This window comes from Athene noctua, chromosome 1, assembly GCF_965140245.1.
Source record: "Athene noctua chromosome 1, bAthNoc1.hap1.1, whole genome shotgun sequence".
Classification (NCBI taxonomy): Eukaryota; Metazoa; Chordata; class Aves; order Strigiformes; family Strigidae; genus Athene; species Athene noctua.
Genome location: NC_134037.1, coordinates 102,210,733 through 102,282,545, shown reverse-complemented (window position 1 = coordinate 102,282,545; position 71,813 = coordinate 102,210,733). Strand labels below are relative to the sequence as shown.

Sequence of the window (71,813 nt, the reverse complement as noted above, 5' to 3'; positions counted from 1 at the left end):
TCTTAATGATCTTAGAAAAGAAGGATGATACAGGTAGGTAAGATACCTGCTTTCTTTGGGAAGGAAATGCAGGGATCTAGTTTTGCAGCAGCTTGATCGGCTTCAGCCTGGATCTGTCATCTAGCAGAGGTAAAGGAAGGCAGTAGCCCCTTCTGGGTGAAATGCTAGAAATTATCTCTATTGAAATAATTCTGGAGGTGTAACATGTGTTCTTCAAACTTGCTGTAGACCAAGTCCTACTCTGCATGGACATCTGGACTGCCCTCTAACAGAAGGACTGCAATGTTGCCGGTATCCTATACCCAGGAGGAGTCTAGAGAGGGATCCCACTTTAGCAGAATATGTTCATCCCTTCCTTGCCTTTCCCCCAAGGTAAATGTACACATAAATGCATGCCAGGCGTAATACAGTTGCCAAAGGTTGAGAATGTCAGGTTCAGTCAGATCTCAAGAACTCACAGATGTTTCAAATCAAAATGTTACCTTAATAGGAATAATGAGGTGTTTGAGAGAGTATTTTGGTCTGTGCCATTTGAATGGGGAAAATTATCTTTTCTCTACTCTGGGCATCCTGTTGATCTGAGCATCTTCAGCTCAAGCCCCTTCCCATAAGTTATCTGGAGAAGAAAGCTGGTGATTTTTCTCTACGGCAATGATGGGTATAATTTACTATCTTAAAAATGTCCAGATACACAGTAAGGTATTCTGAACAAATGTTGAGTGGTCTATTTCCAGTGCTTCTGGGCTGGGGTGCAGGCACCAGTCATGGTATGTACTCCACAGTGCCAGGCAGCAGGTGCAGAGCCACCCGTGGTAGGAGGAAATCTGGGGAAATGTACTCCCAGATGCACTTTATTTCACCTTGGGCACAGCAAAAACATGTCTTGCAGCAGCCAGATGGACTCCAGTTTGGATCTGTCACATAGGGAAGATGGTGGCTCCTTTTCAGAGAAAGGAAGAAGCTGCAGCTGTTAGAGACCTGCGGCCTCAAAGGTCATGGGAGAAGATTGAAAGCATTTTTACACAGCATCCCTCTCCTCCTGGGAGAGTCCTCAGAGCCTGGGCCACAGCTTTTGCTGGATGTAATTCACTCTGTTTAACTTTGAGGATTTTTTCTTTCTCACTACCATTCCTTAGAGAATCTATCTCATGCTGAGCAGTTTTGCATAGTTAATTGTTAACTATACATAATTTCAAAAAAATTGCTTTGAAATCATTTCCTTTTGTTTATGTTATGGGAAAAAAAAGAGGAAAAAACACTTCTCTCCACAATTATAGTGTTTCCTTTACTAGCATATTTTGCATGAGATTGTTGTTTTATGGGAAATTACACAGCTCATTAACTTCTGGAATAATTGGTACCCAACAGTGTAATCAAATCACAGGCTATAAATAAAAGAAATGTTAAGGTACAAAATCTTCATTGAGCCTGTCTCCCAAAACATCCAATTTTTGAATGCCATCTTGCCAGCTCGGAAAAATCTAATTTACCTGCTTTGCTTGAAATATTTACCCATCAGAAACACCTATTCCTATGGGTAGCAGAGTGTTAAATATTTTTAAACATGCTGTATTCATATCATATGAATGCACCAACCTTTTAAGGATTATTCTCAAAAGGGACTAATGAAGACACACACAACATTTATAAATAGAAAGGCTGAAAGGAGACAGGCAATTGAGCAAGAATACAAATTTTTGAATGTGGAACTTTGTACAACTTCTTTAGAAGTTACTGATATATCTTTTCTTGTCTTACAGAAGCTGTAAAACATCACTAATCCCATTCTATTTTTTCTACCCATCTAGATTTATACTGCATTCCTCAGTGTGGTAGCTTAACCTTATTATCTCAAAGCGTTATATCTATTCAGATATATCATCATTAGATGATAGGTGGCCTATAAAAATAAAATTCAGTAAGATTAATTTGTAGCTACAGAGATAATGGTCTGATCCTTGTGAGAAATTATGAATTTATTTCTACTGCCTGTGCTGGTGGTGCGCATCAGCTAAAGAGCTAACAATAAGTACTTAAAACCTTTTAAATATCTATATGGAGAAAGAAAGAAACATACAAATATAGATACATATTGAGAGACATGAATATGTACACATTCAGGTAATGCCTTTTGAAGAAATATGTTTCAGAGGAGACCATGGGCTCCTTAGAGGATGAAGTAGAAGGATTTGTAAAAAGGGTCAAGCTTAGGCTTGAAAACCAGTATTTTATAAACAAGGAAAACCACGGATTAATCATACATATGTGTACAAATAAAAACATATGCATGTATATCTTTAGATCAGAATATAACTTTACTTTCTTGCATTGAAGGCAGAAGACCCAGCCAGGCAGGTAACAATGGCCAGACTTGTATTAATGCCACAAGTGTCTGCCAAGTGGAAATCTGCCCAGTCTCCAAAAGTGTAAACCAGGTGCTCTAACCTCTGCCTCCCTCAGCCTCCTTGCCAGAAAGGACACACTTCTCGGAGTCCCTCTTTCATGGTGTGAGAGCTGAGACCTCTGAGGGAGTATCCATAGATATATCATTTCTATTCTTCCCACATGTTTTAAAATCCACACTCCAAACCCTGCTGCATTGTCCATTTCTGTCCATCATTCACAACCGAACGAAATGAAGGACTATGATTAATGATAATGTAAAAAGCAGCAGACAAATGGAATCTACAGGAATGCTGGGTGGGGAGCAGCATCTCTGACTGGACTCAGCTTGTGTTTATATGGGCTACTATTAATAATAAACAAGAATCTCTATTCCTGTCGTATGATAAGCATGATGTTTGGTACAGAGTTTCAGGATATGGATCTGTCACTGAAACCTCTGATACAATACAAATGTCTGAACCATCTGCACTGTTAGAAATACAACTGTTCTGCAAAGTCCACTATAGAGCCAGGTGCTGCTGCTGTGAGAGCAGCATTTACAGGCTCTCCAGAGGAAAAAGATCATGCTGGGCCAGGGTGGTTTTCAGTACTCAGCTTTCCTTTGGTGATATTGTTAGACCTGGAAAATATTTAAAGAGGGTTTATGGCAACTAGCAAATCAACTGTCTTGAAATGACATGTATAACAAGGGAACTAAGGAAAGACTAAAATTACAATTCCTAATTTAAAGCATTTGACATGTTTTCTGGACAGTAGTTTGGTATTACCCAGATGTATGCTCACAGAGCTGTCTATGCAAAGCAAAAACATCCATCATACTAAAATGAGTTTAATTATGAAAGTTTTGCTTTTCTAGTCAAGGTTTAATTTCAGTTATTCCTGATTTCACACTATTTAGCCTCTCCTTTAAAATTACATTCTGCTGCACGTCCATCACGCTAGATCTGTTGGAATCATGAACACAAAAGAACACAAAGCTGATTCCTAAAGATGGAGATTAAAATCTCCAAACCCTATGTTTCTAATGGAATGCATACCTTAATCATTGCAATATTTTTAATCTGCAAATTTATTAAAACAGTGAGCATTAATGAATATGAGTACGGTGGTCCATTGGTTGTTAGATCCCAAGGACACTTGAGACCTGGCACCATCCCAGCCCACAGTGCAACTTGGACAGATTGCTTCTATAAGCCTCCGTGTCTCTGGTAATGACAAAATACTGACTTTCCGAGGTGAGCACTGGGATTTAAGAACCCATGCCCAAAACCCCACCAGCCTAGAAAAAGCCAATGGAAATATTATCTTTACGCATGATAATTTCTTGTTTGTGCTAACATGTTGCTCTGGTCGGGGTCTCAGCCAGCCATGCCTGTGCTGCTAAGAGGTTTGGGGTCAAACTCCTGCCCCACGGGAGCGTGGTTGGTGCACACCAGCTTGGGTCCCCACAGCTCAGAGCTGCCGTTCCATGGTGACTGCCAGTCAGAGACCCCCAGACAGCCAGAGAAAAGCCAGCAATGAGGCAATGCAGGCAAGCCAGGAGCAGGGTTGAGCTTGGCTCCCAGCCCCTTTCCCTGAGCAAATCAGACACCCTCAGACATGCCTTCACCAAGCTGACCATGGGGCACAGAGCAAGGCTGTCCTTCCCCAGCCAGCCTGATGCTTTGCTCCTGTGTAGGAAGACGTCTGCATGTGTCAGAAAGTTCCGTTGCAGCTTGAAATAACCCCCAAAGGCTACCTGGGGTTTGAAACTCAGAAGCAGTGTCATGCTGGCTTTCTATAACATGTGAGTAATAAAAGCGGATAATTCTAGGCTGATTACTTAAAATTTTTCAGTTGCACAGTTTATACTGATACAACATATATTTAACTATGGCTCTGCTCATCTGAGACCTTAAAAGATTTAATTTATCCACAGAAAACCTTGAAGACCATTGAGCGTGACTGAAATCTGTATTCATGTGACAGAAAAGTGCCTTAATGGTACTTTCATCCTTTAAACAAATGATAATTAGTTCACCAATATTCTCTTTTAAAATCATTATATCACTTCTATATCCACTTGTTTTGATTTTAAGATGTTGCTGAAGACTCCCTCTGGAAATTCTAGGTTAAAAAAAAACCTGCCATAAAGCCAAGAATATTAGAGAAATAGCTTTAAGCAGCTCTGGTGTGCTTACAAGTAATTACTTGCAGTGCCAGTTTGGAGAGGGATGTTAGTGCCCAGGATCCCAGCGTGGCTGGCACTGGAGTGCCCGTCCTTACAGCATCTGCAGAGAGCAGTGTGTCACCTGAGAGGGAGGGCAACTGCAGCAGGGAGGTGATGGTGGTTATGGTGACCTGCAAAAAAGAAAACAAATATCACTTGCTCCCCTCCCAAATCTGGGAGGTCTTACTCGAGATTTCCAGCCTTTAGCAAATAATCAAAGGCTATCTTTTTTAATGTGAACAAATTGTGTAAGGAGAAAGAATAATTTTATATATATATATATATACATGACAGATGTCATGATTATTATTGGAAAAACATCCAGGTTACATTGATGAGTTTTTCTAAATTTTTTGTGTAACCTATTAGGAGCACACCTCTTCTCAGGTGACCCTCATCATTACTGTCTGCTAGTAGCTTGCTGTCTTTAGTACTGTAGAGGAAATAGGAAGCAGCTGTAATTAATAGATCTGAATTTATACACCCACCGCAGAGTCCTCTAGGAGCTGGGATTTACTAGTGGTTAAAGATAAGTGGTCATCCCCTGGTTAGTTAAAGTATTTACACTGGTGCCCATTTTTTTAACTTTTTCTGATCTAAGAAACAGAGTTTCTGACAGTAAGAGCTTATAGAAATTAATTTTTTTTTTTCTGTTTCTTAAATTACATAATAATGAGGGGTCTTAATTATAGCTAGTGCTTCTAGAAAAGTATAGCCTTATGTAAACGACAAGATCCTTCCGAACTTTTCTGGTTATTTTTGCCTCTATTGGTGGTCTTCACCTGCAGTTTAAGAAATACGGGGACTTAAAGGATTAAGCAATGAAGTTAAGTGAAGCTTTCTTAATAACTGATGCTCTTGCAATTCAGTATATGACATTTCTTGCAATATGATATGTATGGGGTGATGCAGCAGGCCACTGAATCTCATAAATATACACAACTTTCCTTCTCTGAGTACCTGGGGGAATGCATTTACTGGGTTCTGATACGGGAAGTACTGGGTAGTCCACAATAGAGTAGTAATGTTATGTTAATTTTCAGTCAGTCTTAAAGATTTAAATTTAGTTTATTATTTCTAAGTCTTGTTCTGAAGTAACCATTCTGTCTGTGAGATTTCATATTTGCTAAGGCATCTCTTTTTTTTTCTCCTGTTATTATGTGATATTCAAGTAAGCTTATTTTAACAGTGCTTTTTATCTTTTATTTTGTGAAAATGTAACCAAAGTAGGATAGACACAGGTTTCCAGTCTCAAAACCCACCTAGAGCATTTCTTTCACGCAGCACTGCAATTTGAGGCAATATCTTTTTTCTGAAATGAAAATAAAGTTATTACCCCAAGCAGGGCTGAATGGTGCAGCTATCCTGATAAGAATCCACATACCCTGAAGCCTAACATTCACTCCAGCCAGTTCCTGTGAACAGTTAAAGAGAGCTCAGGGTCGTGTGAAGTGTCTTTTTTGCTGTGAAGCCTTCTTCTGAATGACAACCTGTTTCCTTCAGGACAGTAAGGGAAAGACTTCAGCTGGCTTTCCCCTCTGACTCCCTATTTGTAACATGACTATGTTTTGGTTTCTCCTTCTATTTAGAACTAGCCCCTATACCATAATATAAGTTGGTTTTATTGCTACTGCTAAACTTCCTTTGCCTGATAAAAACTGGACAGGTGGTTAGTCACCATTTTATGAGCAGTTAAACCATTTAGCACATCACCACTAGTTTTGTATTAGCACCGACCCTGGGATTCATTACATGGTTCACCAGTACAGAAACTTAATGCATTATCCCCCAGCAGGGTTCACCTCAGGCTGAATTCTGTCTCATTTTTACTCTTGGTATGATGCAAAAAGTCAGCAGTCTTGCAAGAGGCATGGTTATGCTAGACAGCTTGACTTTGGACCATCTCTGTACAAGTGCAATGTATCCAGTTAGTGAAAAGTGCTGAACTGACACTTAGCCAGAGTCTTCTGTCCACCCCACGAAGGTCCAGATATAGCCTGGGTGTCTGATGTGCTGCCCTTGCTGGGAGGGTGTTTCCCATCCCAGACTAGTTTAGGGGAGAAGGAAACAAAAAAGGAAAAAATAAGAAGGGGAAAAAAAAACCCCAAAGACAAGAAAATATTCATGGTCTCTTAATCATTCACCCCCACACACAGCAATGATGCTTCCAGCAGTTACTACTAACCTCGGAGATGGTGTTTGTCATGTAGATACGCAGCCATTAGAAATATGAGAACCATCTGGTTCCTTTCCCCTCAGAGAGCAAACAGCTATTTGCCAAGGTGGGCTGAAGTCAGATGGATTATTTCAAGATAAAAGGTTTGTTTTCTTTCTGCAGTTTCTCTCAGCCACCCAAAATAACTGCATCTATTTTTTTTTTTTTCTTCTGCTGTTACTAAGTATAGCTATACAGGGGTCCACCTTTTAGCCCTCTTTTCTATTTATTTGCCCTTTGTGTCCCCTCCCTTCTCTTTCACCATTTCCATTTAATTCCAGCTCAGTTCAGTATTTGCCTCAGAGTAAAGCAGCAGAACAGCCATGTACTCAAATCAATAGTAAAGATTAATCTTGATCTGTGAACTGAATTTTAAATAATATTTTGTATATTTCTTTAAGAATGGCTGAGATTTTTAGCAAGAGCTGTATCTCAAAGGAAGAAAAAGAAAAAAAAGGCATAATTTTGAATGACTGCTATTTTCTAATAGACTTCTACCCCAAATAAAGAGGAGTTTTCTAAGAAACAAGACAACTTTTCAAAACAGTCCAGTTCTAAAAGGTGAGGATATGGATAATTTGTGATATGTTATGAAATGATAAAGTTTGACTTTAATTTTTTCCAATTGGAAGTTTTAAAACTTGCAAAATCCCCTTTAAAACTTGCAGAATCCCCTTTGGGATGTTGGGGCTGAACCCATGTCCCCTGAGGCTCCTTCAGCCCCTGCTGCTGTGCCTCTCTTTCCGCAAGAAGCCTGATTTTAGGAGATGCTCAGCCACGGGTGCAGGAAGGGCTGTGAGACAGCAGCAGTGTCCCCTGGCAACCCCGCTCTTTGGGGAAACTTCAAACTGCACAATGTCAGATTTCCAAGAAATTTGCAAAAAAAAAGAATTCTTTCTGGCAAGCAGAGAAACAACAGTTTACAAGTTGGAAATACATGTATTGATGTTTGATTTCTTGCTGCTCAAACATACTTGGAGGCTTCAGTTAGCCTGAGCTCAACTGCTGGTTGTTTATATAGGCTACTGGCTGTTTACATTAGGGCAATACACAGGATGGGTTGTTTATACCAGGCCAGCAACAAATTCCACAACATGGTCTGTGTCTACCACTGCTGCTCTTTTATACGTGTGGAGCTGGAAAGAAATAAAAATTTGGCTTTGGAAATAAACAAGCAACAAAACCTCCTATGTATGGAATATTCCCTCTTGACTGAGAAGTGACCAGCACTATAGCAAAATACTGTACAAAAATACACAGAACAAGGAATTAGCCTGGCACAACATGAATGGCAAATGAGGGGGAAGAGCTAAGAAAGTGAAGAGTCCAGGTTTATGTTTGTCTCCATCTACAGGGGACACAGAAGACCTGTTTGTAAGCACTTCTTGATCTCTACCTCAGCTGCAAGTACAGGTTTGCAGCATACTTTGCTCAGGATGTAGCCGGTTCCGGCTATAGAGATGCAAAGATTCCTACGTTTCATTTTATTCAAGTGTTTCTCTTCTAAAGGGCTTCACAGATTGCTCTGACAGAGCTATGTACAGAGCTCAGGTCTCCCACACTGGATGATACACTGATATTTGTATCCCTCACAACACTGATAAACATTTGTGATGCTACTAAGAAGTTTCTTGGCCACAGATCGATGGGTTCTTGTAAGGCTGTGGGAGAAGCTGCATTTCTGTCCTGCTACTCTCGGCAATCCCTATGCTGATCTGAGCTGCCAGCATCCATCTCTATGGGATTCATCCCAAAATTAAGGATGTCTTGGGCCCCAGCTCCCCACCATGGTGTCCCTCCTCTGCTCCTGCACTTTCTGAGGAAGGGTGCTGTCAGTTGGCGGGATGACAAGGGAGAAAGCCTATCTTTAACCTGCTTATCTTGCTGGGGGCTACCAAGTCAGGTTGTAGTAAGTAAGTTTTGTGAAGATGCACAAAGAATTTGCAAGTCTTTCTTACTAATAAGCCCCATCAACTACTTGATGTGCCCAATCCTGCTGCCACAGGAGGGTCATCTGGAAACTCCCCAGCCAAGCTCCCATGTCTGACAGACCTAATTCCCCCCCTTTTTCTCTTTTACTTGTGGTTTTTTTTTTACTTTTGCTGTGTCTTTTTTTTTTTTTTTTTTTTTTACTCTCAGGTGTGCATTTCTATACCTGTGCCAGGCAGTATCAAACATGAGTTACAATGTTAATGGTAGATTTTATTAACAAGTAAATTGCACCAGGAAGGTGCAACCGGTTTAGCATAGCTTACTATTTCCATCAGGAGCTGGAAGCCTACAGGGGCTCCCTGCGCTTGCCCTCAAGCAGAGAGGTAATTTAATGAACTGCCTCCTCTAAAGGTTGGCTTACACTTAATTCTGAACAAGAAATTATTGCCATGCCAGTTTTTCTGTTTTCTCTGCAATAATATCATAGAGGTGAATTTAATACAGTATTGAGGTTTTGACTGGGTTTTATGTTTCAAGCAAGTCCTTCTCAAACACCCCATCGTTACAATGCTGGGTCACAAGGCACTTCATTTAGCAGATCTCTCCAACTGCAGGTTTTTTTTTTCTCTACCTAACATTCTTGTGGCCACTGCTAACAGCCTGAAAACTCACCATCTTGTGTCTTTGGAATCTTCCAGTTAAATGATAAAATAAAATTGTTCATAAAATAAGCAGTGCTGGGCACATTCCTGACAGTTACACAACGAAGGAACTGAAGCTCGCAAAGAAACAGAAGCTCTTAAATTTTGGCAGCATTCAGTAAACTATCTCCCATTAATAAATAACTGACACAATTTTCAACTTTTTCCTCCTTTACAGATGCCTCTGACTTGGCAGCTGGCCTCATCCCAGCCAAATCAGGACTGCAAACTCCTGATGATTTCAGCTGGCTGAAGGGTCGGGAGGCTGAGGCTGGACAGCTGGACGCTGCAACACTCCGGGGCAGAGCAGGGAGCAGCAGCCACTCGGAGAAGCGTCTGTGAGTAAAAAGGTTCAGTCTGATCTTCTTTAAAAAACTTTTATCTGCTTTTTAATCTCAGGCATGGATGCACTCCACGGGGATCTGCTTCCAGAGCTGCTTTGCAGACTCCCTTTGCTCATATTTCATCCTAAGGAAAGCAAGCTGTGTGGTACGTGGCAGCTGTATGGCTCCGGTTCTGGGAGGTGAAGAGTGTGCATCCAGGAAAATCAATACTTGCCAGAGGGGATAAGGCAGCTCTACCATACCTATCTTCCCCTCTCCCCTAAATTAGCCTCCCTCAGCCCAGGTGCAGGCAGGTTCACACACTGGGAAGTGATGTTGTTGTGCAGCTGCCACTGCTGCATTTGCACCAGGGCTGCAGCCATCCCTCAGTCCCCTCTGGCTTTGGGGGGAAGAAATGTGTCCCTTGCAGCTTATATACCTGTAGCTGGTAGGGAACGGCACGGGCACACCTGAAAAAGGAAGAATAAAAATCCCACTCCAGTAGTTAAGCCTCAAGTTGCAGCCCCGGTGACTTCTTGTTTATGGTATTTTTCGTTCCAGTGGCTGAAGGCAGGTAGGAGCGGCACACAGGCTCCAGGAAGGTGCCCGCTTTTTTCTGAAATTCAGAGCCTGTCCCAGCAATGTGGCACTTACTGGTATCAACCTCAGGGGATGTCTTCTGCGCTGTGCAGGACAGGCCAGTGTGTGAGCTTCAGGCCCAACTGGTTGGGTGTACATTTGGAGCAACTCAGGATTGTAAACTGTGAACTGAAGCAGAAATTTGCCTGTAGCAATTGTGCTACTGCTTGATAGGGCTCTGTGCCTGCTTGTTGAATGTAACAACTGCACCAGTTTTCTAACAACAACTTTAAATGCTATTCATCAATAAATCCATTGGGCGGCTTGGCTTGTATTACATGCCACTGATTAACTACCATTAAATTAGCAGTTAGTGTAATCAGATATAAACATTCCTTTGTGGCTAAGCTGTTAAACTTTTTTTCCTTTTTACAATTGCATATAACACATGTCGGCACGAGACAGGCTCAGTAATTTCACATTACTGCAGCTAAATTATGTTTGTGGGCTCCAGAAACGCTTCTGGTGCTACCAGGCTCGTAAACACCTACCTGGCAGGGAAAAGCTACAACTTCTGCCCCAGAGCATTCAGTGTTTAACAGGGTTCAGCGTAGTACAGTGAGTGAATTTATGACATAAATATGTGCATGGGCTATGGACAAGTGATTGATAGGAGGAGTTCAGAATTTGATTTGCTGCCGTTCACTGCTGATTTTCACCCTGGGTCCGTGTTATTAATTGGTGTAAGTCAGCATCCAACTCATTACAAGGAAACATGAAAGAAAGGTAGGTGTTTGCAGTTTAAAAGGAGAGGGATGTGACTCTGTGAGGCTTTCAGCAGCATGAACTCCAGGCTGTTCTAGTCAAAAGTGGATTTTGATTTTTCAAAAGGAGACATTCCATAGGTATCGATTTGTAGAGTGGAATTAACTATGTTTATTTTATATAGAACTCTGCATCCTCTCCATTGCTAGGCATTTTTGTAACTCTTAAAACCAGAAAGGAAATACACAGCTGCAGTAATACTCATAAACCACTTTCTTAGACACCTGTTCAATACAGAACATAATGAAATTATTACTTGAAGTTGCTATCTCAGTGCCAGTGTTAAATCACAAAAAAACAGCAACCAGCAAAAAATGTTCCCATAATAGTCTTCCATTACCTCACAATGCAAGAAACTTGCAGCACACCAAGAACATGGATAAACTTATCTTCAGACAAAAAAAGCTGTGGAACAGAACTTTTTTAATGCGTTTTTGTTGGGGTTTTTTTTGTCTGTATTAAATCTGATTATGATTTTATCATTTAGATATCACTGTACTGGCTTTTAGATGCTTATATGCTTTAGATTATACTTGCACATAATTATAGGTGAAAATTTGCACCAACAGGTAGTGGTCTAATAATTTGTGAGCTCGAAATTGGACTACTAGTTTAGCTGTTTTAAAAATTCAGTCTTGTCTCTTTAAAAAACCATAACATGCAAAACATTTAACTCAAGCAGTTAGATTTTTTTTTTCTCATTTTAGTTGTACTGTTTGGAAATACTATATGCACTGTTACACTCTGATAATATGTTGTCATTTGCTCTCGTGGAAACCTGTAGTTTCTCCAGCTATGTTCAGACGGCTTTCCTGACCTGTCAGCCTTGAAATGGGAAAGCTAGAGAATTCAGCTTAGCTCCATGTGTTGTCTTACATTATGTTTGATGATTTGAGAAACTTATGATACAAATGACTTGGGTTCCCAAAGCCTAATAGAGGGTCACTCTCCAAATGTATTCCCCCTCACTCTATAAGAAAGGGGAATTTATATGGCTGCTCTTAATATTTTCTTCAGGGGTGTAAACCTGTAGAAACTGGATTAGTATGTTGACTCCCTCAATTAACTTTAATCTAATATCCTGCCTATTTAAATTAGTGTAAACATTGATGTATAGGGTTAAGGGAAAGAGTTGAACTGAAAAAGATTTATTTAAGGATTAGTGTAGTAGCTAAATTAGAATTAAATCCAGGAAGTAAACATCCCAGCAATGCAAGTTGTGGGAAACAAGAGACCACAGCAAAGATCAGCGGTTTGAAACAATAATGTGCCACCATGGGAAGAGAAAGGAAGAAGGGGAGAAACAAGTAAATCAAGCATTACTGTACAAATAAGACTCTAAGCCTATTATTGCCACACAGGTTGTGGGGGAACTCCCAATTAAATGCAATGGAAAGAAACTTTTATCCTTTTCATCTTTCTCCTTAATTTGCTCAGCTGAATTACACTGCACACCAAAATACCCACAGCAATTAGAATAAAAGGATAAACTGGTAGAAGAATCCCTGAAGGTACAGAAATTATCAAATTTGCTGGCATCAGATTTGCCACAACATCTAGTGAGGGTTTGTTAGAGCCTTTGGACAAGAAAAGGAGCAAAAAATGCAGCTGTTAGGCAGCACTAGGAACCAAATTTGCCTGGGACAAATGCGTGAATGTTTTCTGTTTTAGCAGAGATTTTTCTCTCTGTTCTGCCCAGCAGTGCCATGGCAGTTCACAAGAGTTGTGGCTGGGCCACTGCTCTCGGTGCCACCCGCAGCAGACCAGGTCTTGCCCAGCAGTCCTGCCCTGGCACAGAAACTCAGGCACGGAGCCCAGCTTCACGAGAGGCTTGCCCTGTGCTCACGCTCGCCAACAGCTTTAGGGCAACTGCAGGCTTGCTCCATGGCTCTGAGAACCAGCCAGAGAGGTTGCTCCATTTGTACCCATCTCCTCTATGTATAGGAAGGGTTAAAATCGGAGCACGCTCCTAAATGAAGCATCTTGGACTTCAGGAGTCCTCTGTGTGCCGAAGCCCGAAAGAAGATGACTCTCAGACTATGGAAAGCTGCCTTCCAGATTTCAGATAAAAGTATTAAGCCTGGCTCTGGATATTTGCTTAGTAGTACCTCTGATAAAAACATGCCATCTACTGAATTATCGCTTTCGGACCTGAATTTTTGTTGGCAATTTGCCTTTCAGGTATCAGTTTGATCAAATCCTGCTGAATCAGTGACAAAGATCTGGCAAAGATTCAGCCTGAGGTAATATGGCTGAAGGCCACTCTGGCCGACTAATTTATAAATTAGATAAGGGCTTGTTCATTCAATAAATACAGTTTTAACTGTTTTTCTTCCTATATACCCAACAGCCTTAGCAAATGTCAGATGTCCTCTTTTATTGTCAGTCCTTATCGGCAGAAAAAATAGCCCATCGCTGTAGCGCTGCCAAGGAGAGAGGGGCCCTGCATTAAATGAGGCTTTGCCCACCAGAAGCCCTGCAGTAGCGCGCCAGGGAAAAGCCCAGCAAGGAAGAAGGCCCAGAGCCACAGGCACCCGGCTGGCGTGGCAGCAAGCGTGGCGTCAGCTCTTCCAGCAGAATGCATAGATTGCTTCCCAGCCATGTATATAACTCATTTTTTTAATCGTTTTGGCAGTTTCTTTGAGCTTTATAGACCCAAAAAGACTGAAGTGATCCAGCCAGCTTATTCCAAAGGAAAATGTCTGATTTTCAGCTCCTATGAGCTATTGTCTTGTGAAGGCAGGCAGCTTAGTATTTCATCTTTCTGACTAAAGCAGCTTTTAACGAGCTCGCTCTTGGCAGAAGGTTTTGGACTTAACCGTGACTGAAATAGATCATGTGTTTTACAGCATGCTTTGCATGAACTGCCACCCTGCTTGGCAGGAGATGCAATGAAACATGGGTTCAGGGGTGACTTGAACCCTCGCAGTGTGTCTTCTGAGGGGTCAGTGGGAAGGGGGGAAGACTGTAGCGTCACTCTTCATGCGACATCTTCTTGCTTGACAGGGAAGATAGTTTATGGGGCTGTTAACTTCACAGGACAAAAAAAGTCACTTCACAAATTAATTACACTTGTTTTAACCCTCTTCTCTGCCTGCACACTGGGCACCCTGTGAGGCAAACCTCTGTGGTCTGTTCTGAGTGGGTGTGGATGGCAAATATGAATGCAAAAACTCAGTGTTCCTCATTCAACTTAAAAAATCATAGCCACATCAGCAGTATTAAACATGCAGCAACAAGATCTCTAGGTAAAAGCTCAACCAAAGAGTTTGCTAATAAACCTCCCCTGTCTGCGTAATTCAAGCCTGACACCTGTTCGAGCGGAGCTGCCTGGGTATAGAGTTCCATGATATTTTCAATAATGTTGTTTGACTGGGCCTCAGTTGAGGGGTGCTGCTGTGGCTTCAGAATGCCCCACTGCAGATCAGGTGATGGAAGTGCTGCACTGGGAGTAAAGGGTTCAGCACCCTCCCGCAGGGCTGGGAAACCCTCCCACACCTCCTGCTCTGCAAAGGTTGTGCTCCCCCAGACTGATGCTGTGAGGCATTGAGTGCCCACATGTCCCGCTGTGCAGGCGTGACAGAAAGCATCAGGTACAGGAAAGGCGGAGGATCAGGCATATGTTCATCCGTAGTCACCATCTGCTTTAAGGTTTTGTTGCTCCTCTTCAGGGTGCATGGTACCTCACTTTGGGAGTAGTGCCCCTGGACCAGCAACTGATATCTTCTTCAAGATATCTAGCTTCAAGCTAAGCAGATTTGCATTTTTCTGACAATGTAAGAGGATTTGGGTCTTTTAGGAGAGTCCTTTTATCAGATGCTGGGGAAGACAGGTCTTACTATAAGCATGAAGTAGACCTGGTCTGTGAAAGGGCAAAATCTCTCCATAGATCAACTTAGTGAAGTACCACGGTATATAAATAATTTAACTCCTATTAGTTCTGTTACCTTGGAGTCCTAAAGCATTTCAAGAGACCCCCTAATTTCAAACAGTGTATAAAGAGACAGTAGAGAGTGCTGTTTTAAGGCTAAGTCTCCTCCTATACCTGTCTCTGAAAATCAGTTCTGAAGATGTCTCAGGTGGAATGTTAACCCTGAGATGTTCACTAGGCACATTGGGCCAGTCTGGACCCATTTGTTGATGTCCTGACAGGCCTCTTAAAGAACATATGTATTGGGAGTTTATATTATTCAGGCTAACACAGTTTGCTGCCTCTGCCAGTGTCTGACATCTTACCAGCTTTACAGTAGCCTGGCAAGGGGGAGTTTTTGCTTTACAGCAACAGAAACCTTAAGCTAAGCTGGCAGCACAACCCTGGTCGGTATCTGCCGGTATCAGTTCTCCACGTGGCCACACCATCACTCATGCTGGCCAGAGGGAGATGGTTTAGCAGCAGTGAGGTGGGGTGCCTACAGCAGGAGAAGGCAGTGCTGCCTCTGGCTGGGCTCGCCTGTGCTCATCTGCAGTGCTTGTAAAAGCACAGCCTTGATGCAGGACCCATGTAACTCAGTAGGACTTTTCCCACTGACATAACAGATTTTCGGTGCAGGTCTTTGGACAGGATCAGTAGGGAAAAAGCCAATTTACTTGTGGTGTCTTACGACCCATCACATTAATCCTGTGTATAAAAAGAAGATCACATCTGAGTAGTGGTTTCCTTCCCTTGTTTAAATAAATTCAACTGCTCAGCTTCTGAATTCCCCACCAGAGCTCCACATTGGCTGGCCCTGTTTGTGGAAAAGTCGGCAAGCACGTTTCAGCCAGCGTGGGGTATTAACATAGGAAGCCAACACTGGGTCGGTTCTCCTTGTTCCTCTTACTGGCTATAGAATTTCACAGCCTGGGATATTAGTAAATATTTATGTTTAATTACTTTCACTTAAGAAAAACAACCACAGCCAAGAAAACTACAGAGCAATTTAATGGGTTTTAACTTGCCACACTAAACCGCCTTCTTAAACATAATGAATTATACTAAGTCATCCGGTTTCAGACTCTCTTAAAGAGGTAATTTAATTCAAATAAGGTTGCATATCACTTGCTTCAGTGTCTGACAACATTTATAGTGCCAGTAACTGTTCCATTGCCCTGAGTATTCTGCAGCCTGAAAGACAATAACAAGCTAAGCTTAGAAGAGTGTGCTGTGGTTTGGTGTAACTGATAGGTGAAATTCCTAGGTTCATTGCCTCAGGTGAGAAGCACTGGGTGAATGTGTTGGGAGTCTCTTTTTACGTAAGACAGTCTGGGAAAGGAAATATGCTCAGCAGCATTGTTTTTATTTTCCACAAGAAAATAGCCTACAGAAGGGCTTCTTCCTTCTAGCACCTAGCTGCAGTGTTGCCTTTTTTACGTAGAGTGATCAGGTTCAGGTATATGTCCTTCAGTTCATTGTTGCAATATAATATAAACACACTTCTCTCTGGCACCACTGCAGAGCTCATATTCAAGGAGAAAAGAAGGGGAATGTTGGGTTACCTACACAACTTTTTTTTTCCCTGACAGGTAACAAATAGAAGGAACTAAAGAAAAATACCTGTACTCTTCTATCTAGAGATCCCCAAGTACTGAACTATGAGTAGGATTATGAACATCCATCCAGGGTATTTTTTCCCTCATGAGACAAACTGTTATCATTGGTTTGAGTTTGGCAGTTAAGAGTCAGAGGGTCTTGCCACTAAGGCTGTAAAACTTTGTGAGGTTTTCAATGTCCTTTAAATGGTTGTCCTTTAAAGTAATTGCATACTCTAAAGCTCCTTATGGGGCTTAAGGGCTTTATTTGCCTAGGACAATTGCACACCTTGTGAAAAAAGCTGTAATCCAAATCCTGAGTTTGGTCCTGCCAACTTTCCATATGTTGATTGCTAAACTTGTGAAGGCTGCTAGATGTTGATCACTAAGTATGTAGCCTGCATGTATATCTATCAACAGGTTAGACAGAAGATGCACAGGGAGAACCTCTCTATTTTTGATGGTTCTGCAAAGTTTGATACACAACTCACATTTCACAACTTCACTCATCTATTACGAGCACATATAATGAATGCAAAACAGGAAAGATTACTATATTAGAAAGCACTGCAAGTGTACTAAACAGCCCATGCATAAACACAATGCCATCAAACTTTAACTGTTCACCATGACTAGCTGTGAATATAATGCTTTGCCAACTTCTGAATAGGACTGCAAGGACAGGCAGCATTCACTGGAACTCATTTCAGAGCAAGGTTATTTGATGCTATGTTTTCCAATCACCTCCTAGTTCAGTTACCTTTTCCCATCAATTAAAGTCTTACGTGAGAACACATTAATTCCCCTTGATTCATATTTCAGCCTTGAAGGAATTCCATGGATTTCAAGTCAACTGATTGAAGACTAAACCTCTGATCAGTACTAGTATGGGTAACAATATCAGCTTTTGGATCATTTAAAATCCTTGAAGATTGTTTCACAGAATGGCAAAGGGTTCCTTTTCAATAACAGACTTGTAGGATAGGGACTGTCCCCTTCTGGGAGTCACCCAGCATCTGGCTGAATGGAACGATAAGCTTGCAGGCTCTGCAAACTACGTGACTGTATTAATTTGGCCTGATCGCAAGGTCTTCACTTCCGTTCACATGCATCTAGCTCTGACTGCTAATTAATTATGTACTTTAAAGTTTTACTCTCATAATATAAAAGTCACCCCTGGGAGAACATTGCTGAGTGTGGTCCATGAATGCATGATCTCTTCTTTAACATAAGCCACATATAAGGTTTCTTACAGAAGACTTCTGATAGGATTAAAAGTGAACATAGAGCAATGGAAGAAACAAGTTCTTCATTAGAAGGGATTACATTTAAACCTTTCAAGACGACTGGTATTTTTCTGCATTGTACTGGGTCTGGCTGGGCTGGAATTAGTTTTTCCCTATAGCAGCCCTCATGGTGCTGTGTTTTATGCTGGGATCTGGCAGGGTGTTGATAGCACCCTGGTGTTGTGGCTACTGCTGAGCAGTGCTTACACAGCACCAAGGCTCTTTCCGACATTTTCCCCCCTGCAGTGGGACAGGGGGGCAAGATCTTGGAAGGGGACACAACCAGGACAGCTGACCCGAACTGACCAAAGGGATATTCCATACTGTATGACGTCTGCTCAAGTATAAAGCTGGGAAAAAGGAGGAAGGGAGTGGGGTCACCTCTGGTCCTCCGAGGCAACAACTACGCGTATTGGAGCCCTGCTCCTGAGAAGGCCCGACAGTGCCTGTTCATGGGAAGTAGAGAATAAATGTTTTCTTTCTTTCGTTTCCACACGTGGACCTTTTCTTCACTTTGCTTATATTAAAACTGCTTTTGTTTTACCCACAAGGGTTGGTCTATCTTATTTTCTTTCCCCTCTTTGCCCTGTTGAGAAAACAAGGGGAAGGGAGAAAAGTGATAGAGCGACTTGGTGAGTACCTGGCATTTAGCCAAGGTCAAACCACCACATCCATTTAACTCAGACTTGAGTCAGCTGTTGAATGGAGCTCAGAGATTATTTCTTGTCAGGACCTATTGAAAAAAAATGAGATCACTAAGGCATTTGAGCATGAAATTTTCATTGCTCTCTATGTTGCATTTTTACTATGTCTAAAGAAACCTGTATTCACTTTTAAGGGTTCTTAGCCATCTTCTAGGAGGACTAATTTCATTTAAGATCATGGTCAGTAATCAGTCTGGAAATGAAACCATTAATTTTAATGCAGTAAGTGCACATATACATTAAATTTTATTGCTTTGTCTGAATTTAAAAGCCAATTTCAGGCCAGTGTAAAGTTGCAGGTTCCTGTACTTTACTGCTCACCTCTTAAGAAAGAGGAGCTCTGCATTTCAAACTTTTAGTACCACATGTCACTGAAATAAACCGGAAGGGTTTCAGTGAGATTTAGATCAAGCTTTTGGACTATATCATCTACGTGTGAGGATCTTCTCACCTAAAGATACATCATCTGTAAAGTACAAAACAGACTTTACAGTGTACTACCATTACAATCAGTAACAACATAGATTTCACAAGTCTTGAAACTTGCTACCCAAGCTTGATAAATGTAAAGATCTATTGCACCAACTATAAACGCATTAAAGAAAGTATAATAATAAAAGCACAACCAAAGCCAAGAATATTTCCGTTTTTTCAAAGGCTTCCAAACATTTTATATGTTGTAAGATCATATGCAGAGTCAAGGCATCGCATTTCAAGTTAAAGTCAGAGATTCAGCTGTAACTTTGAATGTATGGGTTGGAATCAAACACAATATTTTCACATTACTTGAGTTTAGACTTTCTTTGTGGTTTTATGTTCCTGTTCAAAAGAAAGGAAATCCCTGATACCAAGACAAGTAATCTGCGTTTTGAGCCAATAAATCCTCAGGGAATTTGAAGCAGGTAGATTGTAAGAGGCCCTTTTAGGAATCTGAAAAGCAATGGGTGACATTAGATGGATCTTAATGAGAGTTGCAGGTGCTCAGCTTTTAGGACGAGGTCATTTCCCGTGTGTTGGCACAATGACAAAGATGGAAGATTGAATGGTTCTTCTAATTCACAACTCAGTAATATATACTCCTTAACTAGAAACGGCTGAAAAGATACCTTTGGAATGCTCTTGGTGTCCTAACACATCCTAAACCCTGCAGCCAAGTGTCAGCATCATTAAAATAATAGTTGCAAATAAGAACCTGCTAGCCAGTAATCAACAACAGCTCCTTTACCAATCCTTATCTTTTGGTTACATGTGTAATAGAGATGTTCTGTGGCTTTGTTGCCATCCTGACTACAGGGAAAAAAACAAACCAAACCAAAACCAACCAGCAGTGCCAATACGTGGCCTTGTATTTAATTTTAACAAGAAGAATTGTGCAGGTGGAGACTGGAGAGGCTGGAGATTTCTCTTAGCCTTCTGGGACAGCACAATTTTGGCAACATGTCCAGCTGTGGGCCAGGCCTAAAACAGTACCTTAAATTCACCTAAACTTCTTTGTTTGACTCTTGACCTCTGTTTGTAGTCACAGCTAAATGATTCAATACAAATTCCCTTGAATAAACACGCAAATAAGACCAAGTATTTACATTTCAAATGGATCGTCATTAAGGTTTCAAGCTGTAAATAGGACCAGCACAGGAAAATGTTATTATTAGACCTGAAAGTCTTCAAGGGAATGTGTGAGAAGAAAAGCTAATATCAGGGGACCAGTAATCTGTTCCTAGCCAGCTTTTAATTCCGCTTAGCAAACATGAATGATTTTGAGCGTTGAATGAAGAAGCAAGCTGCAGAACCTGCACCATGCGTTTAAACTACAGCTGGCTGGAACGCTATACGCCTGAAGGCAACATTTTTAAGTTCAAAGGTAAACATTTGGGTTTATATAGAGAAAATTAGTTGTACAGCATATTTGATTTAGTATACTGCTGCCCGGTCCAACTTTTAATTGAAATGTATTAAAAAAATAACCCTACTTCCACTGACAGTATGCAGTTTCCTAGAGAGCTGCATGCTTGCTAGTAAACATCAGTCCTCTGGGACAGGTCTAGAAGACAGAGGTCAGAACTTCTATAACTTAATATTTTTCAAGGCACCCTGAAGACTTCCATGTAAATTGTTTACAGCCTGCTCCAAAGAGGAGCTCCGCTGAAGGACTTTGACCATGCCTGTAAACTGATAAAAAACCTCTCCCTGGAAACTTCCCCTGGTGAACCTCGCCATAATATTTTATTGTCTTCAATCCTAAGTGTATACACAGGGATCCTTTCTGGTAAAAACGTGGGCAATAAATAACGCTGAGCAAGGAGAGGTCTATACATTGAACCTTATTAAGGAGTGATGGTGGCATTCCGTAGTTGTTCTTGCTGTTGGATTAAAGGGGTAAAGGGACCTTTCTAATGCTGCTCCAAATGTCAGCTGGCACTGACCTGCAAAGCTGTCACACAGCATTTGCATGCGATTTTGGACATTTTAGTATGGCCTGCTAAGATTTTATTTCTTATAATTGTGGGGCTTTTTTTGTTTAAGTAAACTTTTTTAAAGTGAGGAAAACCTGTGCTGCACAATGAAGTATTGAAAACCATGTGTTCCATGGTACAGAAAGATATGTTATGATTCTTATCTTCGTGAGACTGTGAAAAAATAGTTCTTTGTCCTCAAACTCATTAAAAAGTTATTTAATAAAGAACTTGAAACCATTATCAATATTTACAAAAGAAATGCTTGAGAGCTGAGTTATGTGTTTTGAAATTCACAGAAGGCTCAGTGCATTGAAGCAACAATATACGTGATAGGAAGTATAGCTGACATTTTCCAAATATAAAAACCAGATGATGGGAGGTTTAATTTCTATGAATTGGAGCAGTAGCTGAGAGCCTGCTAATCTCTCGGGAGTATTTTCAGCCCATCGGGGTGCTCAGAGAATGTAAAATTCTCAGCATTTCTGGAAAAGCAGTTGAGATCAGTGTGATTTTGCTTGATTCAAAGGTGGATCCAGTCTTTGACCTTGATTTGAGGACTAAATTTTTAAGTTGGTTGGTTGTTTTTTCTGATTAACAGCATATTGAGGTTTTTTTAATTCTCAGGATAAATAGAGACAAATTATCAAGGAGTATTTTATAAATAATAAAGGGTTTGCTCACATAAGTATCCAGTTTTTCTACTTGCAAAATGCTGATTACTTTATTGGCTGGTATCTATTAGCTTTAGAGAAAGGTGAGAATAAGAAGCCCCCTGCAAAGTGTAACCACATTTAACTGAGGATATATCTGTCTGCAAAATGCTGTGAGAAAAACACCTCCACAGAGAGATGTGATCATTACCTGGCTGTCTAACTACCTGAAAGCTTCAGAACTTGAAAAATCCTCAGGAATCCTTTCGGCCCTTATTCCAGGGGTGTCCAAACCCTGTTAGCAGGACAGTCCCTGCCAGCCAAGGCTGCGGGGTGCTCCCGTTCCCATGGGGCATGTGCCAAGCCATGCAGGCCTGAGCACGAGGGGAGGGCCTGGCTCTGCAGCCACCCTTGGGGCTCAGCCAGCCCCGCAGAGCACCGCAGGGCATCTCCCCTGGGTCTGTGAGTCAGTGCATCTACTTTCCTAGAGCCGATGTCAGCAGACTGGCCTTTAAATCTGCCTTTTGACTTGTTAGTGTTAAATGTGCCCCAGCTGCTGGAAATGTGCCTTCTGGGTGTCTCTCTTTCTTCTGTCCACCATTTAACCAGGGACTGAGTCTCCATTATTTTATGCAGCAGGTGATAAAAGACACCAGAGTACAGAATAATTTCTGTAATAGTTTTTAATATACAACCCATCAAAAGTAGTCATGATGGAGGGAATCCCATCATGTACTCTCCTGCCAGAGTACTCCTGGTGAGGGACAAGGGAGGAACTCCGGTCAGGCAACACAGGGATTCAGGTGGGTAGGTCTCTTGGATTGCAGGACAGTTCTAACTACCAGGCTACACAATGAACTAGCAGTACTGAGCCTCGGACTCTGTTTTTTCATGAGAGCTACCTGCCCGGGGGTGTTTCAGGGTCTGAATCCCAAGTGCAGAGATGTCACCTTTCAGCCTTAGGCCAGGGACCTAACTCTATATTGCACTCTGTACTTGCTGATGAGTTTAAGTGGCTCTTTTCTCAGCCTGACAGTTGCCCTGCCCCCCAATTGCAGTTACTTCTCTCTGGGGATGCCCAGGCTCTTCTGTGCATTATGTGAAAATAAAAATCCTATGAGTGACAAGGCACTGTAAAGTTGGCTATTGTAAAGCCATCTTGCCTCTTGTGCATCCGCAGCCCCAAGAACCTTGGTCTAATCTTTTTCATACCAATATCGCTCAAAAATAAGAGATCAGTGCTGAAGCAGGTTAGGACTGGAATCAGGACCAAAAATACTAAGCACCATGTTAGGCAGTAATAACTACAGCCTAGGGCACGACCCCTGCACAAGCACAGTGATGGCCTATTGCCCATGTACTTACTGTTACTTCAGGCATATTTATGTCTGAAAAATTCCCTTCTGGAGTCCAACCACACACACAAAAATTCAGTTAGCAAAAGTAGTTATGTTCGTCCACACAATGTGTGAAAAACCTGAATTGTTTAGGGCAGATCCTGAAGTGCTTTTAAACACTTGTGTTTGGGGTTTTTTTGCATGATGCAGTTGGGTTTTTTATACATGACACAGTGTTGATGCTGTGATTTTTCACCATGAGTGTACTTCACAGTTCACACAGGGCTATGCATTTCCTATACTATAACAACAACTGATTTAAAAATATTCAGGCAAAAGACAAAAATCATGTAATTTATTTTTAATTTTTAATTACACTCCAAGGACTTTAAATCTATACTTTAGCAGGCTTGAAAATGACCTAGCTGGAAGGAGGAGATGGCAGCAGACACAGCAACCAGTATCACAGCTGAAGGTGGGACCCTGACCACCGAATGCATTAGTTTTCCCAGAAGTTTCCAACTCGGTGAGTATTCAATCAATGTGCTAAGGCTGAGCTTTAAGCAGTAGTTGGATGAGGTCTAATCCATACATCTGGAAACAGCCTGTGTATCACAGAGAATACGTGCAGAGGGGGCTGCTCTTATATTTGTGTCCCATGTGTTTGCTTTTATTTGATTTTGTATTTGGGTGGGAAAGGGAAAGAGGAAATTCTCTGACATTTTCACATGCCTTTTTTTTTTTTAAGTGACTCAGAAATAATTCAAACATCTTGTCTATTCAAACAGGAGGCTGTAAAGCGACCTGACATCTTTCCCGGACAGTTTTGGGTTCTTTCTTAGAGAGTACCGCATTTGCCTGAGAACCACTACTGCAATTATCCTGACAGCATCCTAGATACCAAAAGCACAGGAATAAATTACAGATTCACGTCTTCCTCTTTGCCATGTGTTTGTGAACTGGTAGATAGCAAGAAATTGTCTTCTGAGTACAAAATACTCTGCTCCTGATCCTTACCATTTCTCTGTGCTGCTGGAATGACTAAGATTCAAACAACCTCCTCTGTACCTCTCCGGTCTGGCCCTTGTATTTCTGTCCTGATTTTAATCCAAAATTGTTTAAGCCCCCTAAAAAACCTACTACTGCTGCAAAGGATTTTACGGCCTGGCAAAACATCTGCATCAGTATCTTCTACAATCACACATAAAAGCTCACAGCTCCTAAAGCTCTTTAAGACTATGGAAACATAAGAATTAAAATTAAAACATTTTTGGTGATTAATTATGCCCAGATTAACGAAATGCCAGCCTTCGCTAGTTGTTCTGGGATTCAGGAAGAAAGGAATAAGCATTGCCCTGCTGGAAGCGGCCCAGTTGCTGCAGCCGAACGCTGCAGCCCCCAAAAGCCCGGAGAAGGAGGAGTAGGCCAGGGTTGAGAAACTGCCATTTCCTCTGCTGGCAGGAGGGAGAAGCAGAAGGGGTGACTGGAGGGGCTTGCTGCGTGGAGGGAAAAGGGGGTGTGCTGGGAGAAGCAGTCTCAGTGGTGAAGATGGCGAAGACAAGAGACCAGAAGCAGAGCCTGGAGAGGTGAGCACTAAAGACAGAGCGGAGGCCGCGGTACCTCCCCCCGCACCGGGGCAGTGAGGCAGGCAGAGGGCAGCCACTTCCAGGGAAACGCCGTGGCGATGCCTCCGCACATCGAAGTCAAATACTTGAGACAGTCTTTCTTGCTTTAATGCTGCAGCTGCCCAGAGCCACGGGTTGCCCCACACTCCGGCCTACCCCGATTCTCCAGAACAAGCTCCCAAAGCTCTTTTTTGCATGGTACTTATGGAGACAAGTGACAGCGCTAATGGCAAAATGTACTGATTTTAAACCACAATCCCAATCTATGCAGTGGCTGACCTTCGCTGTGCACTATGCTCATGTAGTATCATACTTATTGTAGATGTTACCGGGATTTAGCTTCCCATAATAACTCTGTGAACCAAGGCCAGAGAGAATCACATCTCAGGCTGAGTAGCAAATATAGCATGCACTCCTGGCCTGCAAAATCACTCCTTTCTGACCTGATCCTTGGCAGAAGCCCTGGTTACACATGCTGGGTGGTTAGACCAGTGCTGCTAAAGCTGCTCCTTCACTTCTGAGCAGGTCCTCATTTGATGTCAATTCATAAAGCTCCACAAATCACCCCTGGAGCCCACCCCCCTGCATTAAAGTATTAGGTTATTGTTTATTAGGCTGAATGGATATTATGTGCATGTGTGTATGGTTTTTCATTTCAAATTACACACACAAAATAAAAGTAAGAATCCCAAGAATGCCACGAAGAGCTTAGAGCAAACTATAAATGTGGGAACAAGGCTAGATGTTGTGATTCACTGAGAGGGGGGAGCCCTGTGTTGTCTCCTGCGTGCTGCAGGATCAGAGATAAGTCACTTCCCACGTGCATGTGGACTTCCCACTTCCCACCTGGGGTGTGACTCCTTTTAGTTCCCTTTAGGAACAGAGCCCTCTGTGAGTGGCACTGATGCGCCACCTCCTACTCTGGGGTCCCAACACTGGGGACATGGGGCGTTTGTAATGTAATATAAATCATCAGATGAAAGGGGATTTAAAACCAATTTCTTTTGTAGCTGGTACTTCAAAATACTTTCCAAGTCATATCAAGAGGATTTAAAAAAATCTTTCTTTATGAGTTGCTTTCTTTTCCAGAATAGTATCCTTGGAAATGACCCACTGGTTAAAAACAAAACAATAATAAAACCCTGTGAAAACCAACCATGAATGTCATTTCTTCATTTCCATGAATTTCATTACTTTCAAAAGCCATCACAGCCTGCACTGTGTTTGGGTGGCATCATGGAGAAGACAGAACAGTTGGAACAGAGGACTGGCAGCAATGAGATTAACACAAAGATACCATTGAACATCATCCAGACTGCTGGTAAGTACATTTGACCATGTACCAGGCTCAAACAAATTGCTTCCACTCAAATAATGAGATTGCAACGTGAATTCAGGCCTGTGCCATGTCATGATGTTACAGTTCACATCAACATGGTCCAGCAAGACACAGCTACACCGCAAAAGTGAAATCAGTGGGAGGAAAAAAACAGAGTAAGCAACTCACCTAAACAACTCAATGGCTGTAAATTCAGGCAGCTGCCTGTGCCTCTACCATGTTACACACTAGATGGTGTGACTACCATTTTCATATAGGTGTTTGCACCACAGTTGTGCTGGCAGGTTTTGTTTTTCCAGGTGCCAGGCAGCACCCAGGAGCTTATGTTCTTAGATTAAGCAGACTTGAGGCTTGCTGCTGTGTCATGCTCATCAGACCAAACACATAATTTTTGAAATGCCTGTGAGAGGTGACCTAGAGCTTCTGACACATCCTTAGGGATGGATCAGCTGTGGGAACTCACACTGGTTTTCTTAAAACAGTTACTGGAGGAGCTTGCGGGGATATTGTTCACAGACTGGTAAAGGGGCCTGCCATGTGGGAGCTCAGTCTTTCCTCCTCGCATAATGACTAGGGGATCTGGGCAGCAACTGGGAGGAGTGAAATGCTTGGGAGGAGTGAAAAACTTGGGATGTTTGGAAACATCTGCCTGTCCTCATCTTACCTCCCCTCACCTTTGTAGAGACCTGTGACAGCCCCACGTGCCAGGAGGAGCAGGAGTGCTGTTGTAGGTTTTGAAGGCCCTTTCCAAGCTGCCCTCATACTTCTGCACATGGTCCTGCCATTTTATTAAATTCTTCTGAAGTTGCTCCTGAGCTAAGCTAAGTACTTTTCTATTGACATCAACTTTTGCCACTTCACTATTCACCCCCAGGTTATTAATAAAGCATTAAACAATATTGGTCTGAGTCCTGCTCTCTAGGGCACCTCATTATTAATCTCTTTCCCTACTAGAATTGGCCATTTATTCCATACCCATTTATAAACAGATTTTAATCCATGACAGGACTTTTACCTCTCACTCTGTGGTTTTCAATTTTCCTTAACAGTTGCTTGTATGGGTGTTTATCAAAAGGCTTTTGAATGTCCAAATAAATTATATCCTCTGGTTGTTCTTTACCCACTATTTTATTAACTCTTAAAAGTGTAAAAGGTCTGACTGGCAAGATTTATTTTTATAGCGGCTATGTTACTTTTTTCGTTTGCTTGAGACCTGATATTTCCCTGCAGATTGTAAAATATTTAGAGCAGTGACCCTCTGAATCTTGTGGCTTGAAGCAGCACCAGATATGTTGTCAGTGTTTAATTAAAAATAAAAGCAAATGTAATATACTGCTGACTTTCTCAACTACTCCCTTGTAATGAAGTTAAGGTAATGTAAAATTTCCATGAGCTTGCCTGTCTGTGTAAATATTTACAGGGTCTTTATCGCTGTGGTACCACATTTCCACATGCATTAATGGAGTTACCCTTGTAACACCTCTCTGATACAGGGAAGCTTTAATCCCAACTGTCTGAAGAATCAGGTCACACTGACATCTGGCACATAAAAAACAAACTGCTCTGCTTTGAGAACACAGGTTAAGAGATAAAACACCTTCTCACAGATGATGTAGTCACAAAAAATGCAAGAATCATCACAATTCACAAATGTAATCAAAAAGGCACAGTGCCCCAGCATTTCTTCCCAGGCTCTCTAAACCCCAAAGTTCATTTTTCCCTTCGGAAAAATGCAGAGCACCGCAGGTAGAGTCCAAGCTTTTCCGTTTTTTTGCAGACTGTCTGTGCTTGCAGGTTTTTGCTGGCTCTGCTAGTGACCATTTATTTTGGACTCACACCACACATCCAGTGTTTCATTATGCATTTTTACTCCTGCCAGAACTAATACAATTGGCTGCAGGAAGAAACATCAAAAAAGGAGATCTCATTTAAAGTAAAAAGCACCACAAAGATTTTGCCAGGTAAGAAAACTTACAAAAGGCTACAAAATATACACTTCCGAGGGCCCGTCTCTTGGCCCCACATCCCTGAGGGAATAGAGACTTTCCACACTGCCCTGAAAGCTGACAAGACCTTGGCAAAACTGGGAATGACAGAGAAGTTGGACATGGAGGAACCCTCAGCAAAAAGGCTTGCAGGACATGGACTTGTGTTTTCAAGGGACTTCTGGCCTCACGGCTGAGACTGGGCTTTCCAAAAAAAGCTCTCCTTCCACAGAAGGAACCAGAACAGGTGGCCAGGAATTCAAAAGGTTATGAAGTCCTTTCAAAAAAAATTAACTCCTGAGTGTCAAAGGGCAGTGATGTGAGCATAGCACACTTCTGGAAGAACAAACTTCCCCAGCAGAAGCTCTGAATGATTCCAGCTCCCACAAACATGTTTCCAGTTGTGGTTTTTAAGTGAGATCTTGAAGCTACCCACGCTTGAAAACGTGGGACTTCCTTTTTTGAGGCCTGGAGTTAAAATCCCCTGAGAACAACAGTGGGACTCGCTTAGGGGTGCTTGCTCGTGGGTGTAAAAACAGGGATAGTTGAGCTTAGCTTGGCAAGTTTCATTGACTCCATTGGTGATCAATGCCGATGCAGCCGGACTGGGAGCATGGAGGGAGACGGGAGGATGGCCGCTGGAGACTGGATGCAGACTCCCAAACCTCTCTTTCCTGTCGCCCATTCCTGAAACACAAGCTTTGCCTCCAGGCCAGCCATGGCTCCTGCAGCAACAAAATGATTTCCCCAAGGAGCAGTCAATACATTGCCACGATCTTAATCTTATTTAGCGTGGTGGCATGGTTTTAATTTTTCCGTGTTTGATCCCTCAGCTTGAGGAATATTGATAGAAATAGGGACTGTGAAGATCAAATCAAGAGCAGCCTGTTGCCTATGAAAAAAATACCCTTCGGTCCTCACTCTCTCTGCGATGATTCAGCTTTTCCGACTGCACTGCCGAGATAAAAGCCTCGCATGGGAGCAGAAGCGCTGCCGAGGTCTGCAGGGCCCCCAGCTCACCGGCCTGCAGCCGGGCCGCGGGCACAGAAGAGGCCGCTGCCCCCTTTCCGCGCCGCCACGGGCTGCTCGCCGCAGCTCGCCGTTGGCTTGAGTCGGTAGCTCAGTTTATGCCCCCGCGTCGGTGCTCCTGGCAGCGCGGTTTAGAGGGCGGCAGCCCCTGCTCGCCCAGCCGGGCCGGGCCGCCCGTCTCGCCCCGGCACCGCCGCCCTCACCAGCGGCGGACCCCGGGCGCGGGGTAATGAGAAACATGGAAGGGGCTTTGTGTCTTTTGAAATCTGGCTCTCGACATCAAAGTGCTCCGCGCAAGTCGTCCTCCAGAGGTCGGCTCCCATATCTAAAGGAGTGATGTATTTCATGGTGTCTGTCGGGAGGGATATAATGAAGAAAACCGGCTTTGAGATGGGGCGTGATGGGAAAAACAGGTGGCCCGCTTTAACGGGTAGTGGAGCATCTGTTTAGCAGCCCGGTCGTGTCCCCGTAAACGGCGCAAACACGGCGCGCCAGCGGCGGGCGCGCAACCTCCGCGGGCGCGCAGCCTCCTCGGCACCAGGCGCTGCCTGGCCCGCAGCGGCGCCTTTCTAGGGGGAAGGCAGAAGGGCAGCTCTGCCCCCCGGCCCCTGGAGCTGCTCTTCTTCAATCGCCGCCTCCTCCCGGTGACCAGCAACGCCCGACCCCCCATCTCGCTGCAGACCCTCCCCTTCCCGTTCTGCGAGAAGAGCGGGCGCTGCCTCAACGGGGGGGAGATGTACGCCCTCCCACCCAAACGCACCCGCTCCCCAAAACACCCGGGGGTGCAGGTGCCGTGCGAGGTACCTGGCGAAGCAAGCTTCTCCCTCTCTCGGCGCCGCCCCCCCCCGGGGCTGCCTGCACCCACCGGGGCACACTCCGCTTTCGTGGCGGGCACGGCCCCTCGGAGGAGCCGGCTCCCCGCCCTTGCCCCAGGAGGTTGTTGGCCTCGGGTAGCCCCCGGTTTGGCCTGTAAGAAATACTCCGCTGAGATCACCGCACCAGCGCCGCCCCCTCCCTCGGCTCGCACGACCGCTCCCGCTTTATTCCGACTCTCTGCGCAGTAACAGCGCGTCGGCCGGCATCGGCCGAGCCCGCAGGCTTCCAGTGCCCCCGGGCAAACCGCCGCGATTTCCCCGGAGGACGCGCAGGACGGCGGGATGCGCGGCGGCTGCGGTCGGCGCGGAGAGCGCGCACTGGCCACCCCCTCCGCGGCGACTTGACATGCAACGTGCCGTTTAAGATGAACGGCTGGATAATATTGCAGTGTCTCCTCGGGAGCCCTCGCCCTGACGGGGAGGGGTGGTTGGGGGGGAAGGGCTCCGCACCGGGGGACGTCCGGTACATTGAGATCTCCCAAACCTACCGCGGGAAGGGGACCCGATCTCCCGCCGCCTGCGGGGCTGGGGGGTCCCACCCAAAACAGGGGGGGCTGCAGGTGTCCCCAACAGCTTTGGAAACGCACTGCATATCCTTATGAGCCCGCTTACTTTGCAAAAAAAATTTATCCCGGCCCGCAACCCGACCTCCTCTACACCCGTGAAATCCCACTGACCGCAGCAGGAACAGGGGCTGGCTCGGGTAGTCTGTCACGAAGCTGCCCTGGCGCGGCTGAAGGATAAAAATCCCGCTAGATAAGAACAGAAAAGATTAGGAGAAAAAAAAAAAACAAAACAACAACCTAAAACACACCACAAGAAGAACCCCTCTGGGATACACCAAACATAAAAGCCGCGCTCCCCAACGCCTGCGGCGTGCTTCCCCCCCCACCTCGTGGTCCCCCGCGGCCGCGGGAGAGTGGGGGGGGGGGAGGGCAGGTGGCACCTCCCCGGCGGGCGGAGCGAGTACCGCGGAGCGGCGCGCAGCGGCCGCGGTACTGCGCGCAGTGGGGTGCGGGGGCTGAGCGGCACAACGGGACCGGGACCTACTGCCCCACCGGGCACACACCCCCCCCCATTATTTTTATTTTAGTTGATGATTACGCGCCTCCCCCGTTATTTTTATAAATAGCGGTTAGTGCCGGGCTGCGGGAGCCCTGCTGGGAAAGGGCGGCCGGGCCGGCTCCGCCCGACCGGTGTGCCGGGCCGGGCCGGGCCGGGCCGCCGGTGCCTGCGGAGGGCTCTCGGGAGGCAGCGGCAGAACGGGCAGGCTGCTGGGGGGAGGGAGGGACGGCCGGGCTCCCACGATCCCGCCGGAGGCGGCCTCCGCCTCCTCCCGGGCTGCCGCCGGTCCCCCGGCGCTGCCCCGGAGCCGGCCGGGGACTGAGCAGCCCCGAGCTCTGCTTTCTGTCGGCGCTGGAGGAAACGCCGGCGATCTCAGCACGCTGGCTGCCGCCGATTTCTTTTTCCTTCTGCCCCCCCCCCTTAATTTTTTTTTTTTCCCCTTAAGTATGTCCGATGTGTATTGCCTAGATGGCTCGTCCCTTTCCCTTATTGGAAATGATTTCCCGCTTCCATTGTGGTGAACTTTGCCTCGCCTGACTCTTTACGGCTTTTCTCTTGTTGATGGTCTTTCCTTTGTGGAAGTTTCGCGGGCTGATTGTATTTGTTAATTAGTTGCTAACAGCATCGTAATGTGGGCTTGATGGATAACCATGTCATTAGCACTCACCCCTGCAATTCACATTTCCAACAGGGCAGGGGCTACCCCATGCCGAGACCGTGATTTGTGGCTGTAGTCTCGTGTGGGTGACACGCACCCCAGCCCTCCGCGCCCGCGCTGTGCCGCGGCTGGGGGGGGGGGGGGGGAGGGGGCTACCCAGACCCCAGCGATGCAGTTTTCACCCCGAATCATGAACCCGCAGCTCTTGGCTGCAGCCGCCTCGTTTCGCTTTATTTTGGAAGCGAGGAAAGAGATGGAGACAGGGCATCGAACCCCCCCTCCCTTGTGCGGCAATGTGGGTACGGGGGTGCTTATGCTCCCCCCCCGCCCTCCGCGGCTGCCAGGGCCGGTGACACGGGCATCCCGCACAAACCGCTGCCACCGCGGCTGCCACCGCGCAGCTCCCGCCTCGCCCGGCGGCAGCGCCCGGGGCCCGCCGTGCCCAGCACCTCCAGGCGGCGGCGGGGCCGCGGCGGCCGTCGGGGAGGGGGGGTCGGCCCGCCCGCCCGCTCCGCCCCGTCCCGCCCCCCCGCCGCGCCTTCCCCGCGGGGGGCTCGGCCGAGCCTGGGAGATGTAGTCCCGGCTGCCGGTCTCGCCGGCGGCCGGCGGGGCTTCCGCGGGGGACTACGTTTCCCAGGCCCCCCTGCTGCTCGGCCGGGCCGCGGGAAGGGCCGGGCTGTCAATCAGTGCGCGTCGGCGGGGGTAGCGAGCCGGGGATCCCCCCCGCCCCCCCGCCCTCCTCCGCGTCCCGCTAATAATAAGTGCTTCAGAGGCTTAAAAGCAGGGAGGCAAGTGTCATGCGGGAGCGCCGTGAGGGGCTGAGCTCCGGCTGAGCGCCCGGGGCCGCTCTGCCGGCGGCACAACCCGGAGGGGGGGGGGGGGGAAAAAAAAAAGAAAAAGGGGGTGGGGGGGGGAGAAAAAAAAAAAAGCAGCCTCGGAGCTGGATCCCGGGGAAGGGGCGAGAGGAGAAGCCCGAAAGGCTGGACAAGCCGGCAGCGAAGTGGCGATGAGGCGCAGGAAGACAGCGGTGGCGGCCGGCTGCTGCCTCGCCTTCCTCCTGGGCACCCTGCTCAACGTCCTCTTCATCCCCGGCTCCGAGCGCCCGCCGCCCCCCTCCCCGCCCGGCGCCCCCCTCTACCCGCCGGCGGAGGAGGGCGGCGGCCGGGCCGCGCTGGCGCGGCAGATCCGGGAGCGCTACGAGGAGGTGCTGCGCTACCGGCAGCACCGGGCGGCGGCGGCGGGGCGGCGGGCGCTGCGGCCGCGGGAGCGGCGCCTGATGGACCTGGCGCCGCCGCGCACCTCGGCGGAGCAGCCGCGGCCGCCGGGGCCGCGGGGCCGAGCGGCGGCGGCGGGGCCGCGGGCCGGCGTCTCGGCCGAGCTCTCACTGGAGCCGCCGCTGCTGGGCTGTCGCGACATCCGCAATGTCAGCGGCGTGCAGTACTTGGGCTCGGGGTACACCAAGGCTGTCTACAAGGCGGTCCTCAACCGCACGCTGGCCGTGGCGCTGAAGGCGGTGGATTTCGGCGGGCACGACATCGCCCGCTGCGTGCGGCAGTTCTCCGCCCTGGAGGACTGCTACCGCCTGGCCGCCTACAAGATCGTCAAGGAGATGATCCTGCTGCAGCGGCTGCGCCACGCCAACGTTCTGCAGGTACGCGGCTCCTGCGCGGCCGGACGCGACGCGCTGCTCCCCCGCCGCCTGCTCGGCCCCGCTGCCCGCAACCTGTCGGTGCTACCGCCCGCCGACCCCAGCGGGGCGGGGAGCGGGACAGTGGGGTGCGGGGGGTGGTGGGCGCTCCCCGGCGGGGCGGGGAGCGGCCGCGGAGCCCCCGAGGGTTTACCGGCCCCCCACGCCCCGTGGGGAGCCGCGGCGGGGGGCGGGCGGTTGCTGGGACCGGCGTCCCTGTGGGTACGGCGGCTCCTCGCCTGCCCGCCCCGTGGCGGGTCCGCGGGGAAGGCTGGAGGCGCGTCGGTGGGCGCCGGCCCCCCGCCGCCGAGTGATTCGCCCCGGCGGGGCGCGCCGGGCCGGGGAAGGGCGCGGCGTGCGGCGCGTCCCCCCGCCACCTCCCCGGCATCCTCCCGCCGCGGCCGGCCGTGCGGCTGGCGTTGGGCTGCTCCTCCTCCTCAAGAAAATGAATACCGAGGTGGGGAGCGGGCAGAGGAAGGACTCGGAGATTCAAGAGCACTCCCCGAGCCGGGGAGGTAAAGCCCGTCCCGAACGCAAGGGCCGGTCGCCCCGCGCACCCCTGGCGAGAAGGAGGCGGAGGGGGCACCCCAGGCGGCCTCTGCGGGGCTCCGGCGGGCGCAGGCGCTCGGCCGGCGCCCTGCTGGATCCACCCTGCCCTGGCCCACGGATCGGCCCACGGGGCGACCAGCTGGGACAGGCCGGGTGTGGGGCTCGTTAGTCAGTGCGCCGTAGCGCGGCACTTGCCAGCAGGGCTGCATAGTCGGACTGTTACGCATCAGCATGAATCTCAACGGGTCCATTTGGATGTAAATGCGGGTATGGAAATTCCTATTGCGTTTCGCATAGCGTGAGCGTTGCAGTAGAATAAAAAATGAACGTTGGACCAGACGGTCTCACAGTAGGTGCTTTTTGAACTGAGTCGAGTAAAGGAGGTTTGTGTTTCTTCAGCAGCGGCAGCAACAGGAGTACCAGCTCCCCCACGAGAACTTCAGATCCCAACGATCAAAGCTCTCGAGTTTCATGTACTGTTCAAAGAAAGAGTAGTCATGATTTATCCACGACAAGAAAATAGGTATTGTCCAAACTTGCCTGCTTCCTTGCTTGCTTCCTTCCTTCTTTCCCCTTTCCGTATTCTTTCCTCTGGGGTGCCCAGTCTATAGTACGCGAGGAGAACACCACCTAGGAAACTACAAAGAGCTGTGCTCCTAGTAAGGATGTTGCTTGCGCCTCTGTTGCTTTGATGAATTCTCTTTGGGAAACCCGTGCTCGGGTGCAGCCATCGTTACTGATTGAGCTGACAGCAGGAAGTACACCCTACAGTTGGAAACGCTGAGGGGATTTTTTTTTTTTTCCACCAAGATTGTTTTTCTTGCTCAGTGGAAGCGAGTTGGCCAGGTTGAGCTCGAAGCGTGTGTTTTTCAAGTTGCGGGTCATTCTGGTAGACACTAGTGTTTCTTTCCTGTGTTACTCGCGTGTGGTTTTCCGCTCCGGAGAGATTAATCTGGCATTCATTCGGATTAACCCCCCTCATAAAATGGAAGGGGGCCGCGTTGCCTGTGAGGGGTCCCGAGCGGCCGCCGCGGTGTTTCCGCGTGTGCGGGCAGGGGGAACGCCGGCCGCGGGCGGGCAGGGCTGCGGCAGCTGCCAGCAGCACCGCTCCCTCTGCAGCAAAGCTTGGGGGAACCGCAGCGATCCCCCCCGCTCCCCCCGCCGTTTTGTGATGTCGTGTGGGCTCCTGAGGGGGAAGCGAAGGCGAGACGTGGGGTGTCCCTCGGCGAGGAGGGCCGGGGCTGGACCAAGCGCCGGGAGGAGAGGCAACACGCCCAGAGAATGCTTTCACGGGCAAAAATCCCCCGTGTTAATTAGGGCTTCATATTTACATGACACCCAATTTAAAAATAGATTACACTTAAATCAGAACCACGTTTCCAGTTTCGTTCCGATTTTGTCATCCAGTTTTCTTTTGTCTGCCCTCTGGCTCCATCAGCCTCTGGCAGAGCTGCCTGGCTGAGACCAGAAGAGCCCTGAGCCCCCGCATATCACCCACCTTTTTTGTTTAACGTGTTTCATTCTAGAGAGGCACGAGGCGAGGTTACTGCGGCGTGAGTGAGGGCTAAACGTTTGGTAAGACATTACCTTGAGAGGAGACTGTACAAATCGACGTGACGGGCTTTATCTAGGTACAGTCGGGGCTGGTGCGTGGGCCAGGAGTAGGTCTCTGGTGTCATGCTGGAGTCGTGAAACCGGTGCAGAAAATGGGCACCAGCGAGCAGTGTGAAATTTATTGATTATGCCTCTGTTAAAATCTTAAAGGGAACGGGATCTACCGATCTCAAGGCTGATTTTGAGCTTTTCAGTGGAAGCCAGACCAGGGCTCAGAAATCACTGTCCAGGGTTTGCTGCCGAGGGAGAGGAGATCGGTTCAGAAGCCAACATCTCCCCCTCCCCTGGCTTTTGACAAGCGCTTCAGCTTTCACTGGAGCACTCGGGCCGTGTACTGCAAACAGATGCCAGAGGCACGACACAACATCTGCTGGGCCAGCAAAGGCCAGGAGCTTTTCTACCTTTGCTCCTTACCTCTTTTTTTTTTTTTTGCTCCTTACATCCCCCCCCGCCTCCCCAGCGGCTCCCGGCAGACCCAAATACGAGCCGGTTGTTATAAATAGCCCGAAGGACATGGCACCCCCCTGCCACCCTGCAGGGTGCTGGGGGAGGGCAGGGGCTGGCGGGTAGCCTGCAGCAACCCTGGCCCGGGGCAGGAATTGGGGAGCTGGGAGGATTTGGGATATGGAGGTGGGTGATACTTTTCCCTCCGTGCCGCGGCGGGACCCGGTACCCCCCCGGCTGCCCCCCCCCCCGGGTCGTCCCCGCAGCTCCCCGCCCGGCGACAGAGACGGACCGGGGCTGCCCGAGGCAGGCGGGAGGTCCTCCGCCTCCCCACGCCGCGGGGCCCGCGGCCCCGGCCACGTACGGCGCCGTGGGCCGGGACGCGGTGGCCGCCCGCCCCCCCCCTACCGCCACGACGGCTGCCTCGCCCCCCTCCGCGCCCGCCCGCCCCCCCCCCCCCCCCCCGGAGCATCCTGGGCAGGGGCTGTTCGGGGTGAGCGCGTTCATGAGTTTCTTTTGCTGGAAATGAAGTTTCGTGTGGGTTCAGCCCTAGGAAAGGGGGTTTTCCTGTAAATCTCTGGCAGCTGACAGCCTGAAGTGTAGCTTGTAAGATAACAGGCTTGTTCTTTACTGTCTCAGCAGTTCCCATTCTGGCCTGTGTCTTGTCAAAATCAGCTTTTTTTTTTTTTAAGCCATCCTTTTAAAAGACTTGATTATTGTACAATATTTGATAGAGGGGAAAAGAGCTCATTCCAGAAAGTACCACTGCTTTCAGACAACATGTTGACATATCCACCGTGCCCTCCGCCTGGGGAGAGTGCCAGATGTGTCAGTTCTGGCAGATGTGGCGAATCAAGTCAATGGAAAGAAACGTGGAAAACCGGCAAGAGGGAGAGCGCTTTCGCGTTAGCCAGCGCAGAAGAGAAGGCAACTTGCCGTCCTATTTTTATTCCCGCGCTCTGCCCATCACCCGCATGCCCGCCGGAGTGCCAGCGCTCCCGGGCCGTGGCCCCCCGTGACCCCGCGGTGCCGGCTGCAGCTGGCCGGGCCTGCCCCGGGCTCCCTGGCGCGGCGGCCGCTGGGAAGGGCAGGTGCAGGCTGCGGTGGAAATCTCTTTGCTTTGGAGCGGGGAAGAGAGGGCTAGTTCATTAAAGTTGATTTTATAATGAAGGGCACCGGGGAAGAGGGGGAACTGGGTCACTGATTTATTGTAACAGAGGATTTAGCGGCCCGCTAATTGCTTTGCAGTCGCTCTGTGTCAAATGCAGTGCCTGATCTCTTCCTTTCCCTCCGTGCTGCGGTTTCTTTTCTCACAGAGTTCAAATGCTGCTGTCTGAATCCTGGCTTTCCGTGCATTTTAGCAGGGAAGATGATTTAGTGTGCTTTAATTCCTCCCTGCCCGTATTTGAGGAAGAAAAGAAAATCAAACCATTTGCAGTTAATTTCAAACAATGAGCGCGATTGTAAAGGCACAAAGGCAATGTTTGATTTACTGTAATACTGTAATTATAGCCCTAGAGTATCAGAATGAAGGGTGTTGCCATTCATGGGCATAAGCGGTTCTTTGGAGGCATTCTTTCTTCCTTTTGCATTGCTGAAGAGGAGGGAGGGAAGGTTTGAAACTGCAGACGTTTGGAAAAGCGCAAGCTTATTTCTGCGACAGCTATTTACCAGCACTGCTAGTGCGAGTTCACAGTGATTCATTTAAGAAGGAGCTACTGCTTTCTTAAAAACAACCACAAAAGCTGAAGGAAGAGGGTTGGCTTTGTCTGAAGCCAGTGGAAGACACCAGCTGCTAACAGAACCAGCGGTTTGCTGACTGCCCAGACAAGGCCGTTTCATTTGGCTTATTTAGCTTTAGTGTAAAGTTAAAACATGCAGATGAAATAACGCAGATGAAATACTGGGATGGCATCAGCACTAAAAAAGTCACCATCCAAGCTGTGCTGGCAAAGCAGTTTCTACATGAATTGGTTCAGTTAGCACTAGCTTTTTTGTTTTATGATTTTTTTAAATGGTCATGATTACAGTGAAAATATTTATCACTTAGAAAATTAATGGAATAAAATAGTACTGAAAATAACACATCACTTGCTGTTGACAGCCTTCAAGAGACTTAAGATGTGCTATCGGGTCATGATATTTTTAAATACGATTTTCTTTTCTTTACATGTGATAATTAACAGACACTTTACCCTGATGGTTTCCCTATACATATGCATAGCCAGCAAGATAGGACAGTTTTAATTTTAATGTAATAATTAAAATAGTGAAGCATTGTATACAGTTTGCTTATTCCAAGAGGAAGTAGACAGTCTTTCCAAGTCTGAAGAAAGTCAATATACAATTAATTTCCAGAGCAAATACATTTGCGTAGGGAGCATATGGAACTCTTGAAGGTCTGGTCCTTCCCCGTCCTCCTTGTGTGAATCCACTGTTGTTTTCACAGAAAGGAGGGGGGGGGAAGGGGAGATCAAGCCGTGGTGGAAACAGCTACTCAGGGACCTCTTCCCTGTTGCCAGCGGGTGGGCATTAAATCCCCTTTGTGGCGGCGGTGGCGCAGGATTCCCAGCAGCAAGCCTTGATCTGCGGTTGGCTGGAGTTTGACCGTGACAACTTTGGGAACTGCTGGCCTGAGAAGAGCACTGCGATTGCTGATACCAGCTGGTGGGTGACTACAGGGAGAATTTGTTGTTCGGAATTTTGGATGGGGCAGCAGAGGTTCACAGCTCTTGGGAGCAAACCTTTCAAAACCAAGTGCCTAGTGACAATTAACCTTCCAGGCTGGGGCTGCCTGGGGCCTGACCATGCGCTCCACATGCAGTCATCGCTAGGGGGTTGCTGCAAATAGGACGGTCATTTTAGACCGGGATTTTTTTCTAATACTTCTCTGACGTAGCTCATTTGAGCTGCTCTTGGGACAGGTTGGCTAAAGATGAATGAGGCCACCACACATGGTACAAGACCAAGCTTGACACCATCTGTTTAACTGGCACTGGAAGCTTCATGTCCTGGGCAGGTGAGCCTGCCAAATCCTGTTGGGGCAGCAGGAGAGGTTTGCACTGCTTGCTCGCCACCTCCTTCCTCTGGAAAAACTGCCACTGCAGCTGCCCAGTGAGCAGAGATGGAGCTGCATCTTTGTCCAGGTCACTCCACTGCTTGACGCTCCTGTAGATGCACCTTGCAGGAGATGAGGTGTCTAAGTCCATTGGGCATCTTTCAAAATTGTTGATCGGTATAGGGTGTCGGCGCTGGACACTTACGTGGGTGGAGAGAAAAAAGCAGGCAGTGCCACCTACTGATGGCTCGGTGGAGACAGCTCACTGCTGCTAACAGATGTCCCCACAGCCCCAAGGAGCTCGGGGTGGAGAAGGGCAGAGAGAGCAGACAGATGCGGTTTGGCGAGGAAAGAAGAATTACACAGAGTGCTTCTTTATTGCGAGACTGCTTCCCAAAAGGCCCAGATGTTATACTGCACTTTTAAGAGTGAAGAAAGGATCTGTTAACAAGAGCTCCGGAGCTGCTGGAAGCACAGAGCTGATACAATTGCAAACCAACTCTAACTGTTCGTGTCACTGGAAGGCAAGCTGTACATCTTGATGCTGAAGTCACCAAATAACAGTTTTTCCCATTGAATTTCATGGGATGGCAGAGGGTTCAACTTGCAAAGCTGTTGGCAGGAACAGCTTCCCGTTAAGACGTGTGCCATCACACAAGTTAAAAGGGCTACATTGTCCGTCCTTTCGAAAGCAGCATTCATAAAACTAATCCCAATCATTTGTTGAATGATTTCTATGATTGCTTCTCAGTTTTATGTGCCATGTAAATCATTCCAGAAGACTCTGGTTTAAATTTCTGCCTCCTTTATGGGAGCTGATGACTTGCAACTTCATCCAGTTTCCTTCAGGGGAGCCCATCGCTGCTCCTTCTGCGCAGAGGCTCAGGGAGATCAGTGGACACCACAGGATGCTGTGGTGACCACTGATCAAGTTCTCCCCTGCAGCTTGCCTTTTTCAGAGGGGCGACAATGAGTGGACAAGGCCAATCCACCCTGTGAATATCCTGGCCTGGAAATAAATTCTGCAATTCAGCATTGCAAGGGAAAGCAGGTGGTTTTTAGAGCCTCACTTTTCACTACCCCGCCCCAATGTGGGGTAGCTAGGTAAGCCTCTTCTTCCTGGTATCCAGTGACAGGACCTGTGGGAATGGTTCAGTGTCGCACCAGAAGTTCAGACTTGACATCAGGAAGTATTTTTTTACTGAGAGGGTGCTTAAACACTGAAAAAGGCTTCCTAGGGAAGTGGTCAATGCCCCAAGCCTGTCAGTGTTTAAGAGGCATTTGGACAATGCCCTTAATAATGTGCTTTAACTTTTGGTTAGCCCTGAAGTGGTCAGGAAGTTGCACTAGGTGATTGCTGTAGGTCCCTTCCAACCGAAGTATGCTATGCTATTCTATTCTACTCTTGCAACAGATCCTTGTGGCCCTTTTGTACATGTGCTGTCTTCTGGTTGCAGCTGTATTTTGGGAAGGGCAGGCAGGGCTGTGGTAGTTGGCCAAGGATGCAGGAGGTGACCCCTGGAAGGGCACACCAGGGCTGGCAGAGTTCTGCTCCTCCAGCTCTCTGCTCACTGCATGGACACAGAGAGCGTTGGTGGATTCAGGCGTGAGCTGGAACCCTGCTTGGAAGTGTTGCAGCCCTGGTTTATGAAGTCAGATGTCTGTGCCAGATATGCAAGCTGGGTTTTCTGATGGCCTTTTTCATGGATTTCTGTGCCAACACAGTCATCTGATGGCTCAGATAGATGCCTTGTGGCATCTAACACTCATTGCAATTTTTCATTTCTGTGATGGCCATGAAAAACTTGACAAGAACTAGTTCTCACAGGCACTTTGCTAATACTAATATTGACTCTAGACTAATTTTAAAGGAGTTGTTATTTTTCGTCACGCTTGGCTGAGCCACTCAGTTTAGGTAGTAGACTTCAAACATGGGTGTTTTGTATTCGTTTAGGCCAAATTTGGAGCAACATAGTTTGGAAAGAGTTGCTTTGTTCTTGGACTATGTAGCTGCGGGTAGACTCCAAGCTTATTTTAAAGCTCACCATGATAAAGTGCAAAGTGATATGACTCATACCTAAGAAAGAAGAGTTATACAGATGGGCGTAATGAATCCAAGCCAAGCTTTCTCAAACGGGATGCACAGAGGCTATTTGGTAGTTTTGTAATGCAAAATCACACCATAACAAGGGGTTAAACTTGTGGTGCAGTAGAACTGAATGCAGTGGCTGTAGATGGAGGTCAGGGGAGCTTCTGGACTGGCTATTTACAAGATAATGAACTGAGCCTCCTGTGATACCAGCCCTTTCCCCTTGAAATCATGGCTGTATGAGTGATCTATTTGTCTTCACTGGAAGGCTTTATAAGAGTAGGCTACTTGTGTGACTAAATATTTGCAGGGTTGGGCCTTGAGCTTGTGCAGTGCAATGCAAATTCAAAGTGCTGTAAATGTTTTTAGTAGAAGAATTTTCCACTTCAGAGTGTAAGGAAAGCAGGGAGAGTAAAAGGGAGATAATGTTACTAAATCATGAGATTATAGCCAATATGTCAGAATGGCAGGTATATATGGATGTGTATATGCATACACACGTATGAACTATATAGAGATTTCTCTGGACCTCTGTGGATGTACCTACAGATATGGTTAAGATATATATACATGTGTGTTTCTAAATAATACATTCTAATTTTTCTATTAATGAACTTCCATGTTTAGTAACATGGTGCCAGGTATGAGATTTTTGTACCTTCTAGCTCTTCTGGAGTTTAGTGCTAATCATAATAATGCATTTATAAATAAAAGCCTAGGCAGAGTGTGAATTTAGAGTTTAACATTTGAATTACCCACTGCTTGCTCTTGATTCCAGTACCCAGCAGCAGAGGAAATCCTGCCCCACCACTGCCAGCATACAGTTTTGGTCCTGCTCGTAAGAGGGTCTGTGTGGTGCTGGGGGTGCCCTGTGTGAAGTCTTTTTCCTATGAGGCTGGGCACTTGGCAGAGCTTGATTGCTAGATTTCAATGAGGAAAATCAATTCACTTCTCATGCACTGTCTCTATACATCCTGTAGCAGGAAGGATGACATTGGATCAATATTGACTAAGTTTAGGCCTTGCGGGGAACTCTTACTTTTTCCAGGGAGATACATGTTACAGGTTTGCAGATGTTTTTAGACTGAGTAGGTGTGGCAATATATAAAAAATATTTTAATATATTTTAAAATATATTAACATATTAAAATATAGGTGCAAATATCATGTGTATATATTATATATAGAAACACATATACAAATATATACATACATATGTGCTTGTATGTAACTGGGTGTATATTTATATATGTATCTACAATCAGCAATGGAGGGAAATATTTAAAACCCGAGGGGTGAATAGATCTTAGCTTGACATAAATGTTTGAAATCATATATTGGTAAATCATAACTGTATCTGGCAGTGCTGGGAGTTCTTGCTCTTGCAGGGACTGTCCCAGTGCTCCAGGAACGAAAGGTGAACCCAAGGATTGGTTGCATAAAAAATATTATATTCGCTTTGATAGCAATAAAGTAGCAAGAGCTCCTAAAATGTGCTGTTCTGGTTGGGACATGTAGCAGTTCAAACAAATAAATGGCTCATCAAATGGCTACCAGTATCTGTGGGAGCTTTTTATTTCCCCTGGGCACCAAGTCACTAGAAAATACAATCTCGACACAACCAGTTTTGATTAAGTAACCCTGTGTCCATGTATTTTTGAAAAGAAAGGCTGTGGCAAGAGTTGACTACGGTTGCTCTTCATAAAAGTGAGATGATTTTTTTAATTGTTCTTTTCTGTTGTGGGCAGCAGTTAGGTCTTACTGTAGTAAATTCGGGCAAGTCCAAATTAAAAGAGGAGTAGATTTATAGAAATTACTTTTTGTATAAAGCAGTTGAGCCTGTCACTTATATTACGGCTGGTAATAGTGTTCTTGAAGTTCCCGTTCCTGAAGTAATGGACATCTCATGTTCATTAAAGAAAAAAAGGGGAAATTTCCGGCTTTGTGGTTGTAGAGATAATCTGAAGATTGTGAACATTAAGGGCTAAAAACTAAAAAGGCAAAGAAAAAAGATTCACCATGTGTTTTAATTTTTAGGGAAATCACATGATCTGTACAGGAGGGTTTTGCCCTCCAGTAGCCAGGGCGGCAACCCTCTGCAGCCCGGCAGTGGGGCAGAGCTGAGCTGGCAGAGCCCTGGTTGGCAACAGTGGCCAGAGCCCCGCTTGAGGAAGGTGGCCAGTCCTACCGTTCGTGACTGAGCAACCTCTATAAATGAAATGTAACACTTTGGCAGAGGTTCTGGCTTGACATTTATTTTTCTAAAAGTCCAGCTAGGGTTCCTGCTCTAATGCAGGAGGGCTTGTTGTTTGCACAGACTTACCCTGCTGATGACAGCTTAATAAGCTCCTTTATTTTGTGTTTTTATTCAGTAAGCTTGTCGGCTTTTGTGTAGGGGCTGACCTCTGCTTTTGCCCTCCCCCTGCCCCAGCTCCTCTGAAAGGGGCACCTCTGTCCCCATAATTTGTAGTAAAAGGGAGTTGTAAAGGGAGGTGAACTGACCGGCTGTAGGGACATGGGCTCCCACAAAGCAATATAACTTTTGCAGGGGCTGACCCTGTATGCCCAGTGTGCCTAAAAACTATGGAAGTCAGTGGGAGTTTTGGGTGCATAAAGACTAATGCAGGACATAGCCTTTATGACTGAGAAAATCCAGTGAGGGAAGGATTCGATAAATAGGGCTACTCGAAATGAATTACGGCACACGATGTGAGAACAAGTCAACATTTCATATCTGGCGTACGTTTTTCTAAACAGACAGAAAGTCATCCCAGTGTTGTGACTGTTTGCTATTAGATTCTACGCAAAAATATATTGGGGTGGCATTTAAATGCAGTGACTCGAGATATCAAAAAGATGTGGGATTGTATTTCTTTCCATTAATTTAATTGGAACCATGCTGAAAAGGCGTATGAAAACCATCACTCTTGGATATATCCAAAGTGTAGCTTTGTGAAGCTGAGAATGATGTCCAACCTAATAGAATTTCAGATAGAGGAGATATTTTGGCTCATCTTTTGCTTCCAGCTATATTCAGTTTCCCCGTGTGGTTATTTTTCTTGTTATTGTATGCATCCAGCTATCTGTTTCTTACTTCACTGTCTGGGAATACAAACCATTTTGTCTCATTTCAGACCTTAAAATGGATTGGACAAAAACAAAAGGAAGGGGAAAAAAAGTATTCTGGGTAATACCTCTGCACTTGTTTTTGTGTCTTAATAAGTTGGCTTCCTAAACGAAAGGCCTAAAAATTACTGTCTTGGAATATTTTGCATCTATATATATTCTGCATTTTGTAACATCTGTATGCTGGGTGGTGGTTCATCAGGAGGGGATGAATGTAACCATTTTAGATGCTTAACTGGCTGTTGGGACTTGCCCAGTTTGTAATCATGGTAATTGCACATACAAATATGGCCATGTAATTACATGTACATTTTTGCATTTAGTTTCAGGAGTTCGTTTAGAAAAGTATAAATGCAGCCCAATAAATCCTTTATATCTCAGACTTCTGTGCTTTTATAACTCTATATAATTATGTAATAACACTGCATCTGGAGAGGTTTCACTTAAGTAAAAGCAATAAAGAGCTCAGGTTAGATTATATATTTTTTGAGTTAGACCTACACTAACTTGCTCAGTGCTGTGTTTTTCAGCTTGTAAGATTGATTAGGTTCAGCAGTACTCTTGCAGGAAAATTTTTTTGTGAGAATAAAGAGCAATTTAATATGAAACCAAAACTGGATCAAGTAATTTAAGCTTCCACAATGACTGAAGTGATTAAATGGGTATTAATATAGTAAAATATACACCAAATACTCAGATACTCGGGCAGTGAAGGCTTTTGCCAAGGTACAAATTGGATACTAAAATGAAAGAATTACTTAGGAGCAAAGTTCCAGCTCGCTGAGAACAAATATAAATCATTATTATTACTACTGGCATTCATGGATGGAGAAAAAATAGACACAAATAGATACTGTAATTCATTTCTAATTCTGTTCATATGCACATAAACAGACAATATGACTAATTTCTCAGTATTTTATATGTATAGATATGTACGTATTATGTTTTTCTAATGTGTAATTGTTGTTCATCTTCTGTATTTCTGTTCCTGGAATGGTTTTCACAAACATTGAGAATGTCTAAGGAAGACTGATAGCTTTTCTGTATTCGGTGTTACTGTGAACCAACAGTTACTGAGATACTGTTATTTCCCAGTCTGGGTTGCCTGCTAATTTCCCTTATGGCTTTTCCCCCAATGGATAGTATTACTGTGCTAAAGACAAGAGCTGAACTCTGCAGATGATACAGAAACAGATGTTAGATTTTGAGACTGAGAAGTGGGGGTTTACAAAACTACTGAGCTTCATCCTGCCTTCTTAGTCTGCCCCCACACCAGGGAGGTGTAAAATACCTAGTAAGAACTGCGGAATCCAGTTTGTCTCTGAGAAAAGATATATATTGTATTAAATCTTTTCATTTAAATCAATTTTTTGTTAGTTCAGAAGGCTTAAACAGAATTGTGCTGATGTGATCCTCTAAGATAGTTTGTAGCATACGAAGATTTAACTCCTGTCAATAAGCTGCACAAAAATGGTGCCACAGACAATAACGAACAAACCCAAGGACAGTCTGAATGGCTCTAGTTAAGAAATGATTGCTGTTGCAATCTTTGTCATGGTAGCGGCAGTAAAGAGAAAGGTCCATTTTCCTATTTGTCATCTATCACAAATTCTCTGTTGTGCATCGATTCCAAAACCTTTTCAGCATGTTTTAAAATAAAATCTTCCAGCTCTTTTTTTTTTTTTTTTTTTTGTTTAGGTTAGTGTCCATGATTAAGCAGCTGTTTTGAAATACAGCGCCATTTTTACACCAAAAAGAAAAACTGTTTACTTATTTTACATTTTTTGGCACCCTTTTTTCCTTTAAATGTAGACAGCTACAGTCAGAGCTAGCAGAACGGTTCATAACAAATCCCGCATTTGCTGACTTTAGCCTGGTCTTTACTTTTCTGTCTGGGAGGGTCACAAGCTGTAAGAATGTGCTTGATACTCGAATTTGCTTGCAGGGGTTGTGTTCAGCCTCACCCCGCTCCCTCCAGCAATGGCACTTTGCTGGTCTGGCTCTCTGCTCTCCTGGTGAATTAGGGTCGGTCCCCAGAAGGTCTGCGTCAGCCTGGCTGCTTCTGCGGGGCCTTATCCAAGTCCCCTCAGCTCAGAGGAGACCCCCATCATCTTCCCTGAGCTTTTTATAGAACTGAAAGAGGTTTGAAAAGTCAGATGACTCAGGACAAGGCAGTAGAGGAATAGCAGCAGAGCATTTTTTAATGCTGCATTTTCACATAGCCCCTTTAACTGTATCATTTATTTGACTGGGGGCAGAGATTACATTTAATTTTATTTCATGTGCATGCTGTTCTGGCTGGAAAGTTGCAGTCAGATCCTTATCAGGCTCATTTAACTGCCTCTCTGCCAGGGCTTGGCAGTGAGTTTGTAAAAGTCTGTCCTCCAGCCCTGTCAGACATTGTCCCACTCCATATAAAGCAAGATATCTCTTCTCCACAGTCTTTAAATATTCTTCTTCTGCAATTATTTGTGCAAGTGGAAATTAATCATTCAAATGTCCTTGGAAAGCAAATACAAGAAGGAGCTGCAACATGTCTGAAATTGCCATTTAAATGCTTTTGAATTGAAGAAGCTACTGGCAGATAGTATTTTGGAGTATTTTCCCTTCTTTAATGATACTCCACACAAAAGTCCATCAAGTATACTGAGAAGCAATTTCTGTCTGGAAAAAGATGAGTTTTGGCATTACAATTGCTTTTCAAGCTACCATGTCATTGAAATACACATTGCCACTCAATGCACAAACAGTAGTCTTATGGGCAATGTCACTAGAAGCTATTTTGCGATGTCTTTTAAGCAGAAAATCAATCTTATTTAGGGAGGTATTGCATAGGCTAAACTAATTTTCCTCAAATAGAATTCTGTCTCTGCATTCATGGATATTTTAATTTATTTTTTGTTCTTAAAGATTTGTGGTGAATTGACCCTGACTGGATGCCAGGTGCCCACCAAAGCTGCTCTATCACTTCCCTCCTTAGCTGGATAGGGGATAGAAAATATAACAAAAGGCTTGTGAGTCGAGATAAAGGCAGTGAGATCACTCAGCAGTTACTGTCATGGACAAAACAGACTTGGCTTGGGGAAAAATTAATCTAATTTATTACCAGTCAAATCAGAGTAGGATAATGAGAAATAAACAGACATTTTAAAAACACCTTCCCCCCACACCTCCCTTCTTCCCAGGCTCAACTTCACTCCTGATTTCTCTACCTCCTCACCCCAAGCGGTGCAGGGGCACAGGGAATGGGGGTTGTGGTCTGTTCATTACACATCGTTTCTGCCGCTGCTTCCTTCTCAGGGGGAGGACTCCTCACACTCTTCCCTTCCCTCCCATGGGAGACAGTCTTCCATGAACTTCTCCAACCTGAGTCCTTTCCGTGGCTACGGTTCTTCATGAAACTGGGAGCAGTTTCTCTCACATGTTCTCACTCCTCTCTTCTGACTGCTGCTGGTGTTGTACCGGGTTTTTTTCCCCCCTTCTTAAATATGTTGTTCCATTGCTGATGGGCTCAGCCTTGGCCAGCGGTGGGTCTGTCTTGGAGCCAGCTGGCATTGGCTCTGTCAGACATGGAGGAAGCTTCCAGCTGCTTCTCACAGAAGCCACCCCTGTAGCCACCCCACTACCAAAACCTTGCCATCCAAACCCAATACAACATTAATTGAGAGAAGATCCTGTACAGAGGGCTATGCAGGGGGCATCTCACTGGCCTTGTGCTGTATGATACCCACAAGAGACTCTGCTAGCTAATCTGGGAGTTTCAAGGGAGTGTTCCTCAAATGAGAGGACACAAAAGTAGCATACAAAGTGTAGAGCTCAGAGCCTTAGAAATTCTTTGCACCTCATCCACAGAGAAATGTAAAAGTATGCTGAGATATATTACACTGATATTGCCTGGTCTTGATTTTTTTTCAGCTCTATGGCTATTGCTACCAAGATAGCAATGACATCCCAGACACACTGACGACCATCACTGAACTAGGATCGCCTTTAGAGATGATTCAGCTTTTACAGACTTCCTGGGAAGACAGATTTCGAGTGAGTAACAACTGTTTTAAAAGGACTTCTAAGAGAGGGATGAATACAAAATAACATCAAGCATGAACCAGGGGTTATGTACTATGGAGTGCGATTCACATTTATTAAACATTTGCTTTGCATATGATTACACCTTGGTACAGAAACAACATTTAGCACTCCTTTTCTGCAGGTGTTTACGATACTGTGCTATTTTGTCTATCACTGTAGCTGGTTATATGCTTTTTACATGATATCTTCAAATATTTCTTACTTGTTGAAGCTTGAGGCCCAGGTTTTTTGATGTTGAGCATTGTGCTCTGCAACTGGGATTTAAACAACAGAAGGATGTTAGGTTTCTCTCGTGATCCTTATCATAGGTTGGTTTTAGAATTGTTTTCTACTGCTTCCTGCTCTGTTCATCTGTTACTAAATGTACACCAATCTCAAACCTGGGTTGACCACGGCATTGGCAATTTACCAAGGTCACACTTAATTTGTCCAAAATGAAGCCAGACTGCAGCAATGCTTTGATCAAGACAGCGCTGTATCACTCAGTGTATATTAGGATGTGTCATTGGCTGAGGTTAACTCCCTAAGACATTGCAAGGCAGCAGCAGTGTTCATCTAAACCACTTTGGATTGCATAGCTACATCTGTACCAGAAAATTACAAGTGCGCCTGACTGATCTCAGAGACGCACCAGCAAGTTGCAGCCCACATCTGTGCTATTGAATTCTTGCACGCTCTGAAGGTGGGAGGCTGCACGCAGGATGCCCATTGGAAATGATTGCTGGGCTGTGCTGCCTTCTGGATTGTGTCTGGGGACTGTGCAGGAGAACAGCCTTGGCCCCGGTCAGACCCGGGCCAGAGACCATGCTAGCAAGTGTGCGTGTGGGATTAAGTTTCTGTGCCCAGGAATGTTCCTTGGCAGAGTTTATTTTACTAATATAGATGGAGCGAGTATGTTCCTGCTGCTAAGCTTCAGCTCCCTTTTCCTGAAAGAAGTACAGTCTTAATAAGCAGTGGAAGGGTACTCATCACAGCTCCCAAAATACAGGACCTGTCTTCAGCACGTTTCATCCAGTCAATGCAAATAACGGACTGTGATGGCAACTACATACAAAGTAAATGACCAAGAGATATATGAAATTATGGGTAATAAACAGGGAAGTTTCCTTCCAGCATGGATATTTCTGAGTGAGAAGTTGCAAGGGGAGATGAAGAAGAATTGGATGAAGGTGCTGAGCTGATTTACAGAGGTGGAATTACTGATGAAACATTCCTGTGACTGCTGTAATGAGGTCTTAGATAATGTCGTGCTTATCAGCTTGTCTAGGATGTAACTAACACTGAGAAGAAGGAGGAAGTAAAACCGTATCTTCTTGATAAGTGAGACTTGTTTGTGGTCCAGTCCTGAAATCAGATGTGTAAATATGTGGTCTTATTCCTACAAATAATAATTTCCTTGTGTTGAAGGACTTGGCAGTAAGCTTGCTCCCCGTATCGGCACCACTATGCTCAGCAGAGGTGTGGAATACTGACCAAAGCCTTTATCTCTGTGCTTAAAGCTTGTTGTCCAGGGACATTTGCAGTCCCAGCCTGACAGCAGGCCCAGAGGACAGCAGCCCACTGGGCTTGTCACAGAATTTTCCAGCACAGGAGCAGGGGCTTGTTGGCATTTGAGAAAAGGCGATAATTTCAGGTGACAACCTATGTTTTTATTCAAGCTAAATTCTGGGTTGATTGGCAATTGAAGATACGTGTACTATAGGTTAGTTTGGGCGGGGTGTGCCTTTTATAGACAGCATATTGTGGGATGGAACATACATGAATCCCGTGTCCTTCCAGAGGGAGGAAGGGTGGTCAAGTCTGGCATCCCATAACTGGGCCTGTGTTCATCTGCACCTACAGGCACCTCCGTGTGAACTGTAGTATCCTTTAAGTAGGGTATGTTCGAGTCTGGTCAAGAAAGGAAATGATTATAGAAGTGCAAGATGGTCCTGATGTCCCACAGGCGAAGGGTCTGTGAGGGATAACTTCAGACATTCTCAGCTTTCTTATGAAGGACGCACTTAGGTTCTTCCCTGAGTATACCATTTATGCCCCGAGACTGAGTCTGGATTTGACTACTTCAGTGCACGTGCCCTTAACAGTGTATTTTAACAGAAAACAAAGATTATGTATAAACAATAAAAAGCTTGCTAGACTGAATAAGACCTGTTATTAATTTAATACATAGAATAAAAATTCCAGTATTTAACTGTGTTCATATTAATGCTACATTTACATTAATATATTACATAGTGGACTCTAAAGGAATGCACAAATTGAAAACAGTACTCTGGTAAGGGGGCTGAGTTCAACATTCATCGATTTTGCTGTCTAGTAATAGTTACTCAGGTTTCTAACCTGCAATTGAAAAGTGAAGCGTCAGCACAGAGCTCCTACCCCAGCCTCCAAGTGCCACATGAAGGTCCGCCAAGGCAGGAGGACATATACACTTACCCTGAGGCACAGCAAAGAGTTACTGAGGAGCTGTGGAGCTCCTCTTTCCGGGAATTTGCTTCTTTCTGCCCTGGAAAAAGGCAAATGTAAGAGGAACCAGTGGAGAAAAAAAACTTATAAAAGCAGTCAAAAGGTGGGATCAGTACAGAGGCAATACAGACACTGTCTGCTGTTGGAGCTCCAGATGTGGGCGCAGAGCAGTTGGGCCAGAACTTCCAGACCTGGAGTTTGTAAAAGAGCAGAATCAGGCTGCATGTTCAAGGCCTGTGCGTAATGTGTTATTAAAACTTAATGCTTTTATTTCTATTAAAAGCAAGAATAGCAGCAATGAGCTTTTCTTCAAGAATAGTGTGGGAAAGCACTGGTAAAGAAGCTTATTTTTGTTTCAAGTCTCTAAGGGTTTTGCAGTCAACTATGTTAATCCTATGAAAAATACCTTAGTTGCAAGATTCAGTTTTGAATAAGTTATAACACATTAAGTCATGTATTTATGAACATATCTTCAGCTAAAGTGGTTTCATTTATATACTTTGTGCTGAGAAAATAATGCAAGGTACCTGCATTTTTGCATTTCAGATATGTCTCAGCTTAGTTCGGCTTCTGCATTATTTGGCTCACTCTCCGCTTGGCTCTGTGACATTACTGGATTTTCGCCCTCGGCAGTTTGTGATTGTGGATGGGGAACTGAAGGTGACGGATCTGGATGATGCCAGCATTGAGGAGAGCTCTTGCACCAGTAACAGTGACTGCTTCATGGAATTCCCCGCGAGGAACTTCACTCTGCCCTGTTCGGTTGAGGGACGGTGTCAGAGTATGAATGAAAAGAGGAATCTCTACAACGCCTACAGGTACGTGGTCAAGTAAGGTAAAAGAGAATTGGAAGTGGGCAAAAAATCTCCAGCATCCTTTATAGTTACTCACATCAACGAGCATGTATTGTCTCAGAACCATTACCCAAGAGTAAGTGTAGCTATGAATAATTATTTCATTTGTGAAAATAACAGCATTTATAACTTTGGAAATGTTTTGCATGCTTTGCGTGTGATTCACCACTCAGTCTAATTTTACATTGGCTTAATCCCACTGAATTCTTCTCACAAGCAGAGAGTTTCACAGTAGTGAAACAGAGGTGCCTGTGGAGATGTGGGCCCATTAGCTCTGTGGTGAGATGATTCAGGCAGCTCTTCTTTGGTGTGAGTTAAGAGGGATCATCTCATGTTTTTCACCGCCAGCTGAGCAAAAGGCTGGCTTTGGACACAGAGTTAGAGCTCAACTCTCATCCTGCGCTGCAGCTCGATGCTCCCTGCCTCACCAGAGCCTGCCATGGTAGGGTTATAGCAGGTCCCAATTATAACAGACACGTTCGTCTTCCAAATTTGATTTTAATGGTTTCTTCAAATTTACAGTGGAGTCCTTCTGGGCAATGGCTTTGTGTTTGTGGTGTCAGCTCTCCCTTGTCAGCCATCACTCCCCTCCGAGGGCTGTGTGGGATGCTGGAGGAGCTGTGTCACTGCTTTCTGGGGAGCCAGTAGCGGATGCTCAGTGCTGTGCTCCCCCTGCCACCGGTGCTTCGGCTGATGGGTGCTGCTGGGGCAGGCGGCTGCCTTGTCTGATCCAGATAGGAGGATGGAGAATCTCAAAGCAATGCCATAATGGTGTGCTTATTTCTTAGACTTCCCTTTCAAGTATCATGCCATTCACTGCCTGCCAGACCACAGCGAGGAGAGGCTGCTCCAAAGAGAGTCTTCTGCTTTGGTCCCAGGGTGCTCACCGGCATATGTGTTGCATTAGCTGACCACACTGAAATGGGCTGCACCACATGACAGCCATCTGCAGTTGTGCAGTGCAGCTTTGTGTGTCCTGCAAGATTTTCCGTTTCCATTTGCTTGGCTTAAAGATCTTGCTTAGCTTGCTAGCTTTTGGTTAAGACCGTTTTACTTGTCTGGCTAAGAAACCTTTAATAGGCACTCATCCATCTTGGTCGTAAGTGGGGATATGTCTGCGGTGTGGTGGGCTTGCGGCAGGTTGCTGGTCTCACTGAAGGAAGCAATCTTTTTCTATTACAGTTCTTAATATTGCCTTGGAACCACGCAACAGTGTGTAGCACATGCACAGTGCCTCAGTGCTTTCAGACCCTGCTTTTGCTTAATTCGATAGAGACAGTGAGTTTTTGTTCAACGGCTGGTTCATGCTACAGTAGGCTGCGACCACCCATGCTAGGCAGGGCTTTCGCAACAAACTCTGTGCACTTGTCTTGGAAGGCTAAATCTTCACTTCATTAAGGGTAGGCTACTAAATTTCCTATTTTTGTGGGTGCACTGTGTAGGAGTAGAGATCGCTCTCAGTAGAGGGTTGCTGGTGCTGTTTAGAAGTTAAAAGCAACAATATGTCAAACGATGCATAAACCCCTTGTAATTTTAAAATGTAGCAGGCCCTAGCCTTGAAAGCATAATTAGCCTATCTAGCTGGCTTGTTTATGAGGTAAATAATTAAATGAGAGAAAACATTTTGGAAAAAAACTCTACGGGAACTGACCCATCTTGTCTTTCATTTGACTTCTGTCACAAATGTGTCTCTATGGGTTTTCCTCCAAATGTTTGGAGGAACAATTTTCAAAGCACCAGACAGTTTTAAAAGCAAGAATAATTAATATTTTGAACTATTAACCAATGGCTGAGATGAATTCTCCATCATTGACAATTCTTAAATTAAGATCAGATAGTTCTCAAAAAGAAAAAAGAAAGAAAAAAAGGCTGTAGGAACAAATGTAAAAGGATCTGACAATGTGTGTTAATGCAGATCACAGGGCATGCCACTGGCCCTGGAATCAATGAACAGCAAATGTTCCTGCAATTAAGCTGTGCAGATGCCAGTGTCTCTATATGTCAGGATTTCACATGTGGGTGTTTGCATTAAAACAAGTCATCTATTCCTATAGCCACGCAAAACCAGTAATGTCTATGACTCTCATGCATCCATCATTTAGCAAAGTAAACTTAGCTACTGAATTTTTGCAAAGAACTATTCACAATCAGTCAGACCCTGCTTTGTAGATAATCTCGAAGCAAAAAAAAGTGAGGTAAAATTTACCAGACATATTATTCATTACAAATGTGATGCCACTCTTTAGACTTTTGTATGTATTTATACTGGCTGTTTCATACTCATTGCTAAGAAAACCTATCTGGGGATAATCTTGCTTAGGAAAATCATAAATACTGTTTTTGTAAGGGATGAAAAAGGGAGTTACAATTTCAGGGAAATATTCATTGTGTAAGCAGAATACACCAGCCCAATAATACATGTGTCTGATCAAGTTTTGCTATCAGTAACGTAATTTTTTAATTTGTGCTTATGTAAGATGTCTGCTAGTCTCCCTCCTGAGCATGAGTCCCTGGAGGTTTATGTTTGACCATGTGGTCTCTGTTTATGAAAAAGCATTTACTTTGCTTTGCAGGTTAGATGTATGTAAAGCAGGGCAATTTCCCAATTGTGTTCCTGTTCTGCTCATTACCTAATATTTATGTCTGATAGTTCTCTTTGTGTTGTCAGATCCTGAACTGTTCATCTCCATCTTAGGTTGCTATGACCCTGAGTTTTCAATAGGTTATAATATTGGCAGAGTAATAGAAATTTAAAGGAAGAGTGTGAAAATTAAGTGTACTTAAAGTGATGGTAAAGGCATATTGTTTTTTTCTTTTGTTATTAAAAATGTTAAAATGGAGAATATACATCCATCAGTGACATATCTACATGAATGCATCTTGAATTTAGATAAATGATGAGAACAGGGAAGGCATTCTGAATTGCAGTGGCATTAAAACAATAGAAGGCGACTTTCTCCTGGCAATTCATTTGAAAGTCTAAGAAAACTGTAGAAAATAAAATAATAGTAAATTATTTGAAATTAGCAGAAATTTGATTTATGCACTTTCAAGCTTTGAAAAAAACCCCAAGCGTTGATGGCATCCTTTTAGTTTGTTGAAGTACAGACAACTTTGCAAATAGTCACAATCCATAGGGCTTCACAGCAAATTTCTGTATTAATGGAACATTTACATGTAGTTACAAGGCAGCCTTGTGTATAACAGCGTGGTCTAGGTATGCCAGACAGCTGTGTGACTAGTCTCAGCTATGTATTTATTTGACTATAGAATATCATTATATTTCCTGAATGGTTCAGTGGTTTATAAGCAATAGGAATTTTATTCGTTATGTTGTTCAGTAGTTACCAGACATTTGTAAATTCTTTTTTAAATTTTTCAATATGGGTTACTTTTCCATTGCAGGTTCTTTTTTACTTATCTACTTCCACACAGTGCTCCATCCTCACTGAGACCATTACTGGATAAGATAGTCAATGCAACAGGTAATTGCAATAAACATGGTAATGCCAAGTATTTCCTTTTTCAGTGTCACTGTCGTGTCTGGGATGAGGATGATGCTGCTTTTATGTTCACTGCAATAGAACCAGATTGTGTTTCTATCCAGGACAAAGTTTCCACAATACAGAGAAGGCAAATGGCCTCATATACCAGAGAAATCCCATTTTGAGATTTTTATCTAGGCTTCACAGACGTATTTACTTCCTAGCACCTCAGCATGCGGTGAACTGCATCAGGATGCACTTCCTTGTAGGATCTGGAGGAATCCCTGCTTCTGGCAGGGTAAATTTTAATGATAAAAGCAGAATACTTCCCCACTGCCAATGGTACCAGTGGTGCTTAATACCTCAGAAGTCAGAGGCGAGTGACATTATCATGGTTCTTTACCAATTACCAAGGCAGGGCCTTTGGGATAAGAGTAGTTGCATATGCCTGTAAATATGATTTGAGGGGTTTTGGTGCATTGTTCTAGGAGTTTTATACCTTGTACTGTGTGTATTCAACAAGGAGTGCTGGGCTACAGCTAAGTAACAAGCAAAGCCTTTGGAGTTCCCTATATTGGCTAAAGTTTGTCCCTCGTGGGGAGCTCACTGCAGTGTTTTCTGCCAGGGGTTCCCAGATGGACCAACCAGCCTTTGACATGCCTGGCTCATGGCAGGTATGAAACCCAATTTGTAGCAACTCATGGACGTCATGTCCACATCACAACACCATTGTAGAGCAGGGCGCTGCTGGGCTCTGATGATTATGGCTTTATTTGAATGCAACCTTGTTTTGTCATGTGCTCCTCATCTAACTCATTCTTTTCCTGTGCTTTTAAAGGAGAACTTCATTGGGGAATAGATGAGACAGCTGCTCAGCTAGAGAGAGTTTTGAATCTCTATAAGAGTGGAGAGTACCTACAGAACACAACCCGGATGCCGAAAGCTGGTAAAGTGGTCTTTCTCAAAACTTAAAATCAGAGATTTTGTTTTTATTTTGAGGTTTGAAACGGCAAACATACAAAAAACTGGGTACAGTGGCCCTTGAAATCATGCATGTGATTATCTGTTATCTGCTTTTTCCGTCCTGGGAGCCTTCTGAATCCCTCCTCACTAAATGAGGTAGTTGCGCATCCATAGATGTGAGCAGGCTGTAATAGGGATAAGGAAATCCAACGGAGCATTGCTATGTGTAGCAGATTTGCAGAAAATGTTTTTCATCACATCTACACACTTCTCTGCTGTTGGAGTATCAGAACCTCCCCAAACATGAGTTGCGGACAATCTAATCAAGACGCTGTAGCCCTCTCTGGATTTCCTGGGACTTACTTATTTCTTGCTACATAAGCACTTCCAAATTGAAAGAATAAAATTTTTGCTTGCTTTGCAAAAGAAAAATAAGGTGTCCCTGAGTTGTCTGCTAGCAATAGAATAAAACAGAAAAAAAAGGATGGGATGAAAATGAAGCTGCATAATAGTATCTTTTTCATAAAATCTCTGCAGCACCACAGGTATGTAAAAATGTTATTTAAGCAGCTATGAAACGGAGGGATGCACATTCTTCCCGGAAGGATAGTTGGTGGAATTATACATGTCAAAGAAGATTATGTATGATGGAAATAACTGTTAAGTCTAACAATTGAAAAAGCTGTTTCGCAAATTATTTTTGTGTATGTACAGTATTCATGTCAAACTGTCAACATAATTGACTGCAAGTTGATAGGAAAATTATGGCTTTGCTGCAAAAGCTCAGTAAAGAGGGAAAGATGGGTTCTAAATGAAGATGAATGTTGGCACAGGGGGTTTGAAAGTTCAGTGAAACATTTGCTCCGTGAAAGAGACATGGGAGCCAAATTCATTCCTGTCGTAGTGCCGTTAACCTCAAAGGGCCATGACACCAGGGATGAATTTGACCCACTTATCAGAATAATTCAATATTTATTTTGTTGTAAAATTGGCAGGAAAATTGTTGCAGGTGTTCATTTAACTTTCTAATTTTCAGATTTTCATCACAATCTGTGCTGAGTGATGCCTGTCAACACAGCAAAATTATTTTCAGCAGTACAATCAATAGTACAAACACGTCCTTTGTTGAAGAAGTGCCAGGAGGGCTGAAGTTTTTCTGTGATGCTGGTTGATTCCAGATTTAACTGCCATATCAGGACAAGATAAAGTTTTGTATTTTAGAGGGTTGTCATCATGTTTATGAAGAATCTCAGGGAGGGAAGCTTAGGACAGTGGTAGTGAATGTAACAGTGCAGGTTTCTACTAATATGGAGCAGAGCTCCATGTATATTTGGCTACTGTAATAATTACACATTTTTGTGTAGGTTTAATTCCGTAGAGTTCTGGATAATACAACGCATAATCCACTACCCATGTTCATGGTTAGTAACACCCTTCTGGTGCAAGGAGCCCTTTTTTATTTGTAGGACAGTGCTTGTGGACTTAAGCACTCTACAGCATGAACAAAGATGTTGAAAATCTGTAGATGCTTTGTGTAACATGTTTTGCCAGTCTACATTAAGGACCGTGAGTGTGATATTGAATTACTTGATAGGAAAATGTTCTCAACCAATGCAACAGAAAAGGTGTTGTAATTTATTTATGTTTTAAGGCTCCCTTTCCTTGACAGAAAAGTATGAAGAAGTCATATTGTGAGTCTGCAAATCTGCCTGCCTACCCATTCATATTACTTTTATTCTGAATATTCCTTCCTCAACTGGTATCTGTCTGGTAATAAAATGCTAGAATTAATTTTTAATATTCTCAGTCCAGAGATTATGGAATTAGAAAGTATTAATTAGAAATTAACCAGAGATTATAGAATGGGAAGTACCTCTGCGGTACAGTGAAGTTGCAAGAGACGGTGACAGTGGTGCCCAAGTGGGACTCGTGTCTAAGTGATCAACCTCTTCTGCTGCCAGGATGTTCCCATCTGAGCTGGTGTCCTGACCTCTGAAATCAGGGCTGAACAGCTGAGCAGACAAATATTTTGTATAACTCTTGGTGGGTAGAAGATGGGGAGAGAAGGGTGAAAAGGCAAAGCTTGATACTTTCCCAAGCTGATCCAAGTCAGCTGAGATGCTGCTTTGGCCCTGTTTGGGGTCTAGGAGGACACTTTGTTACTCTCTGAAAGCAAAGAAACATTTTTAAGACTGTGAGATTTTTAAAAATCTTTTCTCCCTTGCCCTACAGCATAATGAAAGTTCAAGGAGAGTGCTAGGTTAAGACAAAACTAGAGATGATGGTTTGGTTCTCAGTCTGGATCAGAGTTAATCAGGGCTTTGTGTTCATAGGCTGGTGTGCCGAGATTGGCCAGGCACAGGTTGTCATCGATTTAACTCCAGATGATGGAAATCTCACAAGGTGACTTGGCTCCCAGGACTTTTGCTCTCTCAAACAGTAGAAATGACAAGAATTAACTATGCCAGTCTCCTCTGACATCTAAAGGGTTGTGACAAAATAAGGCCTTTCTGGTGTGTGATCTGTTCTGAAATCCTAAAAGCAGAACTAGAAGAGAATCCAGATCTAAGAATGGCAAGATTTTGGTTCTTCTTTTTTTGGGAAAGGAAACCACAGAAGGTTCAGGTAACAGTCTTCAAAATATGTCTTAAGTCTAAATGCTTTGAATTATCCATTGTCTTGGAGAGAGCATTGTAAATTCATACTAGGGAAGAAGTGATCATCATCTTGGACAAGTTATCTAAGGCCATAACTAAGACATAAATTTTGAGGAGACAGTCTGTTTTCTATTTGGACCTATGTTTTTGAAAGGAAGACCTCGTCCTATGAGCACCATGAAGTGTGCAGAAAGGTGATATTGGTAATCAGTAGGGAAGTGACATGAAGAAAGTTCTTGTCAACTCTAGTATTCCTATGAATAAAATTTAACAAGATGACATAGTCATATTACAGAAGGTCTTGGATATTAAGCTTTCACTGTGTTTCAGTTGTAAAAGATTTTATAGTGCTGTAAATTATATTATGCTCTGGACTTTGCTTTAGTATCTTAGAAACAGAGTAGAGGCACGGGAGACATTTGATAGCTATGTATGTGTTCTGTAATCATAAATCACACTACTGTTAATGTTGATATAGGAACATTACAGTGTTTAAAACGTCACCATGAACAAATACTTTTATATTCCATTGACTGTTGGTCTCTCTTGCTGGAATCCAGAAGAATGTGAATTAAACAGGAACCAAGTATTTCTTCTGACATACGTTATCTAAAAATGATTAAATCGTTCCATTAATTATCCAGATTAAGAGGACTATAAAAAAAATCTACTGATGTTCACCAATAAAGTCCTGCCCCAGTATCAACATTTTTATTACTTCAATCAAGTGACAGTGATTTGTACCAACTGGGTGTCTGGCCCTTGAGCTAAGCCCCAGCCCTTCAGTTAACTCAGAATTTACTCAGAAATGCGTGAAATCAGCTAACACTAGTAAATCGGATAGCTTTGTTATTCATTAAAGCTAATAGATGACCCATTATTAGGCCTGAGGGTGTGCAAGGCCACAGAAAGGCATAATTAGCTGCTGTTGTTAGTTGAAAGTACATTCGCAGTGCTAAAAAAGCTGCAAGGCTGGACATAAAGCAAAGACACTTTGTGGTTTTCCTTTGTCTTAAGACAATTTGGCAGGATTATGCTGTATGTAAACATTTACAGTACAACAGTGTTTTGAAAAAAATATTCTGCAGGATCACTATAGCAACCTGCTTAGGAAATTGTAAATCCACCCAAGAATTATTGCAACCAGAGTGGTGGTGGGGGGTGGTGTTCATGCACATGCGTATATGCAAGAGAGAAATTTTGCAAGGTTGCTGGAATATTGTTTGAGGCAGTCTGTGTATCCTATGGCAGTCCACAGTGCGAAGGATAAAAGTATGCTGCGGAAGGCACTTGCAGGAATATACTGCAGCCTGGTCCTTGCAGCCCAGATTCCTGCTTTATCTGTCACTCGTGTGTTCTGTGTTTCTTTCCCAGGGACGTTCAGGCTGCTTGGTGGCCAGCTGAGGGGGAGAGGTGCACAGGGTTGCAAACATGGGCAGAAAGGCTCCCTGTATGCCCTGCCTTGCACAGAGGACTTTCACAGCAGCAGCTGGGCAGTCCCAACACACAGAGGGATAGAGGAGCAGGTTGCTTTGCACCCATACAGCACTGGAAATACGGTGGGGCTGTATAGCTGGATACTGACCAGTTAGTTGGTGGTTGCTCAAACGTGTCTCCACTGTTGTGTAAACCATATATATTCATATATTCACTGAGCAACGTGTTCTGCTGTTACTAAACTTCTACAGGTCTGACTTGGCAACATACAGCACAATGCTTTTTGCTGGTGGGTTTGATCCTCAGCTCCTTTGAAGAACATTAAAGCAGTCACTGACTGTCTTTTACAAGTCCTGTAGGCATCTGTCTTTAAGCCTAAATAACCCACACACGTGTCCCTAGACATCTTTTGGCTCATCAGCATCATTGTTCTCATGAACGAGTGGGCCAGATGCAGCTTACAGGCATGTGTGGCACTAATTTGGGCTCATTGCCTTCAGTGAATTGGTGTGCACCACAGAAGTGGCCATGGGTGCAGAGCAATTCCACAGCCCGGTGAGTGGCCCTGGGACGTGGGGCACGAGGCAGGAAAAACACTCCAGCTGGGTCATGTTAATGGGAATAAAATATAAGGGAACATGTCGTTCTTCTCCTTATTTATTTGTGTTTCGGTGACAGCCTGCATACCGATTTAAATATGGCTCTACTGTAAGCACAATAGAAGCATATAAAAAGCGGCAAGTCTTACTTTGCTTCCAGCCTGCACGCGGGAAAGAGCCAAAGGACTGAAATACTCGCCAGAGAAGCAGGGCTATCTCCTGGTCTGACGGCAAACCCGTGTCCTGCCAGGCCTGTCTGTCCTTCCAAACAGTTGGGATTCGTCAGAAATGATTGAAAGCAGAGACACGCGGGATACGCCTAGCATGTCATTTTCTCAGACATACCAAAAAATAGCTTTCTGTAGCGCAACTGCACATACGGCTTTGCAAGGCTCATTGTCAGAAGCATGTTTAAATGTGAGGTATTGAAGCATGAAGAAAATTTCAGCATAAAATGAAGCATACTAAAAACATAAGTCTATTATTGTCTATTTAGGATCCGATTATATTCTCCATAAGCTCCCTGGCAATCAGTGGGGACTGTCTGTAGAGCAAAACACTGCTCAATACCACTTTTTGCTAAGATTGGCAGGATTAGGCTCTTTCTGCTTACTTGTAAGCAAAGCAATTAAAAGCAAATCCAGAGGCGACTGCCAGTGTTCCTCTCGAGAGTGGAGGTAAAGAGGAGGGAGGAAAAGGAGCAGCATGATTTCTCTCTCAACGATGAACATTACTGTGTCTGTGTCATTGACCCACGGTGTATTGGCAGGTGATAACTAGAAAAGAGAACTGGGCAAATTTCCAATGAGTAGCTGTAGTTGGTAGTAAAAATGCAATCTGGCTGCTGTGGCTGAAGTAAATGGTCATTAGGACTGATTAAAGTCAGATTCAGGGTGACTCAAATAAGCTAAAAGGGGGAAACCACAGGCGGTTTCACATAGTTCATTATATACTTGTGGAGTTATTTATATGATTCAGTCTAGTACAGTGTAAATGAGTATGTTTATAGATTGTAGTCGGCTTTGGGACAACACAGGTGATTTTTGATAGAAACAATTTAGAATAAGATTTTAAAGCATTGGCTTTCATTTATAGCTGTCGCGCTGGTCAGTGATGCTGCCGATTGCTTTTAAAGATGCCTCTCTTACCAGTCACAGGAAGGTGCTGAGTTTGAAGATCACTGTGGCCGTTGTGGGGGCTGGCTAGCACTATAAGAAACTTCTGAGAAGACTTTGGCCTGATGGAAACAGCGTGTTTTGATTGACCAGAGCAAACTTGTGGAAATATTTTAGAACTATTAAAAATATCGCAAAACTTTTGAGGATTGCCCAGTTTGAGCATAGCAAGTTATTTTGAAGTTTCAGAATGTTTACAGGGCAGGAAAAATGTTTCCTAGTAGGGTTTATTTGTATAACTGTGAGCAGGGAACCAGCTCCCCTATGTTAAGCTGGAGTAAATCTGTTGTAAATGACATCAAGATCAGGTTTACTGCATTGCATTTATTTGCTTCAATCCTTGCAAAACCAATAGATGGAGAAAAGGATTCTTTTTCCATTGTGATACTAGTAGGAGTGTCTTGCATTTCTCTGATCTATTCCTTGCCATTACCTTGATAGACTTTATGTACTCTGTGTCAAGCTATGTGTATGTATGCAAAAGTGTAAATTTATGGCTGCATTTATAGTATTAGGCAAGTATTTATTGGTTTTAAACACCATTAGTCTGGAAATTGACCAGAACTTTGACCTTTTTATGATGTGATTTACTGCTGTGAGCCTTCAAATTCCACGGACTCCATTTAAGCAAGTTTCAGGTCTTGGCAGAGCGAAAACCTGAGCTGGAGCTCTCTTTAAACCAGTGGAGTATTGCTTAATGGAGTAAGTAACTGAACTGTAGTGATCAAGATGATCATTTAAAGGTGTAGGGGAAGCCCAGCTCTCTTGTGGGCTGGGGCTAATGTCACTGCCAGGGCACATCTTGATAGAGGGGCATCCTTGAGGAGCATCCTTCTAGTTCACGTGAGAGGAGTGCATGTCTTCACAGCTTCTACAAATAAGGGCTAAGGGGTCAGCTCCCTAATTTGTTGCTGTGTAAACAAGAGATTCCAGGGATATTTGCCTTCGTCATGTGGACGAGTAAGGCAGCTGTCTTGCTCTGCTCGAGATAAACTGAGTTTTGGAGAGAAGTGTGGTTTCCTCAGACCAGCACTTGGTTGGTGTTGCAGTGAGTTTCTGATCAGTTCTGACTGTAATAGTCTAACAGGAGATCCCATGTTGGCTTCCTGGGGCGGTGGGAGTACCTGGCTGGTTTGGGAGCGTGAGCCAGGGTGTGGGGCCATCGTGTGTCCTGCTCTCTGCTTCTTGTGGCCACCTTCCCATTGGGATGCTCCTGGGGGCGAGCACTCCTATGCAGCTGCTCCTGCTGCCTGCCATGCAAACAGAGAGAGGGGCTGCCTTCCTGCCTTTCCCCTTCACTGCATCCCGCTCCCCCCACACAGGCAGCGTAGGCAGGACGCTCCAATCCCCAAATAGCAAGTATTGAGCGATCTGTGACAGTTTGGGGGAGCTGCCAGAAGCTGCCCTTGTGCAGCCTGTGTGACTCCGTGCTTTTACTTAGACTCCAGTGGCTGTATTTTCACCTGTCTGGTGCTTGGGAATCTCCCAGCCAAGGAAAATGCTCTTTGTATCTAAGTCATATTGCTGTGTACCTGTCACACTACCCTATTCCCATGAGTCATTGCTGGTGGTGGTGGCTTCCCTTGTGTAGGAGCTGGCAGGGAGCAGCAAGGAGGGTGAGGACAGCCACAGGGCTTTGCTGCATGATGAGATCATCCTAAGTACTGGCGTGGAGGTTTCCATCCTCTCTTGCACCCACAAGCCAGGACCTCACCATTACAGTTACTGCTGACCCAACTCCATCCATAAATGTGTCTGAGCTGCCCAAATGATTTACCAGTCTCAGTCACCTTGGAAAAAGTCAGTGGAAAGGGAGAACTTTATCTCCTACCTCTCACATAGCCTGAGGTCACATAAATCACTGCTGATCATTTGAAATTTGTTTATGTCAGCTGAGAGCCTAACCCTTGACAGCTGTACTGGGAACAGTGCTGAGAAGGAAAGTGCTACTATAGGCATATTAAAAGGCGTATCTGTGCACAGAAGAGTTTAAAAATTGAACAATAATTCAAATCAAGGGCCTTCCAGATGGGCTTCTGCCTCGCGTGGAGAAAAATACACTATGTGACGTGAGTCTGCTCAGCTTGGTGCCCTGATGGCATACTGAGGGATGCTGCAGCTCCTTCTCAGGCCTGGCCCAGAGCCCTGCAGGCTCCAAGAGCACACAACGAGGGGTTGGGGCACGCTCCCTGCTGACGTGGAGAATCAGGCAGATGCCTCATCTTCTTGTGCTGCAAGTGCCATCATTCTGTGAATGTCCTTTGTGGCGTGGGCTTTGACACAGTGCAGTATTAGGTGGCGCTTCTGTAGCCATGCAAAGTTATGAATAGTCATGTTTTATATCCAGGTGACATGGCATGCACGCTGATACAGATAGTTGTATATGATGCTGAAAATGGTGAATTAATTTTTTTGCATTCCATTTGCACATACCATTTTACTGACCTTGTCTGTGAAGTACAATATGGATAAGAGAATATTGTTCAGTTACATTCAGCTATTGTTACGCTCTACAGTTTATGCAGAAATTTTAAAAAAAATCCAGCCAGTAGCAGTTTGATTGATGCTGTGACTTTTATTCAGAAAAATACATATGTATTTTTCATGGAGACATGACCATTTGAAATGTAAAACTGTCTTTTTGTTTTGTTTTGGTTTTTTTCTCTGTCTAAGTGAGTCTGCATTTTCTGAATTCATGAAAAGTTTTTTGCTTTTAAGTGGGACATGATCAGCTCTGATTTTGCCTCTTGTTTGTGAATGTTTCTTACATGCTTTTAATGAGCCAAGCTTAAAGAAAAATGCATTTACTGCATTATTTTCCCACTATTTCAGACTGTGTGGTGTGAATGAGCACTTGTGGGTGTGTACTTCTTTTCCCAGTTGAAATACTGGCTGTTTAGAGTAGTAGACCCACTCGCCCCTGACTTCGTGTTCATACAATGTGCTGCCTGAAATATTAGCAGGCTGAATCTGCAATGTCAGGCAGAAAATGTCTGAACCAAAGTGACTTAAGAATAGGCTGTGAGTCAGGGCCGGCAGGTCTGGTTTCCATAATAGATACAATTAGAAGAAATATAGAATGTTATTTATTTTTTTGAAAAGGATGTGGCAGGGAGAGAGGGGGGGAACCATCAATTTGTGCGTCTGGATGCTAAATAGAAATGTTTATAAATGATTAGTCGAATTTGCTGATGCATTCATTAGAGAACCCCCTGTCAGCGGCTGGGAAAGTGAGAGGAGCTGTGAACAGAGAACAAGAGGCAGCTCATAAAGGCAAGTGAGACTGAACGGCAGCCAAGGGAGAGGAGTAATCGGCAGGGCAGCGCGGAGGCGCTGGGCGAGGACCGTGCTGACATGCTCCCGCTACTTTTTTTTTTTTCTTCTCTTCGGAGGCCCATCAAGCGACTCCCCTTTTGTGCTAATCTGAGGAAGCAAAAAAAGTTTGCTTAATTAAAAGCCTGTCTTTTCTTCCATCTCTAAAGGAGCTGGAGGAAAATAGCATGCTCTTCTGAGGGGGAGGGAGGGCTGGGAACGCCTGGTCAGGTCTCACCCCGACAATCCCGCTCACTGTTAAGAACTAGGACAGTGAGTCAGTTCATTCAAGTGGATGCTGTTTATTCAATGGGACATTCTTCCTGTAAAACTCCTAATAAAACCAAAGCCTCGCCTACGCAGTGGGGAAGGGGAAAGGGTTTTGTGCACAGACTGTTTATTTACAGACGCTTTCTGGAAAAAAAAGGTGAGAAGAAGAAAGGAGGAAAGGAAAAGTAAGGTGCAGAGCTATAAACACATTTGGGAGTAAATCAGGGCTGGTACAGTCTAGGCTGTCACCTTTTCCATCATATAACCTGCTCCTAAGTTGTTATAATAAACCTTGCCTGTTAAAAACAGGCAGTTTACTGGAGCATTCAAAACAATTGCTTTGCTCTGGTTATTTGCAGAGTACAGACGGGTGCCTGAAGCTTTCATTCCCGATGAGAACTACAGATGCTGGCCGTCTTACCATCATAAGGGCTGTCTTCTCTCCGTGTTTGACGTCAATGAAGCCATTGAGATCTGTGACAGCTATTCCCAGTGCAAAGCTTTCGTCCTAACTAATGAGACAACTTGGACAGGTAGGTCGTGGATGCTGCAGAGCAGAAGCAGCAGCAGAGTCATGTATTCTGGATGCTTTAAGTGTTTTAATACAGTTTGGGGAGTGTGCTGTGATGTGCTGTGGGAGCCACCAGCAACAGCTAGAGGTGGGATAGTTTCTGAAGCTCCAGCTGAGGAAGTTTTGGTTTTGATGAGTCTTCCCTTTGCCAGCTTGCCAGGGGAGCAGGAACCTGCAGACAGGCTAAGAGGAGCTGATGTCAGGGGGCTACAGCATATGGACCATAGGTCTCCAAGCTACGGGATCCAAAACTTTTTATTTTAAAACACAGCAGCAGAAACAACAGCAAAAGCCAGTGACCTGTTTCCACAGTTAAATGTGCAGGACATGGTCCAACATCTGGATTTAAATAAATCTTTCCAAGCCATATGGTTGTTGCAGTTTGACACAAAACGAAACAGGTTCTCCTATGCAGGGACTTCCCGACTGGTGTCAGAGATGCCCTGCTGCTGGTGGGAGCACTGTGCTTCTAGCAGTAGGGCTTTGGCTAAAGGACAGCGAGAAGGGAGGGTTTAAAACCAGGTAGATGTAGAAGGAGAAGTAGGAATAGAAGTAGTTCCAGGGGAAAATCCCATTTGCTACCACAACTCATTTTCTTGTCTAAAAGAATACACTCGTTGAAAAGAGAAATACATTTTCCAAAAGGCCTGTGGACCTGGCAGTCCCAGTGAGGTTCCCCTGAAGGCAGGCCGTCGGTGCCGATTGATATCAAGCAGAGAATTGGCCCTGGCCTGCTGCTTCTGCACCAGACTTTCAAGCAACACCAGAGCAATCTGAGAAACAAAAATGTTACAAGTCTCTGCTACAGATCTCTGGTAGTTGCATCTCTGGAGTGGCTGAGGGGTTCAAAGAGCCAAATGCCCCAGCCGGCTCACAACCCTGCCCCCCTTCCCTGTGTGCCCAGGAGAGCTGCATGCCCCTGTGGCCGGACCCAACAGCTCAGCCAGCAGTGTTCCCCTGAGCATGCTGCAGCCCCTGAAGTGTAAAGAAAAAAGACACGTTTGTGCCTTTAAGAGCAGTGGACCAAGTCTGCGTCTTTTCGTAATCTTCCCCAGAGATAAAACCCCCACTGGAGTCAGGATGAGTTTTTCTTCTGTGGTGGCTGGTTGTAGACACGTGCCCTTTCCCATCCTGTGACTGCTGTGTGTTGTCTCCCCATGCGCGGGGCTGCTCCCATTCCTGCGAATGCCATTTTCTGCTCCTGTCTTTGAGAGGAAGGGTCGCTGATGCTAGCCACACCTTGGCAAAGCTGATCGAAGTCCTTGCACTGCCACAGACTTCAGCATGGCAAGTTATTTGGTCTTGGAGGCTCAGCTTTCTGTCTGTACACCTGTGATCACAACAAGTCTTAACCTTAAAGTCAAAATCTACCTTGTGTGCAGTTGGGTGCTTTAGTTGTGCTTAGTTGAGCAACACAAATACACACCACAGCCAGGCTTACATAAATGGCTAGCCAGGTCCTCAGCTCTGAAAGCATCACAAACAAGTAGAAACTACAGACAGTTCATATGTTTCAGAGTGTTTTAGGCAGTGTCCTGCTGTGTGTCTCTGTCTTTTTTGTGCTTCTGGAAGGTGTGAACTTTCATGGAACCTAGAAAAAAATTATATTAACCTTGCCCGTGACTAACCTGTGACTACTAGGCCATCATGTCAGGCTATCTGTAGTCAGACTATTGAAGTTAACTAATATACTAAAAAAGGAATTATTATAGCACAGGGAAATTCATAGGAAATTTAGAGCAGCTCCTGTCTCAGGTTACAATATTAAAAGCAAATGACAATGGTCAATGGTTAAAAGCAAATGACAAAAGCAATGGTTCTAGTCTTATTTATGACTCCCTTTACTGTGTCATTTCTGCTGCATGAGCGTTTGAGTCCCTGAAACCCGCAGCATGGAAATTTGCTCAGTACTTGAGGCATCCTGTTTGCCATATGATACTTTTAAAGAAAATAGTGTTGTGGGAGCCCCCTACAGAGGCAGGCTGGGAGTAAATAGCAGTTGATTTTCTAAAGTTTAAAGAAAGGGAAGGCAGAGGTTAATCAGATGTGGGAAGGATCTTTGGTGGCCTCTGCTGCAAGGAAAGACAAGGTCTGTGTGATAGCAGGTACTCAGCAAGAGGCAGGGATGTGGATAAGATGCCAGGTCAGTAAGGATGGGGAGATACAAGAACTGTGCTATGGCTCCCACGAAAGCTGGTGAGGGAAACTCTACCAAATCCAGGCTCCACTGGCCTCGGATGTGTATATGGCACGTGCCTTACACTACCCAGGCTGTTAGCCCTAGCTGGTGCTTTTTGTATGAGGAATTGAAACCTCGTTCCAGCTTGTTTAAAACCCAGAGCTACAAAGTGACGAGCAAGAACTATTTCAGAGAAAGTTGTGTTTAACATACATCGCACTGATAGTTTTGCAAAAATTCAAGCATGCAAAGGTGATTCTGCTCCTGTACAATCAAATTAATGTCCTTGATTTAAGCCCTGAACTCAAGCCTGTTTTTATCAGTGGGAGAGTCTTCAAATACTTCTTTAAAGATCATGTGAAATTTGTGACTTCAGACCTTTCCTTCATTTACTGTATTAGCTGTGCACAGCCATATCTTGACCATAATTAGATAAATGTACTGAAACCAGGGCAGATTCAGTGTCAATTTAGACAAAAGCATTTCAGGTTTATACCAGTTGACATTAAGATACAGTTCAGTCTTGAGTTGCCTGAAGAATGCATAGGTTGAAGAAGAAGATGAAATGTCAATATTTTAAGGTAGGCAACCTTTTGCTCATCACTTCTAATTTTTTTTTCCCCCTCCCCCCCACCCCTTTTCCTATTCGGTGCAGGTCGGCAACTTGTCTTCTTCAAGATGGCCTCAAATCATATCATGCCTGATCCTGACAAGATAACATATGTGAAGGTGACAGACTGACACCTAAAGTGGCTCATTCTGACGTGTGAGTGACAAGAGCTGTTTGTGTACAAATATAGGCAGCTGGTAGGTAGAAGGAGGCTGTGGCCGGAGAGATAATTGCACTATTACTCATTCTAATCTATAGAGTGCCAAACAAAACTTTAAAGAAATAACCTGCATGACCAGGATGAATGTGCAATAAAACAACATTTTGAAAATGTGATTTTTTTTTAGAACAAAGCAAAATACAAGATATGATACACTGTTAGGGTATTAATTTTGGTTATAAATCAGCTGGCAGCTCTGGCTTTTCTAACCAAGGTTAGCATAACGTTTCTGACCTGTACATGTGTGTACAGGGATGAAAGTTGATCATTTCTATGGGAAGTCTGTATCCTCCATGCTGATATTTAGATGGGCACGTACAATCACAACAGAGCAACTGAAGCATATCAGTTTGTAAGCTGAATAGCAAACGTTACTGAAGACAATCAGCATTTGTGTTAAAGCTATCAAATATGCAGTGCCAGCGTATTTGTCAAAAGGAAGGAATTGGTTATGTTTAGAATCGCAAGACTGTAGCTAATTTTCATTTTTGCTTCCAATGTTATCATAGAGTTTTATTTTTAATTTAAAAGAGCGAATCATTCTGTAGGTCTAGCAAATCACATAAGCATATGAATAGTCCCACTGAAAGGGTAGGGACTTGGACCCAAGTGCCGAGTGCTTTGCTGAATAGGGATAGGCCTAAGCATATGCTTACAATTAAGCCTGTGCTTAAGACTTTTGTTGAATTGAGTTTGAATTGTTCAGGAAGCCACATCTTTGACAGACTGGCAAAGCAATCCAGCTGGTGGAACAGTACTAGTTTAATTACTATCTTGCAGTTATTAGTATTTTTTATGATCAAATCCTTGGTTTTCTAAGGCACCACTTGCTAATTCTTAGAATGAATGAAGTAAATGACCTTAATAATGTCAAATGAATGCTAGCCTTAATTCTATACAAAATGCATCTTACAGGCATGGTGTGTCTAGAGAATTTGCTTTCAGTGAAAGCAATAAAGTAAATGATAAAGTGACCAATGTCATACTGTTTTGTAGTTTGTACAGTCAGGAAAAAAAATGTGCTTTTGTTTCTCAAATTGTTTATTTTTGTAAAAAAAACCCAATAAAAGATAAATACAGTTTCTTTCATACTTTTTTTTTTCTTTTGTGTTGCAAATAAACGCCTAAATCTAGTGAAGACTTAGAATAAGGTATTGTATGTAAACTTAAGCCTGGGATACGTTTTCCAGGAAGGAGCTGAGGTTGTTCCAGTGGCTCCCAGTGAAGGTTGTGTTTCTGGGGTACGTGGTGGCTTTGTCTACGTGGCTGCCTGTCCTGAAGCAGGGGATGTATTTTCCTTACCAAGGAGGGTCAGGGAATGGGAGAGTGGGAGAGCCAGGGAAGCTGGCCAACAGTGTGACCATGCAAGGGGAGAAGTGGTCCGACAGTGACACTGTCAGCAGCAGGTCTTGTCTCAGCGCGGTTTCTCTGAGGTCACTGATATCCTAACAACTTCTGGCAATTGATTGAAATGACATGCTGTAATGGCTGTAACTCACAAATTATCAAACTCCCAACTGTAATAGCTCAGCTGATTGTGTCGCCGTGCACTTAGGAACCCATCAATCATGATGTGGTAATAAACAAACACTACAGATTCTTTTAAAATTGCTACATAAATCATGCCAACACATACTGCACAGTTCATTGAAGTGATATGGGTTGTTGGCACTGAGGTGCTGCTATGTATTTTTAAAGTCTTCAACCTCCTGTGATTACCTTCCCATTAAGCACTGTGCACTGTTCCAAAAATACTCAGTGTTTAAAAACAACATGAATGGTCAAATTAGCTGCATTCCTAGGTAAAAAATATCAACATTTAAAAGAAAAAGAAAGATATCCAGGGTGATTTTTTAATCTTGTAGTCGGGTAACTTAGTATAATTTAATTCCATCACTTTCTGTGCACCAGAAAAAAATGTCTCTTAAGTCAGGAATTGTTTATCCCTGGAATTAAACAAACTTGCCAAACCAATTTACATCAGCTTTTGCAAACAGAGATCAAGTAAACAAGAAAGAAACATAGCTGTAAGCCAAGAAGCTGGATTCTGAATTTCAGTGGTAATCAACTTTATACAAGCAGTTTTATAACTCTTTGAGAGTAAGGCTTTCCAGTGGAAATGCTGATTAAACTCTTAATAGAGAGGCGTGATGCTACAATAAGTGGATTTAATGGCTGTAATAAGCAATGGTAAAAGTCTGAATTTATGGGCAGAAAGTGTCTTTGGCAGCAGTGGTTCTGATTCAGCAAAGTGCTTGACTGGCGCTTGTGGCATGGAAACCCCTGAGAAGCCACAGAGGAGGAGGAGGAGGAGGAAAGCAAGGCACAAAGTGAGCTGGCAGGTCTGGGCCAGTCAGTCTGGGAGCTGCTCCATGTTTTCTGTGGAAAAGGCATTTCTATCTGTTTTTCCTCCTAACATTTTGACTGCTTTTTACATTTCCTGGCTTCCTCAAGCCACAAGGTGGAAATATGAAAGAAGATACCCACAGGACTTTAAACGACTGATGTCTGCCTGCGCACATGCACGTGTGTGTATGTGTATATGTATTTATGTATGTGTCATGCTGAACAGGGAGAGCTTATTTCCTCAGTGAAAACCAATTGGCTGTGCACAAAATGAAGTGCTAAACAGGATGTTGAGTTCATCTG

General features: G+C 44.7%; 1 protein-coding gene across 1 annotated transcript; it reads left to right on the top strand.

Annotated features, from left to right (window-relative positions):
* The first annotated feature begins 32,641 nt into the window (after positions 1-32,641).
* PKDCC (protein kinase domain containing, cytoplasmic) lies at positions 32,642-70,241 on the top strand. Its single transcript, XM_074897126.1, has 7 exons — positions 32,642-33,358; positions 48,193-48,315; positions 51,379-51,650; positions 55,092-55,171; positions 56,010-56,117; positions 65,944-66,117; positions 68,990-70,241. The coding sequence occupies exons 1-7, from the start codon at positions 32,714-32,716 to the stop codon at positions 69,073-69,075; spliced, it is 1,488 nt and encodes a 495-aa protein (XP_074753227.1). The 5' UTR covers positions 32,642-32,713; the 3' UTR covers positions 69,076-70,241.
* Positions 70,242-71,813: the final 1,572 nt, after the last annotated feature.

What these genes read in the sequence shown, in the direction of transcription:
- PKDCC (XM_074897126.1), top strand. Translation starts at nt 32,714, where the DNA reads ATGAGGCGCAGGAAGACAGCGGTGGCGGCCGGCTGCTGCCTCGCCTTC. An exon ending in AACCCGGATGCCGAAAGCTG is followed by an intron (nt 56,118 to 65,943) that starts GTAAAGTGGTCT and finishes GGTTATTTGCAG; the next exon opens with AGTACAGACGGGTGCCTGAA. An exon ending in TAATGAGACAACTTGGACAG is followed by an intron (nt 66,118 to 68,989) that starts GTAGGTCGTGGA and finishes TATTCGGTGCAG; the next exon opens with GTCGGCAACTTGTCTTCTTC.